Genomic DNA, 72,089 nt, shown 5'->3' on the forward strand with positions numbered 1-72,089 from the left:
TTAATTATGCATGTTTATTATATATTTTATTTTTTATTTTATTGTTTGTTTGTGTGTGTATTATTTTATGTGACCACAGGGGTGTTTTTTGGGGTAGGGTGGGGTTGGTGTTTGGGGAGGGATGTTAAAGAGGGTTAAAAGTTAAATATTGATTCAGTGTGTATATGTTGCGTTTTTCTCTGTTGTGTTTTTTCTTTGAATCAATAAAAAAAGTTAATTACAAAAAATAAAATAAAAAATAATTTATATTATTACCGAAACACACCAACCAAATACACATCTTTTTTTTTTTATTTTTAGATTAATTGGAATAGTATATATTTATAAAAAACTTTTGAAATATAATAAATACAATTTTATATTATATATGTACTATATATATATATTCTGTATTATACATATAAAATAAAATATAGAAAATAATAATTAAAAATTGAAATTTTTATCATAACCATATTGTTTTGAAAGATTTAAACATTTCAATTTCATAACGAATTTCCTTAATTAAATTCAGAAGTCTTTTGCTAAATTAAAAAATAAATATTTTAAATTTGGTTAATTTAAATTTGTTTATAATTACATAATTCAATTTGATGGAAATTGTTATGAAACTGAAATGTGAAGATCTTAAAAATAGCCTTAAATATTTTTTTGTGTACCCATGTCAGTCCAAACCTGCATGTGGTCCAAACGACTTGTGTGCTAAATACTAAGTCTTCTAAGGTCATACGATTTACGTGAGGACCAAAATTTAAGTCATTATTCACTAATAATCCTCCCCTGTGGAGGGCTACTAACTGCTGCGATTGGATCATTGAGTTCCAGATCAGTCCAATATGTGAACGAATCGGTCAGACTTGTTTTGTGAACTGGAGCAACCGAATGATTTAAAAGGTCATTCGTTCACGAATCGGTCTTCACTGCTACTCTCATGAATGCGCCAAGAAATGCTAGGGAGGAAGTCAAGATTTTCACTGAATAATGACTTAAATCTCGGTGTGTTCTTCAAAAAAAGCTATGGTATGGCTTTAGAAGACATTAAATATTGTGTATAAGTCAAATTACCCCTTTTAAATGTGCTTTTTATTTTATTTTTTTGTCATTTTGGAGATTGACTTCTCACTTTCATTCAAAGAAAAGAGTTGGCAGGATAGTCTTCTAAATCTTTTGTGTTTCAAGGATAACAGCATATGGGTTTGGAACGACATGACGGTGATTAAACAATGACATAACTTTCATTGTTGAACTATCTCTTTAAACATTTGTCATGCTGATTCTTCTGATGATTTGCTGTTTTCGTCTCTCTCCAGCCACCGGTGGATGACAAAACATGGCTGGCGCTCTGCTACTTGAGTTTCCCAGCAGAGGAGCAGTTCTTGTAATGTGATGACTTGACCTGCTGTGAACAGTTTTTGTGTTAATAGCTGTTCTTATGGAAGGAAATTAAAAACATTAAAGGCCCTTGAACATAGTTTGACCATGATGTCATTGAGGCCAAACAAACAAAAAAATAAAATAAACGTAAAAAGAGCCACAGTAATATGTCCCATTATGTCTGTCTGCTTTAAGCTTTATTACACCAAATGCAAAGTCAGAGTCATGGAAATTCTGGAAATTTTAGGGAATATTAAAATAGTGATTTCCAGGCCCGGATTAGTCTCTAACACTTTACATTAATGTTCCCTTTGTTAAGGGTTTATTAATGACTAATAAGCCATTTAAATATGCATTATAAACCATTGATATGCAGTTATAGCAATTAGCAACATGAATAAAAATAGCAACTTAGATGCAATACTTGCCAAATAGTGATCATTATAACTTGCATGTTATAAATGTTTAATAAACATATAATACTTACATTAATCAAAAACATAAAATATGATTTGTATCATAATGCAGCACAATTAGACTATTATAGCGAGATTAAAGGAGGGATTATGTCATTTTCTATTTATATTCATGACTGTAATGTCTTGACTCAATTGTGTTGTCACTTTCCTTGTCATGTTGATATAAAGAAATGGTGCTACTCCCAACTTACCTAGTCCTAGTGACCTAAAGTTCTCTACAAAAACACTTTTCAGTTCTTCATGCTCATTCACAGCAAATATCATATAATAAATCCCAACAACCATTAAACCTACTGAACTTCATGCACATAGGTTTCTAATGTTGGCAACTCCTTACTAAATGTTTCATATGTGTCCACTTCAAAAGTGGACTTTTTACTGAAATGTTTATACTGAAATTATATAATACCTGCCCAATATTGTGTAGGTCCCCCTCATGCCGCCAAAACAGCACCAACCCGCATCTCAGAATAGCATTCTGAGATGATATTCTTTTCTTGTACAGAGTGGTTATCTGAGTTACCGTAGACTTTGTCAGTTACAACCAGTCTGGCCATTCTCTGTTGACCTCTCTCATCAACAAGACATATCCGTCCACAGAACTGCCGCTCACTGGATGTTTTTTGTTTTTGGCACCATTCAGAATAAATTCTAGAGACTGTTGTGTGTGAAAATCCCAGATCAGCAGTTACAGAAATACTCAAACCAGCCCATCTGGCACCAACAATCATGCCGTGGTCCAAATCACTGAGATTAAATTTTTCCCCCAATCTGATGGTTGATGTAAACATTAACTGAAGCTCCTGACCCGTATCTGCATGATTTTATGCACTGCACTGCTGACACACGATTGGCTGATTAGATAATTGTATGGATGATTGATGGTGCCAAATGGGCTGGTTTGAATATTTCTGTAACTGCTGATCTCCTGGGATTTTCACACACAATAGTCTCTAGAATTTACTCTGAATGGTGCCAAAAACAACAAAAAAAAAAAAACCAGTAAACATCCATAAAATTTTATCTAATTTCAAGAACTTGATTTTTGTAATCTGAGTATGCAATCCAGATTTCATGTAATTTGTTACTACCTAACACTGCATGTCAATTTTAAATAGTAAAAGCTTGGTGGTCGACTGTAGGGCTGCACGATTATGAAAAAAACATAAATTATAATTGGCGATTATTTCTTTTGATATTGTAATGATGTAAAAACGTAAAAATATTGTAAAAATGATGATTAATTTAAATTGATAGAATTTACATTAAAATACTTATTTTGGTTGGGGCAGCTGCAGGCCATATTGTTTATGTGGGCTATGCATCAAAACAAGCTGAGAACTGTTCCTGAATTGCATTATTATTATTTTAATTGCATTGTTATTCATATTTTGAATAAATAGTCAGCATTTCTGATATGCCTTTAGACTAATTTAAACTGCGCTGATTTGCCTTTGCATTCATGCACATAATGGCCCAAAACATACCTTTGTAAATAGAAAATTTTGGTGCAATGTGATTCACCAAAATGGAATGCAGACTGCAGTGATTGACACTTTTCACTATTATATAATTACGACAGCTGTAACTGTAATCTCAATTATTTTTTCCAACTAACTGTGAAGCCCTAGTCAACTGATTGAAAAAGTAGACAAAGGCTCTCATTGTTAGAGAAACTAAATGATGTTAGTTTTATTCATGGATCCAACTCTTGTATATAGAAAAGTAAGACTCTTCAACATCAGACACTGTTGGTTTGTTCTGTGTGTCTCAACCAAATGCAGTGTCTGTTAATCATTTTGTACATTCAATTTCTTTTTTTACATTTCATAAGGTACACTATGTACACAATGTGACCACTCATCAGCATAAGACATCATCTAACAATCTCATGAACTGGATATGAGCGTACAGTCCTGCAGTTATGATAGGAAATTTCAAGTAATTTCTTATAAAAAATAAAGCATTTCATTTTGCCTCTGAAAAAAGTTGTCTAAAAATACAATGTGTGAACAGCATTAGAAATGCATAAAACTACTTCAGATCCTGCTGCTTGTTTCCCCAACAAAATCAAAGAGCAAAAAAAATATAATAATTATTATTAAAAAAATAAAATAACCAAAGACACAAAATAGGTCCAATGAAATTAAAACCAATCCAAACCATGGCGATGCACTGTCCTCTTGATATTATTGAGATTCATCCACTGTAATAGTGCTGGTGTGTGCTGTTGTGCAGAGTGGAGAAACTTCCTCCAAGAGTTCATGCTGTAAACGGTTTTAAAAAACACAGAGGTGGATGGGGGAGCATTATGGGATGGAGATCTCTTGCTGAGGTTGCCATGGAGTTAGGAGTCACTGGTTGTTCTCGCTCTGTGGATAGATTCACAGAATATCAAGTCAGAAATTTAAAATACAGCATTAAAAGGAATGTTCTGGATTAATACAAGTTCAGCTCTATCAACAGCAACGGTGACAAACTGTCAAGCAGGGTCTGAAATTAACTTTTTAGCTTTAAAACTTTTTTAAATTAACTTATGAACTCTTACGTCATTTTAATTCACTAAAAATAAAGCTTAAAAGTTATTCATTCGGGAATCGGACAACACTGGTTGCACTGTAGCTGTTAAGTCAAACTAGCACAAAACAGTCATTTGTTTGGGAATCAAACAACACTGGTAACGCTGTAGTTGTTGATTCACTTAAGAACCGGTTCATAAGGGTCGTTTGTTCGGGAATCAGACAAAACTGGTCGCAATGTAGTAGTTGATTCACTAAAAAAGTACCATCTCAAGAGTCATTTGTTTGGGAATTAGACCATAATACGCTGTAGTTGTTGATTCACTAAAGAGAACTGGTTCAAAAGAATTATTAGTTCAGGAATTGGTCGACAGACACTGGTCGCTCTGTAGTTGTTGATTCGAACTGGCTCAAAAGAGTAATTTCTTAGGCAATCGGACAAAACTGGTCATGCTGTAGTTGTTGATTTATTTAAAGAATCCAAAAGGAAAATTTAGACAACTTTGCAACTCAAATAGCAAATTTTTGTTGCGAATAATTAATACACGCGCTTTAACAAAAATACAAGCTTTACATTTCTGCTTTTAAACCATCCTGTACACTTGCCCCATAAACATTCTACTGTAGGTGCATTAATGATTTTTGCTTGTTTTAACAAACTGAGGAACAAGTTGAAAATATAGCTGCAAGCAGCAATTATGGGACCAAGCAGAGCAACGTCATGATAGGGAAGTACAATTGAACATTACTGATTATGATTTCAAGAAAAGCGGTATGAAAAAAAACAAGTAGAACTGTATATATTACAATACAATTAATTTTAACTTTTGACCAATAGGTGGCGCTGTCAGCAAATTGATATGGTGCTGTCAGGGTGTAGTGATAATGACACAAAGTTTCATGCAAATATGTTAAAGCGTTGCCAAGATAAAGCCACAGATCCATTTTGGTGTCTTGCCATCTAATCGTTGGTGTGCTATACAAGAACCATTTGGTGTATTGAAAAGCTTTTAATCACTTTTTGCTTAAAGTGTCCCTAGATGATACTAGACAAATTTAGTGAGAATAGAATATCTGATCAAGGAGTTAGAAAAAGTAGGTTTCCAATTCAATTCAAAATGGCAGACAGGAAGTATGACCGTCCATGGCAAATTGGGTTTCACCATACTCGGCATGACCCAAGGAATCTTAGACCAAACTATTCAGAAGTTATAAGAAGAAATAGCTATTTTTCATATCTTCTTCCACTAGGTGGTGCTGTGCAGAAATGCAGCAGGTACCCTCATGTCATGCTTGTGATGACATATACAGGTGCATCTCAATAAATTAGAATGCCGTGGAAAAGTTCATTTATTTCAGTAATTCAACTCAAATTGTGAAACTCGTGTATTAAATAAATTCAATGCACACAGACTGAAGTAGTTTAAGTCTTTGGTTCTTTTAATTGTGATGATTTTGGCTCACATTTAACAAAAACCCATCAATTCACTATCTCAAAAAATTAGAATACATCATAAGACCAATAAAAAAAACATGTTTAGTGAATTGTTGACTTCTGGAAAGTATGTTCATTTACTGTATATGTACTCAATACTTGGTAGGGGCTCCTTTTGCTTTAATTACTGCCTCAATTCGGCGTGGCATGGAGGTGATCAGTTTGTGGCACTGCTGTGGTGGTATTGAAGCCCAGGTTTCTTCGACAGTGGCCTTCAGCTCATCTGCATTTTTTGGTCTCTTGTTTCTCATTTTCCTCTTGACAATACCCCATAGATTCTCTATGGGGTTCAGGTCTGGTGAGTTTGCTGGCCAGTCAAGCACACCAACACCATGGTCATTTAACCAACTTTTGGTGCTTTTGGCAGTGTGGGCAGGTGCCAAATCCTGCTGGAAAATGAAATCAGCATCTTTAAAAAGCTGGTCAGCAGAAGGAAGCATGAAGTGCTCCAAAATTTCTTGGTAAACGGGTGCAGTGACTTTGGTTTTCAAAAAACACAATGGACCAACACCAGCAGATGACATTGCACCCCAAATCATCACAGACTGTGGAAACTTAACACTGGACTTCAAGCAACTTGGGCTATGAGCTTCTCCACCCTTCCTCCAGACTCTAGGACCTTGGTTTCCAAATGAAATGCAAAACTTGCTCTCATCTGAAAAGAGGACTTTGGAACACTGGGCAACAGTCCAGTTCTTCTTCTCCTTAGCCCAGGTAAGATGCCTCTGACGTTGTCTGTGGTTCAGGAGTGGCTTAACAAGAGGAATACGACAACTGTAGCCAAATTCCTTGACATGTCTGTGTGTGGTGGCTCTTGATGCCTTGACCCCAGCCTCAGTCCATTCCTTGTGAAGTTCATCCAAATTCTTGAATCGATTTTGCTGGACAATCATAAGGCTGCGGTTCTCTCGGTTGGTTGTGCATCTTTTTCTTCAACACTTTTTCCTTCCACTCAACTTTCTGTTAACATGCTTGGATATAGCACTCTGTGAACAGCCAGCTTCTTTGGCAATGAATGTTTGTGGCTTACCCTCCTTGTGAAGGGTGTCAATGATTGTCTTCTGGACAACTGTCAGATCAGCAGTCTTCCCCATGATTGTGTAGTCTAGTGAACCAAACTGAGAGACCATTTTGAAGGCTCAGGAAACCTTTGCAGGTGTTTTGAGTTGATTAGCTGATTGGCATGTCACCATATTCTAATTTTTTGAGATAGTGAATTGGTGGGTTTTTGTTAAATGTGAGCCAAAATCATCACAATTAAAAGAACCAAAGACTTAAACTACTTCAGTCTGTGTGCATTGAATTTATTTAATACACGAGTTTCACAATTTGAGTTGAATTACTGAAATAAATGAACTTTTCCACGACATTCTAATTTATTGAGATGCACCTGTAGTATGTTTCGTGTCAACATGTCCATCTTGGCGTGCTCGTGGTCAAATTCGTTGAAGCGTTATTCACGAACGGTGTGGTCTATCAAAAAGCTTTGGGTAACTATGTCAGCAGTGTGTCCCTAGATGATGTTGCAATTTAGAAAAAGAACTAAAAAAAAAATAAATCAAAATGGCGGAAAATCTAGGGGGCAGAGCAAAATAAATAAATAAATAAATAAATGACGTTACCCACCCTGACTAAGACCCATGGAATTACACAATTCTGTTTAAAGGCCTTACAGTTTAAAAGTAATAGATCAAAACGAGAGTGAAATTTTAACAGTTGTTGGCGCTAGAGGGTATGAGTTAGAGACCCCAAATTTGGGTCAGTTACATTTGAGAGTGTCCTCCATCAGTGTGGCAAAATTCATAACTTTCCTATGTACGGTTCTATGGGCTGCCATAGACTTTAATGGCGGAAGAAGAAGAACACTAACGAATACAACAGGTGCCTACGCACTTTCAGTGCCTGGCCTCTAATTAGTTTCCACAGTTATCGATGAAATAGATACTGTCATAGAGCTTAACTTGTACTGAAGCCAGAACATTCCTGAAACATTCAATGCATTCATTATTTTTTCTTTTAAGCTCTGCACCTGAGTGACAGTCTGTTGAATTATAGGCAGTTGCCCCTCCGTGCACTAGGGGCAGAAACTACTATAATTGCTGTAACAGAATGGCAGTCAGGATTGATGTATTGTTCTCTATTCTTCCACCACCCCTTTGCCTTTAGTTAAAATGTTTTGGCATGTTATTTGCAGCCTCGACCAATCTGATCAGATTGACTAGGTGTGTACTGCTGAATGTTGCAATTCCAGTGATGTGGAAAGAGAAACACTTTGTGCGATAAAGGAGGGCAGAAAGGCAAGTGATGGGGAAGTTTAATGCGAAAAAGATCTTGTTATACATGCATCCTGTTTGGTCAGATTCAGATGGCAGAAGAAAAAAAAAAAAGGACAGAAACTTTGGCGACACGATTTACCAAACACACTCGCACCTCAGCCTACAGTAACACGTGAGTGCTCCAATTCAGCAGGTTACGAGAAAACAAACCACATGCGCACAAACGTTTCAAAATTCAAATGAGTTACTGTGTTGAAGCTTTGCCAAGAACACTAAAGATCTCCACCACAACTCAATCTAGAAGTTCCTTAGTTTCATTTTGACTTACAGTACATCAACAATAGCAAAAATAAATAAATAATAATAATACCACCAGAGCTATTCTTAAGACGAAGTAGTGATTAAATTAGTAAAGTTATGAAAACAGGATCTCTTCATAGCAGGGAAAACTTAAAAAATGTCAAAAAAAAAAAAAGGCAAAGCATCACACCATGCTGAAGCTCAGTCCTAAAAGGTCAATGCAATCAACCACAGGCAGCGAGAGCAACAGCAAGCACGTCACAGCACACAGGGCCTGAGCGTGGCTCTCACGTACAGCCTAAGGATTGTGAAGAGCTTGGACAAGCTTGTCTTTACAAAAATCCTGCAGATACGCCACTGCTGCCTCATTGGGGGGACTCCCAACAGGGCAGCACTCGCTGTCATGTACAGCAAATACAGCTCAGACTGCAACCGTAACATAAGACACAATTACACAAGCTGTGACAGGACTTACATGGATTTCACCTGTAACGTACAGCATTTACCTAAAATTTGACAGAGCTCAGTGACAAGTGTCACAAATTGTGCTCTTCAGTAAGAAACAAATACATTCACCGACTTCAACACAATGCTGACCCAACCCACCTCACCGGTTCTAAAAGTTGTTGATACCTAGCTAATGAAATGGATAGTTCCAGTCCTGGATGCTGATTGGTCAATACAGTATTCCAGTCATGCTAAAATACACAATAGAGCAACAGCATTACAGTGTCACAATACAAAACTGCCTGCCCACTTTTTCAGCCATCTTGGTTCTAGAAGTATTTTTCCCATTCATTTTTTCTGTCGGGATTTCATAAAATACTTCATAAAAGAGCTTTAAGCCATGAACCAAACCAACCAGCTCCAAAGTGAATCACAACATTATAAAAACTTTCATTTGAAGCAAAAAAAAAAAGTATTTGACAATTGGACAAAAAGACAAAGGTACAAGACTGCATACTTGACATCTTCCATCGCAATGGGAGAAAGGTGCCTCTTGTTGTTCATGGCAGGCTATTCAGCCTTACAGGCTCCATACAGTTAGGATTAGGGCATTTGCTGCCTACCAGGAACAATTCCAGACACCTTTGTAAAATGGGCTCTTTTGCTGCACTTTGTTGGCCACGGTTCACCGATTGGTGGATTTGCCCCCTCAGGATTATTTTATGAAACATCTATGATCAATTAAAAACCATGGAGCTCATGGTAGGTCTTCTTTATTCTATGTTTATTCTGTTTTTTTTTTCCACCAATAATCTTTAACCCTAAAAACTGTCAGTTACTTTGATATCTTTACACTTCGTCCACATTAATCCAGATAAATTTGAAAATGTGAAAAAAATAATAAAATAAAATTCAAACATGACAACAAATGTCATCTTTTCCGAATATCTCGGTTTTCCCAGTCCAGACTACAACGCAAGTACAGCATTTTCACATTAATCCACCTGAGAGAAAGTTTTCGAAAAGCTCAGTTTTCACTGGAAAAAAATGCTAAGTGTGGATGGAAGGCCAAAACGTAGAGAAAGATGCTTCTTCAAATTTATCTGGATTAATGTGGATGTAGTCTGAGGTGCTCTATAAAATAAAATTACTATTATTCAGTGTGAATAATATACTGATGACCATATCAGTCCGTATGACCAATTACCGTCGTCATTAGAAGCAGACAATATGGAGTCTTATTTTTACTCTGTATACTAAATTTTTTTGCCAGGTTTTAAAAGTACTCAGTTATCTACTATTTTCTACTGTATAATACAGGGGTTCTCAATGGGACGGTACCGCCCAACCCAGCGGGTGTTTAAAGAATGCCAGGGGGCGCTAAGAGCAACTTAGTAGAGAGGTGGCGTTAGGTTACAAATGGGGGGCGTTTATCAGTCATCATAATCAAATCTAGGGCTGCACAATTAAACGAAAAACTAATCGCAATTACGATTACAGCTGCCATGATTATGTAATCATGAATTCAAGTCTGCTCCTGTTGCGTCAATGGTTTCCATTTACAACGGTTGAGTATTCCAACCATTAACTAAATGTCCATTGAGCAATGAAACGGCAATGGCCAATCAGAGCCGCTTAAATTAGTCCTCCGTCCTATCAGTAATGACAACTGATCCTAATGTGCAAGGTTTAAACAGTCTGAATGCCCAGATGCTTGCTTTATGTTCCATCTCTGCACGAGGTGGCACACGAAAATGAACACTGAAGAAACATCACCTGACACTCGAAAAGAAGCTGTAGAACAAAAGCAAAAAGCACTTTGGAATTATTTTGGATTCATTGCATATTGCACCACTCGCTTTGAACGTAGATGTTAAATACACTGCAAATGAGCAACACAACAAAACTAAAACTACCCCGTTCTAATCAAGGCACAGACGCAGTGTAATTAATTGATTATTATGCTGATTAGACAGCTTTGTTTTTAATGAGAGCATTCGCGAGGGTGCAGAACTTTGTGCGAAGCGTCACTGAGCTTGCGTTGAAATGCAGGTCTCAAACAGTGTAAACCTGCAGTGAGTGACAGCAGTCATTGTAATGGGAGAGTTTGTCACGTTGCTCGATTTCTGTGTACAGTTTATTAAAAATGTAATAACAGTTTTGTTTTGTCATGTTAATAAATAGGCCAATGTGAATTTGATTTGTACAAAATAGCAATAAATCAATTCAGCTTAACTGTTCTAAGTGTGTTTTGGAGGTTTAGCCAACATAAAGAATATGGCATGAATAGCATATTTCAGGAATCACCGTCATTGTTATCGCGTCTGCTCTAATAAGACTTGTATTGATAGATTTAACATTTTCACGAATCGCACAAACTCCGATCGCAAATGGCTATTTTTAATTTCCAAAGTGCAACCACCGAGGCCAAAAATTATCTAACGATGATCTTACATGAACAAGAGATCATCATTGAAGATCTAACGGGATGAATGGTCCCCTGTCTCGCCACCAAAGGGCTTACTGAATGCAATTTAATTTGGCTGTTAATAAGTTTGAATATTGAATAGGTCATATTATTTACTGTACGTGGACTAATAATTTACACAGTAATTTAGCAATAATTTTATTTATTTTATACCATAGATATCCATTTAAAATAATTTTTATTTGGCCTAACATTAACAAACATTATTACAATATTTAATGCTTAAAAGATGCTTAAAAGGAATTGGAGCACAGCTCATTTCCACCATTGAAATCTGCTACTCTGAAAAACCGCACGGTTGCTTTGTGACGTCACGGTAATTTTATATTTTAATTGACATTAGTAATCGCGATTACAATATCAAGGGCAATAATCAACAATTCTGATTTTTGCTATAATCGTGCAGCCCTAATCAAATCTACTGTTAAGTTCATCTTTGCATTAAAACATTTATCCAGACTTGGAGTATATCAGTTGGTTCTCAATTATACAGGTTGGTCCGCATTTGTACCGCGGTTCATATGATTTTGAAGTTTAGCGACGCATCTGAAGTATCTGGTTTAGCAGCGTTAAGGGAATGAAGTAGGGGGGTGTTCATCAAAAAAAGGTTGAGAACCACTGGTATATTATAATGTGTTAATGCCCAATTTGGCTCAAGGGATGTAAAATTCTAGACTCATATTATTTATATATATATATATATATATATATATATATATATATATATATATATATATAGCAAAAAAGTTATCCAACACCTATATCACCCATGTGAAAAACTAACTGCCCCCTTAAAATAATGGCTGGTTGTGCCACCTTTAGCAGCAAAAACTACAACCAAACGCTTCTGATAACTGGACATCAGTCTTTCACAAAGCTGGTAGATTTTTGGCCCACTCTTCTTTGCAGAACTGCTTTAGCTCAGCCACATTGGAGGGTTTTTGAGTATGAACCGCCTGTTTAAGGTCCTGCCACAGCATCTCAATCGGGTTCAAGTCAGGACTTTGTCTAGGCCACTCCAAAACTTCAATTTTGCTTCTTTTGAGCCATTCATAGGTGGACTTACTCCTATGCTTTGGATCATTGTCTTGCTACATAATCCAGTTGCGCTTGAGCTTCAACTCACGGACTGATGAATGGACGTTCTCCTTTAGGATTTTCTGGTAGAAAGCAGAATTCAGGTTTCCCTCAATTAATGCAAGTCACTCTGGCCCTGAAGCAGCAAAGAATCCCAACACCATCACACTGTCACCACCATGCTTGAGCGTAGGTATGATGTTCTTTTTGTGGAATTCTGTGTGTGATTTACACCAGATTTAATGGGACCCCTGTCTTCCTAACAGTTCAATTTTTGACTCATCAGTCCACAGAACATTCTCCCAAAAGGTTTGAGGATCATCAAGGTGTGTTTTGGCAAAATTCAGGCGAGCCTTAATGTTCTTCTGGGTTAGTAGTGGTTTTCGCCCGCCACTCTTCCACGGATTCCATTTTGGCCAGAGTCTTTCTGATAGTGGAGTTATGAACAGTGACCTTTATTGATTTGAGAGAGGCCTGCAGTTCCTTGGATGTTGTCCTTTGCTTTATTGTGACTTCCTGGTTGAGTCGTCGCTGTGCTCTTGGAGGAATTTTGGAAGATCGGCCACTTCTGGGAAGGTTCACTACTGTGCGAAGTTTTCTCCATTTGGAGATAATGACTCTCACTGTGGTTCTTTGGAGTCACAGAGTCTTTGAAATAGCTTTGTATCCCTACTTAGACTGATGTATTACAATCAACTTTTTCCTCATGATTTCTGGAATTTATTTCAACCTTGGCATAGTGTGCTACAGGGTGAGACCTTTTAGCCAACTTCATGCTGCTGAAAAAGTTATATTTAGGTGTTGATTTGATTGAACAGGCTGCTTTTTCACACAGGCCCAGTTGGTATTGGATGACCTTTTTGCTTCAGTAAATAACATTATCATTTAAAAACTGTATTTTGTGTTTACTCAGATTGCCTTTGTTTTATGTTAGATTTTGTTTACATTTTTTAAACAATTTAGTATGAGATATACACAAAAACAGAAGAAATCAGGATGGGGCAACTACTTTTCACAGCACTGTATATATTAATATTGGACATCATATTGGTTAAAAAAATGATTGACTATTGTATTGGCCAAAATATCTATATTGATGCATTGCTCATTTTTCATCATTCATATTCAGTAATGCCAGGGTTGTGTTCAATAATTCTATACACAGTACAGTTCGTTCTGGAGCATGCAGACATGTGGAAAAATGCTGATTAAATCAAGAATCCCTTCAAGTACAGACGCTACAGGTCAAACAAGAGTAAAGAACAGCTTTGGCATTCTCCTCAATTCTGGAGTCATTGTTAAATGCACCATCTGCTATATTTGACCCACAATTGAACAGTCCCATTGCAGGATATACAGGTGCATCTCAATAAATTAGAATGTCGTGGAAAAGTTCATTTATTTCAGTAATTCAACTCAAATTGTGAAACTCGTGTATTAAATATATTCAATGCACACAGACTGAAGTAGTTTAAGTCTTTGGTTCTTTTAATTGTGATGATTTTGGCTCACATTTAACAAAAACCAATTCACTATCTCAAAAAATTAGAATACATCATAAGACCAATAAAAAAAACATTTTTAGTGAATTGTTAGCCTTCTGGAAAGTATGATCATTTACTGTATATGTACTCAGTACTTGGTAGGGGCTCCTTTTGCTTTAATTACTGCCTCAATTCGGCGTGGCATGGAGGTGATCAGTTTGTGGCACTGCTGAGGTGGTATGGAAGCCCAGGATTCTTTGACAGTGGCCTTCAGCTCATCTGCATTTTTTGGTCTCTTGTTTCTCATTTTCCTCTTGACAATACCCCATAGATTCTTTATGGGGTTCAGGTCTGGTGAGTTTGCTGGCCAGTCAAGCACACCAATACCATGGTCATTTAACCAACTTTTGGTGCTTTTGGCAGTGTGGGCAGGTGCCAAATCCTGCTGGAAAATGAAATCAGCATCTTTAAAAAGCTGGTCAGCAGAAGGAAGCATGAAGTGCTCCAAAATTTCTTGGTAAACGGGTGCAGTGACTTTGGTTTTCAAAAAACACAATGGACCAACACCAGCAGATGACATTGCACCCCAAATCATCACAGACTGTGGAAACTTAACACTGGACTTCAAGCAACTTGGGCTATGAGCTTCTCCACCCTTCCTCCAGACTCTAGGACCTTGGTTTCCAAATGAAATAAAAAACTTGCTCTCATCTGAAAAGAGGACTTTGGACCACTGGGCAACAGTCCAGTTCTTCTTCTCCTTAGCCCAGGTAAGACGCCTCTGACGTTGTCTGTGGTTCAGGAGTGGCTTGACAAGAGGAATACGACAACTGTAGCCAAATTCCTCGACATGTTTGTGTGTGGTGGCTCTTGATGCCTTGACCCCAGCCTCAGTCCATTCCTTGTGAAGTTCACCCAAATTCTTGAAATGATTTTGCTTGACAATCATAAGGCTGCGGTTCTCTCGGTTGGTTGTGCATCTTTTTCTTCCACACTTTTTCCTTCCACTCAACTTTCTGTTAACATGCTTGGATACAGCACTCTGTGAACAGCCAGCTTCTTTGGCAATGAATGTTTGTGGCTTACCCTCCTTGTGAAGGGTGTCAATGATTGTCTTCTGGACAACTGTCAGATCAGCAGTCTTCCCCATGATTGTGTAGTCTAGTGAACCAAACTGAGAGACCATTTTGAAGGCTCAGGAAACCTTTGCAGGTGTTTTGAGTTGATTAGCTGATTGGCATGTCACCATATTCTAATTTTTTGAGATAGTGAATTGGTGGGTTTTTGTTAAATGTGAGCCAAAATCATCACAATTAAAAGAACCAAAGACTTAAACTACTTCAGTCTGTGTGCATTGAATTTATTTAATACACGAGTTTCACAATTTGAGTTGAATTACTGAAATAAATGAACTTTTCCACGACATTCTAATTTATTGAGATGCACCTGTATATTTAAGACATAAGCAGCACATGTAAATCCTGAAGATATCAGTCAGAAAATAACCTATGAATGCCCCAGAAGACTGACAAACTCTGCAAGTCTACCAAGGTAATTATCTGAGACACATCAAACTAACCGACATCATGAGAGCTGTGTGGGTTGAAGCATCTGTGGGATTATATGACATTACATATACATGACCAGACATGTTAAAGTGACTCATTGAGTCAGTGACGGATAGATTACATTAAAATCACATTTCCTCTTGTTTTAGCTTCACCTTTTCCTCTTCTTATCTGGGTCATTGATTCTGGGTTTTGTCTGTTTCGGAGTCTTCTGTGATGGGTTGGACAACTTCTCATCCCTCTGTCTCTTACGACCACTGGAGAGAGTAAACAGTGAATGTCATGTCAATGTGGTATGAACCTGAGAAATTCCTAACTTAAATACCATGTTCTAATCTGGCAGAAAATATTTGCTGTTTAATTTACAGCTTTGTGAAGCTGGATTTAGGACCAATGAGATTTCACTGTGGCAGGAGCTACCCAACACAACGTAAACAAAAATACAAATAAAGGGAGTGACAAAATATCTTTGTGTCACTGGGTCAGGCTGGTTAGGACAAAGCCACGTAAGCATGAACAGATTAGGTCTACTGGTGTGTGAATAGTTAGGACAAGGCTTTAGCCTCGATAAGCAAACACGATAGAAAATGTTTCAGTCTATTAATTTTAAGACTTATAATTGTTCCATACTTTGTTCCAGCATCTCTTTCTGGTTCTTTATTTGGAGACTCTAGGCCTGTTTTTTTTGCTGTCTTTGTGTCCATCCCATCCTCCAGACGAGACAGCTTGCTGCCGTTGTAGCGCTCTGTGCATTTAGAAGGTTGTGTTGGTGGGGGAGACTCAGACAGGGGCTCGTGGTCTTCTCTGGAGAGCTCTCGCCACTGTTTCTGCACAGACATAATCAACCAAATCAATATCCACACCACAAATGCACAGCAAGTCTAGTCCAAGGTCCAATGAAAGATGCTGTAATAGATGATAGCCGTTCTGGAACTTCCTCCAGGCACACCCACTGAATTAAACATGCCCCTCTTTCTGCTTTACTACCACACACCCAAAAAATAACTCTTTGGCTGAAGATGATTCAATCATGGACAGTGGTTCCATGCATTTAAAATTAGTTTTCTTAAATTAAAACTACCATGTTATCACAAAATAAATACTTCAAGTAGAGGAAACCTAACTGAACTGAGTACCCAACTAAATTAGAAATGTTAAATGAATTCAAATGAATCTCTTTCAGTGTTCAACTAACTAGAGCAGTGAATACTTGCATGCTAAAGGTAAACACTACGCTATGAATATAGCACACTCTCAACATGTACCTTTCCACAAGATAAACTCCACTCTTCACCATGATGGTAAACCCCAAAACTCCAACATAAAAGAAAGTCTTCTAAATCTCAACACAATACGACATTAAACGCTACAAGTCTCCACTTGTCTCTTCATCATGCACTGACACATTATATACACTTCATTTTATCATGTTCTCTCACTGTAGCGAGTGCTTGCAAAGCATGCTGAGAATCAGAAATCCCCTGCCCAGTTTCAGTTAAGAAAACAAAAAATATTCACATTGTCCCAACACAAGTAGATTAAGAAAAGCCTGAAAGCATTGAAACAACTCAGTTAATTTAGGTCCACTTGGCTATGTGAATTTAAGTAATAAGAAGGAAGGATTCAGTAAAACTAAATGTTTTTTTTTTTTGTTTTTTTAAGTGCACTCACAATTTCCTGCTTCAACAGCTTGCAGCACCTTTAATGGCGATTCTCTTGCAAATACAGTGCATCCGGAAAATATTCACAGCGCTTCACTTTTTCCACATTCTGTTATGTTACAGCCTTATTCCAAAATGGATTAAATTCATTATTTTCCTCAAAATTCTACAAACAATACCCCATAATGACAACGTGAAAGAAGTTTATTTGAAATCTTTGTAAATTTATAAAAAATAAATAAATAAATAAATAAAAAAAATAAAAAAATCACATGTACATAAGTATTCACAGCCTTTGCCATGACACTCAAAATTGAGCTCAGGTGCATCCTATTTCCACTGATCATCCTTGAGATGTTTCTAAAACTTGATTGGAGTCCAGCTGTGGTAAATTCAGTTGATTGGACATGATTTGGAAAGGCACACACCTGTCTATATAAGGTCCCACAGTTAACAGTGCATGTCAGAGCACAAACCAAGCCATGAAGTCCAAGGAATTGTCTGTAGACCTCCAAGACAGGATTGTATCGAGGCACAGATCTGGGGAAGGGTACAGAAAAATTTCTGCAGCATTGAAGGTCACAATGAGCACAGTGGCCTCCATCATCCTTAAATGGAAGAAGTTTGGAACTACCAGGACTCTTCCTAAAGCTGGCCAAACTGAGCAATCGGGGGAGAAGGGCCTTAGTCGAGGAGGTGACCAAGAACCCGATGGTCACTCTGACAGAGCTCCAGCGTTTCTGTGTGGAGAGAGGAGAACCTTCCAGAACAACAACCATCTCTGCAGCACTCCACCAATCAGGCCTGTATGGTAGAGTGGCCAGATGGAAGCCACTCCTCAGTAAAAGGCACATGACAGCCCACCTAGAGTTTGCCAAAAGGCACCTGAAGGACTCTCAGACCATGAGAAACAAAATTTTCTGGTCTGATGAAACAAAGATTGAACTCTTTGGCCTGAATGGCAAGCGTCATGTCTGGAGGAAACCAGGCACCACTCATCAGCTGGCCAATACCATCCCTACAGTGAAGCATGGTGGTGGCAGCATCATGCTGTGGGGATGTTTTTCAGCAGCAGGAACTGGGAGACTAGTCAGGATTGAGGGAAAGATGAATACAGCAATGTACAGAGACATCCTTGATGAAAACCTGCTCCAGAGCGCTCTGGACCTCAGACTGGGGCAAAAGTTCATCTTCCAATAGGACAACGACCCTAAGCACACAGCCAAGATAACAAAGGAATGGACAACTCTGTGAATGTCCTTGAGTGGCCCAGCCAGAGCCCAGACTTGAACCCGATTGAACATCTCTGGAGAGATCTGAAAATGGCTGTGGACCGACGCTGCCCATCCAACCTGATGGAGCTTGAGAGGTCCTGCAAAGAAGAATGGGAGAAACTGCCCAAAAATAGGTGTGCCAAGCTTGTAGCATCATACTCAAGAAGACTTGAGGCTGTAATTGGTGCCAAAGGTGCTTCAAAAAAGTATTGAGCAAAGGCTGTAAATACTTATGTACATGTGATTTTATTTTTTCCGTTTTTTATTTAATACATTTGCAAAGATTTCAAACAAACTTTTTTCACGTTGTCATTATGGGGTGTTGTTTGTAGAATTTTGAGGAAAATAATAAATTTAATCAATTTTGGAATAAGGCTGTAACATAACAAAATGTGGAAAAAGTGAAGCGCTGTGAATACTTTCCGGATGCACTGTAATTCTCTCTCAGTAAGCATTACTGATTAATGGAGCGTGTTGTTCATGATATACCTGCACAGAGGAGTCTCCCATAATATACTTGGCTCCTTCCAGCACAGACATGTATGAGAAACGCAGCTGGTCAGGGGTCTGAATCAGACCCATCCGATACTTCCTCATGTCCAGCAGAATCTTTTTAATGTCCACTGCCAGTGGGTCTTTCTTTTTCTCCATCTGATAACATCGATAATGAGGACAAGAAAGGCAGTGGTTAACTAACATCTAAAGTCCCAAATGTACATGAAGAAATACACAAGCTGCTCCATGAGAACAGATACTGAAAGTATAACTTATGTAAAACCACCATCAGGCAAACATAATCATTTGAGATTATATTAGTCACTAATTCAAAAGCTTTAACAGTTTTTGAAGGCAGCAGAAACACTTTTCCACTTAAAGATTATTCATACAGCTTGTTGCAATTAATTGCGGCCAACTTGCAATACTGTGTATATTATTTTTATTTGTCAAACATACTGAACAAGAGTATGACTGCAAATAATTTTTATTTTTAAACAAATACATTTGGAAGTTAAAAAGAAATTACAAATAAAGGTAGCTAAATATAAAAAAAAAAAAAAAAAAGATAAAAAAAAAAAAAAAATGTATTTTTAAACGAACATACTTCAATTTTTTATATTTGTTATATGAAGGTCATATTAAAACTGACTTTTTACCAGGTCTTTATAATTTATTTTTGGTACTTTTCAAATGCCTTTAATCTACAGATCTTACTGTTTTAGCCTTGTCCCAGACATCAAAATTATTACTTGTTTAATACTATGAAAACTAAACAAAGAGTGAAATAAAAATAAATCATTTTCACATATTTGTTAACCATGGGGAAAAAATTTGTCAGTGAAGAGCATGCTTGAGATGAAATATGAGAAGTGATGTTTGAAGAAAACTGACAAAAATCAAGGTAAATATCATGTGTGAGCAGAATATTTTTATTGGGTGTCATTTCAAATCAAGCTGCGATTTTTCCCAATTATGTAGAAAGTGTACAAATTTGGGATGCTCCGATCGATTGGCTACCGATCGGTATCGGCCGATATTCACGTACTATGACTCGATCGGTGATCAGTAATTTGGCCGATCGCATAAACAGAACACATGTCGCAAAAGATGCGCAGCTCCTTTAAGACTTGAGCAGCACTGTTGTGGCATAATGGAGTGTGGAGAGTACTGGCATAGTGTTGTAAAACAACAAACTTGATTCAGCAGTAAAGAACAATATAGTGGGAGACATTTGGCGAATATGAAAAGTTTGTGTACTGTACTGTTAATGAGGCATTTCACAGGTGACAAGGCAAAGGGAAAACAGCGCGAGCTGTGAAACGGTTCTTATTATCGCTCATGACGGCAGCTTCTCATTCTCCGTCGGGCAATAACGCGAGTTACAAGATGTGGTGTAATTCAAACATCTTTATTAAATATCTCCAGATTAAAATGCATTAAAAATAATAGCACCAGTAGAATCCAGAAACATGCGCTCTTTCTCCACTTTCCTTTCATCTCTTGCCCTCATGAGAGAGTGCGTATTTCCCTCATTAAAGTTCAAGCAGCAACAAGTGAAAAGTGAACTATTAAAACAATCATCCAACTAAACGAAAAGGCAGGAAAGGAAATACAAAATATAATTCTTTATACAATATTAAGAGACCATAATATTATGTACTAAATATAATGCAAAAATAAAATAGAAATAAAATGAGAAATAATAATATGAAATAATGACAATGAATCAATAACCAAAAATGTCACATTAAGTTTAATTGCACCTATCATCAGTGCAACTGAATTGACACTAAGCTTCATTTTTTACAGGCTATCCATTTTAATGTAGAGAATATTTTGTTAGCCTGTACTTGTTTTAAATTCTTATTTAAAAAAAAAAAAAAAAAAAAAAAAAAAAGTTTAATAAACTTTTTAAACTTCTTTTTGTCAGCAAAAACTAGGCAAAGTGATATTAATGGGAAGAGAAAAATTCAATAATTACATACAGCCAGTTTTGACAGAGATCCCGATAAAAGGTGAAATGATCAGTATCGGGATCAATATCGGTCGATCAGGTGACAAGAAGATCGGTGATCGGTATCGGCTGTAAAAATCCTGACCGGAGTATCTCTTGTAAAAATATTATTTTATTGTCTGTATTTAGGATACAACAAATGTTATCGATGAAATTAGTTTTAGCGAAACAAAGGAGACGGCTATTTGTTTTTACTTTTTTTATTCGAAAATGTAATTTCCATCAGCGTCAGTGGAAATGACTTTACTTTCTAGAAGAGCTAAAAGTGCCCAAAGTTTAGAAAAAATCCGTAAGACAAATCAAAACACTTCCATTAGATTTTAAATCTGTAAAAAAAAAGTCACCATCAAGGTTTTCAAAGAAATTCTAAAACAATTTTGTATATTTTTTTTGTGCAAGTCAAGTTCCTTGTACCAGAGATTCAACTCACCAAGACAAGACAAGTGTCGACCAGAGAGAATGTTCCAGATCGTCCAATGCCCGCACTGCAGTGCACCACAGCTGGACCCTGATCCATCCCGAGTGAGCCGGACTCCCGCACCTTAAACAGGAAGTTCAAGAAGCTGGCAGGGGATTCTGGTACGCCAAAGTCAGGCCAAGTGGTATAATGAAAGTGGTAGATCTCTCTCGTCTCCCCAGTCTAAGTGTGTAAAAATTATAATGAAAAAAATCATAGCAGAACTGAAAGAGTTTTGAATTCTAGTATTGCTGCAGCATAGAATTAATGAAAATGCTGAAAAAAATCAAAACAAAGGAAAAAAAGCACTAATATGCATGAAAAATCCTCAAATAGACCAGCCATTCTGTGAGCAAGAATGTGATTTCAGTGATCAATGTGAGAAACTTACATTTGTGTTCTGTAGTTCCAGCACTCTGGTGGTGTAATAGGACTTCACATCCTCTGATACTAGTGTCACCACAAAGCGGGTGTCGCGAAACGACATCTCACATTCTTCTTGCGTTGGCCAGTACTGTGCACACTTTTCCTGCATTAAGAATCATGTATGAACAAATATGGAGCATTACGAGTGGTCGACTAGTTTGAATTCAACAGTGGCGGCTACTGATATCCAAAGAGCAGGACGTCCAATATAATGCTGATATACAAATAATACACATGATAATAAAAATGTAATCCAGGCAAAAGGAAATTTGTTTAAATGAACCCTCACTTTACATAAGCTTTACTCAATTCTCAAAAAATAAAACAGAAAATGTTTATCATCTATTTAAAAGGTCATTGTTCGATTTGGAAATGACATTAGGGATGCAACGATACAAAATGTATTTGCTGATACTGATATCCGATTATTTAGAACGACATCTGCCGACATCGACAGTTTAGTGGTTCTGCTTCATGCTACTTTATAACTGATAATTAATTACACAACTTTGAAAATTTGTAAAAAAAAAAATAACTTAATCCTCCATGCCTCTACGTGTCTTCCATGTATCTTGGTTAAGTACCTCATCTTATCACATTAAATTGGTAAGAAATCGTAATTTATTTTAATGTTCTTAAATTCACATTAAATGAATTGTGAAAGATGAAGCTTGCCTCGCTTTAGCTTATACAAACTCATCATATTCCTTGCAATGTCAAGTTTTAAGGTGAGTAATCAAAGGAAGTGTTTAAAGTTTTATAGGTAGTTCCAGTAGTGGTGTAATTCTCGCAGTGCAGAGCTTACAAACAGCAGCTCTGCTGTCACTGTCACCCAATTCAAAGTGATTCTACACATGTCCGTTGCATCATATCGCCTCCATTTGACAGGAAATAATCAGCCCTGATCATTGGCTGTTTTTTTAACCATTCGGCTGATGTGCACAGGGCTCGACAATAAGGACTGCCCGATGGCCCGGGGCCAGCGTGAGAGGTTCGGGCCGGTTGCAAGAACTGTCACTTGCCTGATCGGGCCAGTGCTGCATTTATAACGTCAAGACAACGAGCGAGAGAGCACAAAAAATACACGGAGTGAACAAAGTCTTCTAACCGAGCACTCCGAGACGAGAGAGCGTGATTATATTTAGCTTTCAAAGACATGCAAGTGCATAATATACTGGAAGCGGTGAGGAACAGTCTCGTTAGCGCACGAGCATGCAGACACTGAGCGCGCTCTCCTAGAACTGTCCTCCATCATTTCCAAGTGTCCTAGCAGCAGCCATCAGCGTTATTAGGCCTTTTTTAGGAGGGCTTCAGCCCCCCCTAAAATTCTGTGACTTTGCAATCAGCACGTAACTGTTCTAAACAGCTGCAGCTGCAACACTGCACTTGTTTGAATCATGAGGCGCTTTGGTTGCTTTTCCCACATGTAAAGACTGACTGTAGTGTGAGCCAATAGCATTGGAGTGTGGGCTGTGAAGGAGCATATCATTGGTTTGAGCCACTGAACTAATATACCCCATTTCCTCATTCAATTCATGAATGAGCGAGGATCAGTGTCTTATTATGACAGATTGACAGAGGAGGCATTTCGCTCATTTAGTTCGGTAATCCCGTTTAACAAGGAGAGAAAGGAGCTGGATTAATTAAGAGTAAAAGTGACTAATGACATTACAATGTATATTCCTTGATGGTCATGCACAGCAGTTCACAAAATTATATGCTTTGTTGTCATTTGCAGGGAAAACACTTATGATATTTAAACACTGATAAAGTCTCTTAGTAGACATGCTGGTTTGAATAAAGTTTAATTAGACTTGTTTCCACCTCTGTGCTTTATCAATGGTTTAATTACTCAAAACACATGAAAGATGTTGATTTGCTGCCACCTAAGTGTGATTTACAAAAACGGTCATCTGAATGAATCAGTAAACAAATCCGAACGAATCTTACACAGTTTTGATTTATTTTGGATTTTGTTTAGTCACAACATAATTCCCATAGTTCCATTTATGTTATTCCATAGTTTTGATGACTTTACTATTATTCTAAAATGTGAAGGAAAAGAATTATAATAAAGAATGAGTAAGTGTTTCAAAACCTTTGACAGGTAGTGTATATATAAAAAATAAAATAGCTTTGGACACAATATTTTTAAGCCATGATGCATCAGTTATTTTTCATTTTTGTTTTGGGGCCAGTGAAAATTTTGGCAGGGAAAGTAAAAGTCTGAAGCACTGGCCCGACTGGGCCAGTAGAATAAATCCTTAGCGCTGATCCCTGTGTGCACATTACTGCTTTTATCTGCTGATACCGATGTTTACCCTATACAACCGTGCATCCCTAACTCACATATTAGGAGGAACTACCAATTCTGTTAATAATCTCAAAATGGCCAAATGATTAATTGGTCGGATATATCAGTCTATCACCTATTAAAAATAATAAAAGTAAACAGTGTAAATTCATACTGATATGAAAATGTGGTCTTAATTTTAAGACTGATACACTGTTCTGTAACAACCTTTAACATGCCAGTGTAATTTAGATACAAGAGCTTACATTGACTTTGCTGAAGTCAGTGCACAATTAAAGACTTTTTTAGCAAGCTTAACAGGAAAGACTCTAAACATAGCTACAAGACATTGACAGTCAAAAGACGCTTTGCTTATGTTCTGTAAAAGTCTTATGATTATTCACAAATTAGAGGGTCAGCCTTCAATGTACAAATAATGTGACTGTCTAAATGTTTAAATGATATTTTTGACATTGAGACAACATGGTATTAGAAAAAGCCATAAGAGATCCAGATATGCCGACTAACAGCGCTATTCACAGAATATTCAGAAATATTAAGCTTAGGTCTTTCTGAACTATTGGTTTTAGTTGCAGTTAAATTATTCTAAAGCAAAGGAATTTAGAGACAGGCTAGCTACAAAAGGAAAATATTTAAAACACCGTCAGCCCACTCGAACCACGATATTATAAGCTTGATTCTCTGGTAAAGTGTTATCTAAAATATCTTGATGTCTTATAAAGTAAAAGAATGGCAATACAGCTTTATCTCGGTCAAACCTATAAATGTAAAACTGTCTACCTGTGTTTGCATGTACCTGTCGATTTGCGATCAGGCCTGCTACATACCTAATAGTTCCCTAATGAGACATTATTTACATAGACTTCCTGAGGCTCTGGTGAACTTGGACTTTGAAAGACACACTCTTCGTTCAAAATGCAATTTTGTTGTTCTTCTGTGAAACACAAAAGGAGATGTTAATGTCCTCGCCTTTTCCTTTTGTGCTCCAAGGAAGAAATTGTCAAACGAGTGTGGTTTTTAAAGAGACCTTACCGAGCCTTTTTCTATAATTCTGTTGAGCATGATAACTGCTTTGGTCTTCTGCTCCCAGATCATCAGCCAAAAGTGACCACAGGTGTTCCTCAATGGACCCTGACAAAAGAAAAAAAACACACAGAAAGCTGGAAAGTGAGTAGGGATGGGTCACAATGCTCGACTAGTCACCCAACAACCAATTAGTTGATGAGTGAGGACGACTAGGTTGTCGATTTTTTTCAGGCAGAGACAAACAGATATTTTCAGCTGTGGGACTTAAACTAAAACCCTCTTGAAAAAGCAATCTTAAAATTCACCCCCTTTACAGCACCATCACTACAACTGTACATCAGACTGACATCTTCGGATGTTACATAACGTCTCGTACATCATTTTTTTGTGTGTCCCGTCATGACCGTAGCATTTTTTCAATGGCGTGTCATAGAAATAGTTCACATAAAAAGGAAAATTCTGTCAACTTTTACTTCATTTACTTTATGAACACAAAAAGAGGAATTTTAAAGTATGTCCCAATCGCTGATTTCAATGCAATATCAGTTGACAGAAGACTTTTCAATATGATGCACAAGTTGCATGGACTACTTTTATGATACCTTTGGGTCCTTTTTTTTTTAAGCTCTAAAGTGAGTCACTATCAACTCATATTGCATTGAAATCGGCAAACAGGGCATCATTGAAAATAACACTTTTTGGGTTTGGAACGACAAGTAAGTTGATGATGACAGAATTGTAATTTTTGGGTGAACTATTCCTTTAAGCTTAAATTAGTCCAACTTTTAAAATTGTGTCTCGCAACTAGTGTTGTCATGATACCAAAATTTCAGTAGTCAGTACCAATACCAGTAAAATTTCACGATTCTGTATACCAATTTTAATATCACAGCAAAAAATAAATAATATGCTATTAAACACACTCATTTAGCCTACTAGTTAAATATCAATGTAAATAATAAATGAAAACAATTGTTAATGTTTCTCAAGTAAACATTGCTTTTTTTCTTTTTTTTTGCCAATTAATTTTTGTTTTCCCCAAATTCCATGTTTTCCATTAGTCTTTTTCCGAATTCCATGTTCAAAGTAGAATTAAATGTCATCATCATAATAGTGTCTAATTAAATTAATTCATAAAGAATTTTATCAAATGAAAATAGAACAATTAGAACAATTACTTTTCAACATAACATTGCATAATTTTTTTCAAATGAAATGCTTCAGTAAAGATCCTCACAGCATAATTCAAAACACAATACTGGCCTTATTTTTTCTCAAATAAGTGCTGCACAACAAAGCATCACATAAATAACAACGATTACTACTGTTATTATAGAGAATATTATATTTTACTATACAGTAGTAATATATTTCAGTGCCTTCATTTTCATATGTCATTTCATATGTTCATTTGAATCAACCTTTTATTCTGATGTGAAGGCTTTTCAGTTTGTGTTTTTTGATGGTAGTTGTTAATAACTGCTCCAGATAAGCAGTTGGTTCTACTGCCCCGTTTTAGGGCTGTCATGATTATGAAATTTGGCTGACGATTAATTGTCAAACAATTAATTGAAAACATGATGATTAATTGTCTTTTTTAGGGCTTTCACCATTAATTGTCATATAAATTGTCATTTATTTCAGTTGCATGTTGGCTTCATACACCTTAAGTAATTTTTACATACACTATATTGCCAAAAGTATTCGCTCACCCATCCAAATAATTGAATTCAGGTGTTCCAATCACTTCCATGGCCACAGGTGTATAAAATGAAGCACCTAGGCATGCAGACTGCTTCTACAAACATTTGGGAAAGAATGGGCCGCTCTCAGGAGCTCAGTGAATTCCAGCGTGGTACTGTGATAGGATGCCACCTGTGCAACAAGTCCAGTCGTGAAATTTCCTCACTACTAAATATTCCACAGTCAACTGTCAGTGGTATTATAACAAAGTGGAAGCAATTGGGAATGACAGCAACTCAGCCACGAAGTGGTAAGCCACGTAAAATGACAGAGTGGGGTAAGCGGATGCTGAGGCGCATAGTGCGCAGAGGTCGCCAACTTTCTGCAGAGTTAATCGCTACAGACCTCCAAAGTTCATGTGGCCTTCAGATTAGCTCAAGAACAGTGCGTAGAGAGCTTCATGGAATGGGTTTCCATGGCCGAGCAGCTGCATCCAAGCCATACATCACCAAGTGCAATGCAAAGCGTCGGATGCAGTGGTGTAAAGCACGCGGCCACTGGACTCTAGAGCAGTGGAGACGCGTTCTCTGGAGTGACGAATCACGCTTCTCCATCTGGCAATCTGATGGACGAGTCTGGGTTTGGCGGTTGCCAGGAGAACGGTACTTGTCTGACTGCATTGTGCCAACTGTGAAGTTTGGTGGAGGGGGGATTATGGTGTGGGGTTGTTTTTCTGGAGCTGGGCTTGGCCCCTTAGTTCCAGTGAAAGGAACTCTGAATGCTTCAGCATGCCAAGAGGTTTTGAACAATTCCATGCTTCCAACTTTGTGGGAACAGTTTGGGGATGGCCCCTTCCTGTTCCAACATGACTGCGCACCAGTGCACAAAGCAAGGTCCATAAAGACATGGATGAGCGAGTTTGGTGTGGAAGAACTTGACTGGCCTGCACAGAGTCCTGACCTCAACCCGATAGAGCACCTTTGGGATGAATTAGAGCGAAGACATCAGTGTCTGACCTCACAAATGCGCTTCTGGAAGAATGATCAAAAATTCCCATAAACACACTCCTAAACCTTGTGGAAAGCCTTCCCAGAAGAGTTGAAGCTGTTATAGCTGCAAAAGGTGGGTCGACGTCATATTAAACCCTATGGATTAAGAATGGGATGTCACTTAAGTTCATATGCGTTTAAAGGCAGATGAGCGAATACTTTTGGCAATATAGTGTATTTAACTTAAAATATATAAATACAAATTATAATAAAATAATTTTAGGCCTTTAAAAACTTATGACATGAAAAATAATGTTTTAAATATCAAAATATTTCTAAATACTTCAAATATGTCTCTCATTTCAGTCAGCATTAGTTTTGGTCAATTTTACATTTACACTGTTGTTTTTGGAACTCATATTTTATTTTTTATAAAAAATTTAATATATATTTTATATATTTTTATTATATAAAATTATATTTTATAAAGCAATAGTAAAATATTTCTGTCCTAATGTCTTCACTTTCACACGTTATATTAATGCTCTTTGATTAAACCCATGAGCCCTTATTTCTAGAGTAAGCGTGTGTCTCCCAATCCGCATGTATGAACCTGCAGGGCTCGACAATAAGGACTGCCCGATGGCCCAGGGCCAGAACTGCAAGAACTGTCACTGGCCCGATCAATATAACAGTTAATGCACAAAGACAACAAGCGAGAGAGCACAAAAATTACACGGAACGAACAAAGTCTTCTAACCAAGCACTCAAGATATGAGAGAACGTGATTATATTTAGCTCACAAAGACGCACATAAGAGAGTGTAGACACCGAGCGCACTCTCTTAGAACTGTCCTCACTCTTTTCAAATTACCAATGTGTAGAAAATAGCAGGGAAAAAACCCACTTCAAGAATTTCGCAGCAGGATTGCACGTCTTGCGCAACATTTTAATTATCCTCGCACATTATTCACAGTGTGTGAAATTCCCAAAATTGTTCCAATTATAAATGTAAAGACAATAATAATAATAATAATAATAATAATAATAATAGCTGCAAGCAGCAATACCGGGGTCAAGCCAATTATTGGTAGCATGTGCAGCGAAAGAAGCATTTTGACACATTTTAAGTTAGAATTCTGATGAATGCTGTAGGAGTTAAAGATAAAAACCAAACATCTATGGCCATGTTTCTCAAGAAACACTGCTGTTCTATTTGCGTGTACTAGTTGCACATTAAAATCTCTATCATCAGCAGAACAAAAGTGCTTGCTGTTTTGGCTATTAGTACATTGATAAAGAGCGTTTACTCAAGGTTGTGCTGAGGGTGTTAAGTGCAACATTGCACACTATAAATTGTTTTGTGTATTCTCAAGCACTTTGTAGGATTTTTGGGAAAAAATTGGAAAAGTCAGTTTTTACATCCTTAGAGTTATATGCAATACATTTATAGACATCTATGCAATATTTAGTTTAATCCAATTAAAAAAAAAAAAACATTTGATTATTTCCATGACACTAACTTAATTGAAAACAATTTGTCTAATTGATTGAAATATTTAAAGCAAGCACATTTAGCCATTGTTTACTACAGGGCATCCAGAATTCACAATGATCCCCCAGGGCAAGGTCCTAAAATATTTTAATTTTACTAAGCAAATGCAACTGCTTTAATTCCTCTTTGGTATTTTTTTAAATAAATTTGGTACTTTCAAATTTTTTTGTGAAACAATTCTAAACAACAAAAATCAATTTGCTAATAATTTCAGGCATGGTCTGCAAATAATCAGCAGATTTCAATTTCATGTTTATTGGACAAATGTTATAGGAGTAAGAGAAACAACAAAACGTTTACATAAAATCAAATCATGGCCAACCATGGTATCACTGTTCTCTGCATGACACACACAATCTAACAAGACCAGTCTCACAAAAATGCAAACATACAGCCTCAAGTACATTTTGGTGTGCTCAGTGTCAAATTTGTTGATGATTAGCCAATGGCTGCCATGTTTCTCAATATATGCAACTGTCCTCATGATCAATGATGGCAAACTCCCACAAAGACACTGAATGTAAAGACACTGCATGCAAATTTTGAAATTAATCGGACCAATGTTTCTATATTTAGAGCCATTTTCATATTGTTCCCTGCTATAGCACCACCAAATGGCCAAACCATGCAACTTTTTCTGTGTTCTCAGGATGAGCCCTTATATAAGTGTGTCAAGTTTGGTGAAAATATCTAATTTCACTTAAGATTTATATCAATTTACGTAAAAGAGACCACTTTTAAAATTCATCGGCCTGTTTTTGGCATTTACGAGCAAAATTTTGCCATGTTCTCTTTAAACGTAAGAAATTTACTAATGACGCTTCTTATTTTGGAGGTTTCATTCCGATCGGACGAACAGCTTTGAAGGAATTCACTAAAGTAGTTTCTGAACCATTTTTGAAGTGGCAACAGGCCATAAGGTGAACCATAGAAAAAAATGGTATCGCTGCACTCGGCAAGTCCTCCCGAACTTAACGAGACCAGTCCTGTGAAAATAGTCCAACGGCACTAAAAGTTATAAGCTCACAAAGTTAAAAACAATTCCCAAACTTCTCAGGCACCTTCAGGGCATAGTCCTGATGACACATACAAAGCTTCGTAACGATACGCCAATGCGTTCATAAAATACAGCATTTTGCGACAAAATTCAAAATGGCCGACGCCCAAAATGACCGACATGGGAAAATTGGGTATCGTTTGACTTGTAATGTTTCACTGAATCTAAAGAGACCAGTATTATAATTTTTGGCCAAAGTGTTCAAGAGTTATCAGCCAAAATAGCCGTTTTTGCTATCGCCTGACCAGTAGGGGGCAGTGTGACGAAACGCTGCAGGTGACTTCAAAGCATGATGTCGATGACACATACCAAGTTTTGTCACAATCCATCAAAGTGTTGCGGAGAAGTAACATGTACACACATCCAGTAGCGAAAAAATGTGTTTCCTTAAAATTCAAAATGGTGGAAAATCTAGTCGGGCGGAAATCGAAACCCACTTGACGTGAGCTCAGGAATCAGGGGAAAAAATTATTTTGTCTCTAGGAATTACAGTTCAAAAGTTATTAACATAAACATGAGTGAAATTTTGACCTGTTGGTGGCGCTAAAAAGTTTGAGTTACAGACTCCAAATTGCTGTGGGGTATCAGTTCAGACTGTCTTCTAGCTGTGTGCACAATTTCATAACTTTCCTGCAAACGGTTCTATGGGCTGCCATAGACTCCCATGGCAGAAAAAAAAAAAAAGAATAATAAGAACACTAACGATTACAATAGGGGTCTTCGCCCTGTCAGGGCTTGACCCCTAATAAATAAAAAAATAAAAAGCCTAATAAATTCCCTTGTGTTCCCAAAATAAAGCTACCAAATGTGTGTTCTTATCGAATTTGTGTTTGTATTGCATTTTGGTATTACAGTTAATGCTGTCTAAAGAAAAGGAAATAGAACTCAATGTTAGGTCTTGTATTACTTTATGATTTAATCACTTTCGTCTTTGTCTATTTAATACGGAGATGCCTGTATATATTACTGAACCTGCAGAGTTGCATTCACAATGCATGCCAACCGCATGGAAATAAAGTGAACTAAACTCACAGCACCTCCTGAGATGTCGGAGATAATTTGCAGCATTCTCATAGACGACATAATTCATGCAGTTTTCAGATAAAAAAATAAAAATAAAAAAAAAAGTTGAATGAAAACTCTTTACGCGCACATGTTCCACATGACAGGCTCGTGCTGCAGGCCTCAAACAGCGAATACAAAAGCATTGACTGCTTTTCTTTTGTCTGTTCTTAAAAATATAATAAAGTGAGTTAGTTGTGACTAACAGCATTTCTTGTCATGTGTCACTCCAAGACATCTTACAGTTAGCCCGCCTGTTGTGGGTAGATGAGCAAAATTACTCGCACATGAAATTTTGGATGAGGAGCTTGCGAACTGGATTCAGCCTCGTCGCATTTTGCAGGTGGTGGGTGGTAGTTTCACACCCTGGCAACTGTTTAATATATTTGCTGAATTCCCAGATCCATGGTTTTGCCATTTACCGATATTGTTGATCATCGTCTGTCAATGAGTGTCGCAATCGGTATAGGGTCTCTGTTAAGACATCGTCAATATCCGATAACATCGTCCTATCGCCCAGCCCTACATGATAATGGCATTTGATATGAAAAGAAGCCAAATCTCTATGGCTGTTATTATCAGAGCTGTTCAGCTGCAGGCTGAAAATGACTATTTAAAACAGTCATCCTTATAAAACACCTGTCACATTTCTCATTTCTACAGGTATTTTCTTTCTGTCTTGAGTATCAGTCAGTTTTGGTCTTGTTTGGGTTGCCTAATTTTACATTTATTTCCATATTCTTAATCCATATATTAGGCCTGATATTTACCTACTGTATAGGCCTATTGCACATCACAACCGATTTAGTAGCAAGCTCTCCTCTCTCAGGAATTCATATGTTTTATTATACTGAGCAAATAATCAAATCTTTAACTCAGTGACTAGGTCTTTGATCCTGCTTGTGAAAACACTATGGCCCAAAAGTTGACAGCATGACTAAATGGGTAAGTGAAAACCCATAATTTGCTTCACAGAACTCTTCACTTAAAAACACGTGTAAACGACAGGACAGTTGAGGTTAATATGTTCTATTTATGAATTTATATCTGTAAAGCACTTACAGTATATTTGGTTACATAAGGCATAAATCATATCTTGCAAATGATAAATGTGATACAATTTTGGGGAAAATTGACTTAAATATGTAATATATAGCCTATATAAAAAAATATTTTGCATCGGACATTATTTTAAAGCCATGATGGTAAAAACAGCTATTTTCCATTTTTGTGTGGGCCAGTGAAAATTTTGGCAGGGCAAGTAAAAATCTAAAGCACTGGCCCGACCAGGCCAGTAGAAAAAATCCTTAGCGTTGAGCTCTGACCCGCAATGACAAAGAACATTTGCCATTACATGATTGCTTAAAGTGAAGCTGGAGCGCTTTGCATTCACTATTAAAGTTTATATTTGTTTGTTTATATTTTCCATGGAGTTTGGCACAAGCCTCTGCTGACCATGCACATCAGAGCACTTGAGAAGCAGTTTACGTGCTATTCCGGACAGAAGCTGCTCTGGTTGACATCAGTGACGTGTGAACTCCGTGTTCAACTGAATGACACACAAACGTGCTGTTGATGGCATTTATATATTTGCTTAGAAGTCCCTTATTTGGGCATTAAAATGCGACTGGAATTTGAAGTGCACAATTAGATCAAATAACCGCGATCAGATGTTTAATTTATAATCACAAAAGGCCTACCCAGTGTGATTTTTAAAGCACAAAATGCTGCGATTAAATAAATCTATAGTCTATATGCACTGCACACGTCACAGTAAATGTGCGCTGTCTTTTGTCATCTACTACAAAAAATAATACAATACACAATAAATAATAAAACAAATAAATAATACAATAAATCTTTTTTTATTGTAGTATTGACTTAGTACCGATGTACTGGTACTTAAGACATTCCTACTTGAGAGACCCCTACATTCTGTTACATAAAGTTGCATTTTTTTTTAATGCAAGAATACGCTATGTAAATGCCTCCTATGAAACACATTAGATGTCAGGTAAACCCGAAAATGTATAAACTCTTATTATACAGAGTCATTAGGCAAGACACCGCCTAATCAATTTTACAAATATGTGGTTTGCCTTATAGTTAGCTATGTAAGCTATGTACAATCATGTAATGACAAAAGGTCTGGCACAACTACACATCTGAAAGTATATCAACCAAAACATCATAAATGAAAGACTCAAGCTATTTAAAAGTGTGTGACCTTTAAAATGCACCCTTGAGTCCTATTTACCCACAGATTTCGACTGCTAATAGACATGTGTTCACCCACCCCCACCTACATTTCCTTCGAGTGATAACTCAAAAGGTATTAGGTTTTAATCCAAAGGTTTAACTAAACTCTGTTTTTGGGTCATGTGATGCCGTGTGAGGTTCGGACGTGTGAACGGCAAGCTCTGCGCACTTTGCTAGTTTTAATACTGTTTATGTCATAAACTGGTGAGATTCGATACACTCTGTTCCATAACTGTTCTAGGAAGACAATATGTCAAAGAATTCAAAATCCTCGGCCTCTGGAGACATTAAAAACACTTACATGCTCAAGCTGACGCCCCTGAGCAGCAGGCAGTAAACCCTGGAGCCGAATTGGCCAGAGAAGTGAAGGAAATTTGGCAAGAATTGTTGAACATGTCGGCAATGCTGAAGAAGGTCGTTGCTGACTTGGAGGATCTTGCTGTAATACATCGATCGATCACTGCCATGGAGACGAAATACACTGAGGTGGTTACAAGAGTGGGGGATGTCGAGAAACAGATCGATTATTTGGAGTCATCGGAGAGGGAATTACCTGCTAATCCGTTAGCATCCAAGGTGGATTTGGAGCGCATCTGTGAGAAGCTGGAGGATTGGGTAACTGTAACCGGCGGAATAACGTCCGAATTATTGGAATTCCTGAGGACAAAGAAGGGCGGGATATGGTGAAATTCCTGGATGGGCTCTTCCAGAGTCTGCTCGACATAACAGGCCATAAGCTAGAAATCGAGTGAGCTCACAGGGTTCCGGCTCGGCGATTGGCTGAGGGAGACAGGCCCGAACAATTCTGGCTAAATTTCTGAGATCATCCAACAAAGATCTCGTATTATGTGAGGCGAGGAGTAAAGGAAGGCTTTCTTGGAAGAACCACAGCATTTTCTTGATCCAGACTTTCCGAATTCGACAAGAGAGAAACGTGATCGATTCAAGGAATGCAGGAAACTCTTACTTTAACGGAAGGTCGCTTTTGCACTGATGTTCCCGGCCAAATTGAGAATAGATGCTAAGGATGGCCGCAAAATATTTACATGTCCCCAGCAAGCGATGTCTTTCATAAAGTCAATGACTGAGAAAATTATTTTGTGGTACTCACATTGCAGCCAAATGGTCCGACTCACTGAACATTCACTTGACCGTCCGAGGAAACTGAGCACCTTTTTGTTTCTTTTTGTGCTGGTTCCACCTAGCGGCTAGAGTTGTTTTGTGTAGTAGCACTCCTTCGGGACAGTGTTGTGGATGACTCTGCACGTTCTTTGTGCTAATGCCTCCTATTGGTTGGAGTTTGTTTTGTGGAGTACTTCTTGCAGGACATTGTAGTGATTGGGTCATTTGTTGCACTCATGTAGCAGTCGAATGGTCCGGCTCACTGAACATTCAATTGACTGCCCGAGGAAACTGAATGGCTTTTTTTTTTTTTTTTTTGTGCTGGTTCTGCTAGCAGCTGGAGCTTGTTTTGTGGAGGAACACACCTTCAGGACAGTTATGTGGATGAATCTACACGTTATTTGTGTTTATTCTGCCTATTGGCTGGAATTTGTTTTATAGATTATCTTCTGTTGTGTAATTCTGTCTCACAAAATTTGTATAGAAACACCGGACTTGAGCAATCCGATGGCAAAGTTGTCATGGGAGCTCTCATAGGCGTACATGGACTGTTTGAGTAGAGAGGGATGGATGCCAGTTGGCGCTGCTGTGCGTGAGGTTAATGTGCACGTTTTTCTTTTTTCTGTTTGTTTGATTCAGGGGGAAATTTGGGGTTTGATTGTTGCACTAATATTGGAATGTGGTCTTTATAAGTTTATTATTGACACACAATCTATTTTTTTTCTAATGTGTCAAAATGTCAACTGTGGATTGTCTCTCTCCATGTGGAATGTGAATGAGTTGGGGCACCCCATAAAAAGGAAGGTTATTTCTCTTCTTAAACGTAAGAAATATGATATAGTGTTTCTTCAAGAAATGCATCTTTCCCCGCAGGAAGCTGAAAAATTTGGGAAGATATGGGGTGGACATGTTTTCTTTAGTGCCTGCTCAAGTAAGAGCAGGGGAGTCATTACACTGATAAGTAAGCATCTACAATTCAAATGTCTCAAACAGATTAAAGATAAATTAGGAAGTCATTATTGTTTTAGCAGAAATTTAGGGGCAAAGGTTGATTTTGGCGAATATTTACGCACCTAACGCTGATGATCAGGGCTTTTTTATAGATCTTGAAGGGATGTTGCAAGTCGTTGGCACCCCTCATGATATAATATTGGGAGGAGACTTTAATCTATTGATGGACTTGATCATAGTGAAGCAAAAGTAGGCAAGCCCCCTAGAGCAACACTGACGCTTCACAGTATGTGTAAAAATCTTGGTCTTACAGATATTTGGAGACTTTTGAACCCATCTGGTAGGGACTATACATTTTTTCATCAGTCCGTAAGATTTATTCTAGAATAGATTATTTATTTTTTTTATATCCAAGTCCCTCATTTCATCTGTTGTTGATTGCTCAATTGGAAACATTTTAGTCTAAGATCACGCCCTGGTGAGTTTAGAGGTGTTGCCACATACAGAGAAAAAGAAATCATATAGCTGGTGCTTTAATGTATCCCTTTTGCAAAATCCTGATTTCCAACAAATGTTAAAGGCTGAAATCAATGTTTATATGGAGACCAACTGGTCTTCGGTATCCTCTGTGGGCGTGGCTTGGGAGGCACTTAAAGCTGTTCTAAGGGGCCGGATCATACAGTATGCTTCATTCACCAAAAAATTCAAAGCACGAGAACTCGTGGAGTTGGAAGGGAATATTAAAAGTGCCGAGGCAGAGCTGAAGCGCCGAATGTTGCCTGATGGCCTCAGAGAATTGACCCAATTGAAATAGAGATATAATACTATTTTGTCAAGGAAAGGTGTGGTTTTGGCTATTCAGGGCAAGATAGTCATACTTTGAGTCAGGGGACAAAGAAGGGAAGCTTTTGGCTAGATATATAAAGCAGAGAGAGTCTTTTTCTACCATTCCCTCAGTGAAATCTGCTGGTGGTGAAATATTTACCTCAGCCATTGATATTAATAATGCTATCTTGATCTCTATAGTTCCACGTCTTCGTCTACTGATGAAGATATTAGAAACTTTGTGGAACCATTAGAACTCCCTAAACTGACGACTGAGTAAAAACAAATTCTCGATTATGAGATACCCTTGGAGGAGCTTGGCGAGGTAATTAAGGCCTTGCCTACAGTCAAGGCTCTGGGGCCAGATGGCTTTGCAGCTGAATTTTTTAGATCTTATGCTACAGAACTGGCACCCCTTTTGTTAGAAGTTTATACGGAATCATTAAAGAATGGAAAGCTTCCGCCAACCATGACACAAGCCTGGATCAGTCTGATTCTTAAAAAAGGACAAAGATCCAAGCGAGTGTAAAGTTACCATCCAAGTTCCCTGATCCAACTAGACCTAAAAATATTGTAAAAAAATTCTGGCTAACTGATTAAGTTATGACATCTCTTATACATATAGATCAGGTGGGGTTTATTCGGGGCCGCAGCTCTTCTGATAACATTAGGCATTTCATCAATATCATGTGGTCAGTGGCGAATGATCAGACTCCGGTCGCTGCCATCTCGCTTGACGCCGAAAAGGTGTTTGATATGGTAGAATGGGATTATCTTTTTAAGGTTTGGGAATACTTTTATTGGATGGATTAAGTTACTTTATAGACACCCGGTAGCGGCGGTACAAACAAATGGATTAATTTAAGATTATTTTACTCTGGATAGGGGCACCCGGCAGGGTTGCCCTCTTTCTCCATTATTGTTCTGCCTTGCCCTGGAAACATTAGCAGCCACGATAAGAAACGGAAGATGATTTTCCAGGAGTGGTGGCGGGAGGTATGGCGCATAAGCTTTTGCTTTACGCAGATGATATTTTATTATTCGTCTCCGACCCCACTAGATCTATGCCTTGCCTCCACAGAATTATTAATTCCTTTTCTAAGTTCTCAGGATACAGAGTCAACTGGTCTAAATCCGAAGCTTTGGCTCTGACAGCGTACTGCCCAGCGACAGCTTTTCAACCGGGAGTCTTCCAGTGGCCCAAACAGGGCATTAAGTATTTGGGCATTTTATTCCCAGCAAATCTGTCCGATTTAGTTAAGAGTTAATTTTGACCCTTTAATAAAAAGGTTGAGCGATGTGGGCAGGTTGGCTTCATTATATTTATCTATGATTGGGAAGGTTAATGTTATTAAGATGAATTTTATTTGATAGCATAGCGAAGTCCTTCATTTGGAACGGTAAGCGTCCCAGATTACATTTCAATAAGTTACACTGGCTGATTAACAAAGGTTGGCTAGGCCTACCCAAGATTTTGTTTTATTATTATGCATTCGATCTCAGACACTTGGCTCATTGGTCACTTCCTCCTGAGAGAGCCCCTCCATGGTTTTGTATTGAAAAGGAAGTTCTTGCCCCTATTTCACCATTGCAAAGCCTATCAAACTAATCTGAGAAGTTAAGTTACACCCCGTTATCTCGCATTTGCACTCGGTATGGACAAAATGGGTTTCGTTTTGCCCCAGATTCTGTTTTTGGTGATGGGGTGGTCATCAATATAGGGGATAAACACATTTAAAAAAAAAAAAAAAAAAAAAAAAAAAATTGGCTGGAGTGCCCATATTTCGTGAGTAGTGCGTGGAGATGGGGAGGGTGGCAGCTTTCGAAGAGGTGTCATGTAGAAGGCTGGGGGTCTGGGATTCATTAGATGGGAAATGGGGCAGTTATTTGGCATTTTTGGGGGACTCTCTGGGAGGGGCTGTGGAGAGAGAGGCATCGTTTTAGATGTGTAGGATTATATATATATATATATATATATATTTTGTGTGTGTGTACTTATGTTAGACCACGTGGAGTTTGTGATTGGGGAGGGGGAGGGGTAGTAGTGGGAGTTAAATGTTGATTCAGTGTATATATATATATGTTTTGTTTTTCTTTGTCATCTATATGAATCAATAATCAGATGACAAGTGTCTGCTTAAAAGAAACTTTCTTACCATGTCAAAAAAACGTAAAAACTTCCTGAATTCTCGTTTAGCACTGCACTGCACTGCATGCTTGAAGCTCCAGGAGTAAATTCAATAGCGAGTGGCGTTCACTCACCTGGGTAAGTATGTATCTTCTCTGTGCTTCTTCCGTAACCACCAGGCTTGCATTAATGTAGTCATTCTCTGTGTTTTCTAACTTCACCCGACTGTGGTCAACTGATATGTTTGGGGTAAGAGCAAAACAAAAGGCTAAATTTATCATTGTTTATACTCCTTAAACTCTTATGTCCAGTTTCATCACTGCACTGTAGAAAATATGGAGTGTGAAGATAATGATGACTGTGAAGATCATAAATTCTAACATAACTTGTGTTCGAGACATTTGAGCTTTAACTGATGTTACTTACACGGGCTTACATCTCTGTATCTGTTGCGGTTGCGATTCTCAGTATACTTGGCCACTTTGAACGCAGACTCATGTGACTGGTTGCGTATTTCCTGGGGGGAAAATATATAAGAGGCTTCAGAACAACAGATAAGGCTGGTCATTAGTGACAAGGCACAATGGTACATTAAGTTCATCAAGATTAATTCCATTTAATTGCCAAAGTCTGCAAACATTATATATATATATATATATATATATATATATATATAAGTTTTCTGTGATGTACTGAACATTTTTGTTGCAAACTGCTGGTTTAAACTTGTCATGTTAGCATGTTTACCTTGTCAACAAGGTCACATTATCTAGCTGGATAACATAGATAAGGTTTTACTGAAATTAGCTTTTGTTCCAGCAAATATTGCACATTAAAAAACAGGAAAGTATTGTTTTTGTTAAAAAATAAATAAATAAACATTATATATATATATATATATATATATATATATATATATATATATATATATATATATATATATATATATATATATAAACAATCTAAAAAATTAATTGTGGTCAAGATTCAAGTTATTTATTAAGTTAGACACAGATACACACATTAAGACACAGATAAAACAAAAATGTACTCTTTTCAGGTTCACAACTGGACACATTAGTCCGTCTAGACACAGGAGGAAAAAAAACATCATATGTGGATTATAAAGCATAAGTTGGTTTGCTTGTTTATCTACAAGAGAGATAAGAAACCCAGTAATGTTTATGTTGAATACCTCTTCTTGTTAATTACATATAATGCACAATGATTCAGTCCAAGTTAAATAATGAAATCACTAAAAACATAAAAAACATACCTCTGAATAAACGTACACTGGCGGCCAAAAGTTCGGAATAATGTACAGATTTTGCTGTTTCGGAAGGGAATTGGTACTTTCATTCACCAAAGTGGCATTCAACTGATCACAAAGTATAGTCAGGACATTACTGATGTAAAAAACAGTATCATCACTATTTGAAAAAAGTCATTTTTGATCAAATCTAGACAGGCCTCATTTCCATCAGCCATCACTCCAACACCTTATCCTTGAGTAATCATGTTAAATTGATCATTTGGTCCTAGAAAATCACTTGCCATTATATCAAACACTGCTGAAAGCTATTTGTTTTGTTAAATGAAGCTTAACATTGTCTTTGTGTTTGTTTTTGAGTTGCCACAGTATGCAATCGACTGGCATGTCTTAAGGTCAATATTAGGACATAAATGGCAAAAAAAGAAACAGCTTTCTCTAGAAACTCATCAGTCAGTCATTGTTTTGAGGAATGAAGGCTATACAATGCTTGAAATTGCCAAAAAAAACTGAAGATTTAATTCAAAGGTGTACACTACAGTCTTCAACGACAAAGGACAACTGGCTCTGACAAGGACAGAAAGAGATGTGAAAGGCCAGATGTACAACTAAACAAGAGGATAAGTACATCAGAATCTCTAGTTTGAGAAATAGACACCTCACATGTCCTCAGCTGACAGCTTCATTGAATTCTACCTGCTCAACACCAGTTTCATGTACAACAGTAAAGAGAAGACTCAGGGGTGCAGGCCTTATGGGAAGAACTGCAAAGAAAAAGCCACTTTTGAAACAGAAAAACAAAAAGAAAATGTTAGAGTGGGCAAAGAAACACAGACATTGGACAACAGATAATGGGAAAAGAGTGTTATTGATCTTAACCCCATTGAGTTTTTGTGGGATCAGCTAGACTGTAAGGTGTGTGAGAATTGCCTGACAAGACAGCCACATCTATGGCAAGTGCTACAGGAAGTGTAGGGGTGAAATGTCACCTGAGTATCTGCACAAACTGACAGCTAGAATGTCAAGGATCTGCAAAGCTGTCATTGCTGCACATGGAGGATTTTTTGATGAGAACTCCTTGAAGTAATTTTTTTTCAAATTGTAATAGTAATTTTTCATGTTATTACTGTCTTGACTATATGTTGTGATCAGCTGAATGACACTTTGGTGAATAAAAGTACCAATTTCTTTACATAAGAGCAAAATCTGTACATTATTCCAAACTTTTGGCCGCCAGTGTAAATTTAAAGAGTGTGCGTGTGTATCAGACATGACATGATAAAGATTGCTGGATATTTTAATCCCTGTGTTTGTGACTGTTACATGTATGATTACATTTTAGCAGTATTATAGGAAACTGTATCCGTTATATTTTCTGTTTACAGTAAATAAACGTGTATTAAGTCGGAAAGAATAACTGTTATTCGTATAAACGGAGGAAGTAACTGTTGGATAAATGTAACATTCATTTTGTCACAAGAGGCCGCGCACTTTGACAGCATTTTGGCTTTTATAGTCAGGTTCAAATGTCTATGCAGGAACTGCTTGCTTGTTGTCTAAATGTTACTATTCCACTGTGTTGTTTTGTTGCAACAATAATATTACCTGTTCTTATGGTGAACCGAGCAATGAGAATATGACTGAATACTCAAAGTCAGATTGACTATGATGTCTAAAAACGTTATCCAGGTAGGCAGCTCACTGGGTTTTGAGACAGCCAAAGTTTCACTCACAACACTTTATTCAGTGTACACTTTCAACATGACAACTAGCACAACATCCCAGTTACACAGCTTCTCTTTCACTCTCTAGCTGGACCGACAACCCAAAAATGAGACTAAAATGAAAGAGTTAAGAGAAGTTCGAGAGATACACACACAGGCATATGATGACTAACTAGATTGCGTGGCTCATTAGCATGCTATCTCTGTTAGCTTCACTTACTAAATAAAGGTTCTGCCAGCGGCCCTCTGAATCTATGTCTTCAAACTCCTGGTCCATGTCTGCGTCAATTCCTCCTGTTTTCTATTCAGAATGAACGTCACAACAGTATCTATCAGTCATTTCTCGAGCCCACACTGCGCCGATATGAGAGTCTGTCAGTGGTTTGTGTCCGTGTCGCTGTCATCTGCGACAAGTCGAGCAGCTGCTTTACGCATGCGCGACAAGGGAGCACGGCTCTGGTCTGCGCATGCGCCTTCCGCGAGCGCCTTCAATTCGTCAAAGGTCAAAAATGGACAACGTGTTTGAGGTAGTACTTATTTTTAAATATAGCTGCATTTTCTATATTTATTGTAAAGCATGTAAGGAAGTAAAGCAAGATAATCCCTAGATATAACCTTGTATTCATGTTTTCAAGTAAAGAAATGCCTTTTTTGTATTGTTAATTATTTTGCATACTACTCAAAGGCCTAATTCTGTTTTGCATTGTTTCTTTCGTTTGTTTTCTATGTAGTCTATAGTATGTGTTGCTTTCACTTGCAATACACAATACTAAAACTTGTAATTCAAGTAGTCTTGCAAAGATCTTCCAGAACAATCTACTATATTCTGAAATCCACATTTCTTTTAATCGATTGCCTGTTGTTTTCAAATTTCAGTCTTTCGTTAATAATAATTATATTTTAGAGAATATGAGGTGGATTGATGGATCATATACATACACCATAGTAAAAAACCTGATGATCTGGATTTGTATGTGTGTTGTTGTTTTTGCCCTAAATGTGATGCTTATTGCCGTGCAACTGTTTTACACCACAGATAACTACAAAACTATATAGCTACTGTTATAAGTTATTATTTTACTCTGAATAGCAGTTGAAGTATTCTTTCAGTTCTTTGCAGTGATTTATGATGCAGTTTTGGTATTTGCACCTTTTAAGCATTTTGAGCTCAAAGAAAGGTATTGCAAAATCTAGGTTAAAATTAATTAAGTTAAAAGTGATGAAGGTGAACAAATACATCATCAGTGTAAATGTTCTGCAAGCACATATTGTGCATAACCTCCTGAGACCTTAATTGTGTCAGTCTGTCTCCCTCATGTTTCCTATGACTCTTATTTTGAAGTGTTTTCCCAGACTACATTTCCCAGTATGCACTGCCCTCATCACTGCCATCTGTTCCTGATTGTTCTCACATGTTTTCCATTCACTCATTAGCTCTTGTTTGTATAAATACCCTTTAGTTTTGGCATTTCTTTGTCAGTTCTTGTTTGTTGTTGTTTTGAGTTCCTGTTTGTTTCACTGTCATTTATATTAAAGCCTGCACAGATCCTTCGTCTCCTCTCAGCAACCATCTGTGATAGATTGCACATCCTGTTGGGACACCCTGGGCTTTCTTGGTGTTAGCGAATAATAGATAATATAATACAATATAACATTAAATAATATAATTTATGTAATAATACATATGCAATATATTTCTTATACACCAAGCACTATAATAATGTGAAGAAAATAGTTTTATTTTTCCTTCAATTTTGCTGGGTAAAATTGAAATATATGTATATGGCAAAGAAGGGTTTTAATATTGTGGACAACATTAGAACATAAATTATAACTGCAAGCAGAAATGAGTGGGGCACAAACATAACAGAAAAATGTATTAAAATGCACAGATGTAACTGACATCAATGTTTGGAAGGAGGGCATAAAAGACAACACTAAGAATGAAAAAAACAAGATTCAAATTCAAATCTCTTTATTGTCATTCAACCATATACACAAGTGCAACAGTGGGTGAAAGTCTTGGGTACCACACGCGCTATGTCGCCGCAGTAATGCGCTCAACAAGCCACGTGATAAGATGCGCGGATTGATGGTCTCAGATGCGGAGGCAACTGAGATTTGTCCTCCACCACCCGGATTGAGGCGAGTCACTACGCTAAAAAAAAGAATCAGACCGATCCGGGCTTGCGCCATGGCCAGCGGAAGCTTACCATTCTTCAATGATTCCGCACAAACCCCCAGCAAAAGTGGAGCCAGCTCTGCAGCACAAGATCCAAAAAATTCTGTGGCAATGCCGTCCGGCCCCAACCACCTCGCCAAGCTCCCCCAAGGCCATCCCAGAATCAAGAGAACCCCCTTGCCCAGTCGTCAGTCCAGGAAGCCCCAATGGTTCCACAAAGTTTTTAATATCCTCATCAGTAGACGAAGACATGGAACTATAGAGACCAAGATAGAACTCCTTAAAAGCATCATTAACATCAATGGCCGAGGCAAATACCTCACCACCAGCAGATTTCACTGAGAGAATGGCAGAAAAAGACTCCCTCTGCCCCATACATCCAGTCAGAAGTCTTCCCACCCCGTCCCCCGACCCAAAGCACGACTGTCCTGCCCAAAACAACCAAAACTCCACCCTTCGCGACAAAACAGTATTACATCTGTACTTCAGTTGGGTCAACTCCCCGAGGCCACCAGATGACACCCGGCTCCTCAGCTCCGCCTCAGCACCTTCAATACTCCTCTCCAATTCCACAAGCTCTTCTTCCCTGGATCCCCTGGTGAATGTGGCACACTGCATGTTCCGGTCCCCCAAGAACCGCCCCAAGTGCCTCCCAAGCCACACCCACAGAGGACACCGAGGACCAGTCGGTCCCCATACAGACATTGATCCCAGCCTCTTGCATTTGTTGGAATTCAGGACCTTGCAAAAGGGATACATCAAATGCCAACTACATGATTTCCCCCTCTCCACATGTGACAACACCTCCAAACACACCAGGGTGCGATCCAAGGCCAAAATGTTTCCAATTGAGCAATCAGCAACAGATGGAATGAGGGGCCCAGACAACAACAAAAAAATCCATTCCAGAGCAAATCCAATGGACCGATGAACAAAATGCACAGTCCCTCCTAGATGGGCTCAAAAGTCTCCAAACATCTGCAAGACCAAGACCTTCACACATCCCGTGAAGCTCCAATGCTGCACAGGGGGCCTGCACACCCCCGCTCCACCACGATCAAGGACCGAGTCCATCAAAAGACCAAAGTCTCCTTCCAATACCACACCATGAGGGGCGCCAGCGGCCCACAACATCCCCCCAAGATCTACAAAAAAGCCCCGATCATCAACGTTAGGTGCACAAATATTAGCAAAACAAAACAAGACCCTACCCAAAATAACAATGACCCTTCCCAATCCATCATCAACTGTCCGAGACATTTTAAATGCAGATGTCCACCCATCAGCGCAACGACTCCCCCGCTCCCTCTCGAGCCAGCACTATCGAAAACATGCCCACCCCATAACCTCCTAAATTTTTCAGACTCCTGCAGAGAAAGGCACACCCCCCGAAGTAACACCATATCATACCTCCCACGCTCAAGAAGAGAAACAACACTCCTTCCCTCCACGGGGTGCCCCAACCCCATCACACTCCACACGGAGAGAGAAAACCCACCCACATCAATATTCGACACCTTGACACAAGAAAAAATTGATTGTGTGTCAAAAACAAGACTACAAAGACCACACCTCTACACAATAGTATCTATGTGCCTCTACACAAATCCCATGAGACAAACCCGCACAGCAAAAGACAAACCACAAAAACTCCAGCCAATAGGTGGAACAAGCACAAAGAGTGTGTAGATTCATCCATAGAACTGTCCTGAAGGTGTGTTACTCTACAAAATAAACTCCAGCCCATAGGCGGAACCAGCACAGAAAGCACGCAGATTCCTCAACAGTCAAGCAAATGTTCAGTGAGCTGGTTCACTCGGCTGCAACATGAGTGCGAACAAATGGCTTACTCACTCAAATGACTTGCAAGAAATACTCCACGAAACAAACTCCCGCCAATAGGCAGAATAAGCACAAAGAGCGTGTAGATTCATCCACAAAACTGTCCCGAAGGTGTGCCACTCCATAAAACTCCAGCCGCCAGGGGGAACCAGCACAAAAGGCGCACAGATTCTCCAAATAGCCAAGCAAATGTTCAGTGAGCCTGTCCATTCTGCTCACCGCAACGCGAGCGCAACAAGACGACTCCCCCACTCCACCGACTCCGTGAAGGACATCACCCACCATGGGCACGTGAACATTCCATGGCCATCCCCAGCATCCACTCCCAACCTCTCCGTTGATGCAAAAGATTCCCGCATTCCCCAAATCGAACACGTCTCTCTCCTGTCTAATCCGCAAAGCCTGGGAACAAGAAAACACCCCGGCTCCTCCAAGAAAGCCCTCCCCCACTCCCCGCCCCACGCAACAAGATCTTCATCGGATGACCCCAGACACTTGGCCAAAATTGATCGGAGCCTGTCTCCTCCCATGGATCGCCGAGCAGGAACCCCGCATCTTCCCATCCAAATCGACTCCCAGGCCCGCGGCCTGCCCGGTGGGCGCCAGCCCAAGCACGCAAGTGTCCCCCAATGCCTCCAGAGCCCGAGGACTTCGAACTCCCTGACACACTGTCCTCTCAGAACAACCACAGAACAGAGTGCACTGAATCTCACCGGTCAATTTCACCAAAAGCATCAAAACCAGCAAAGTGCACAGAGCTCGCCGTCCACACGTCCCATCCCCGTATGGCGTCACATGACTCCTAATGTGATTTTTAATATATTGAAGCAGTGCTTGATGTGGAAAAAAAGGTGGTGGTATTCCATGCTTGCTTATGTTGTTTGAATATGGGTAAGGTTGGACAGATATGCTTGATCCACATTATACCCATGTTTCTTTAAATGGTTAAAAAACATTATTAAACCATTAATTACGAAGTAAAATATTTACTTTTTGGGTTCCTAAATTGATAATGTTAAATTGATAAAGCTCATTTCACAATACAGTGTATTTACAGTACGCCATAAAAGGAAAATAATTATTACAATTTGCTCTCTTGATCGTAATGTGCCCCCTTAGATTTTTGAGCCAAGACGACTTTGAATACATTATTTAAACTTTCAAAAATGTATTTGTACCTTCAATAAATAAATTAAATTAATATTCCATGTAAAAAAGAATGTCTGTGGCAGAAATTTTTATTCACATGACTACATTTCATCAGTGCACTTTTGTTCACAAGACTTTGTCACTGCTTAATACACACACGGCACAAGATAAACTTTTTTTTATTTTTTCACGTCTGCTGCTTGTCATTGACCATCTAACAGAGATAACTTTATTCAGCTGGCATTTAGATTATTTATTCTGTTCCCTTAAGCACAGTCTGATCTGATTGATCACTCTTACTGATCTATAACATATAATTGATCACTCCCTATTTCTTAAATAGTGCACTGAATGAGTTAGCAATTTCACATTTTGGCTGAGTTCTATTCGTGTTTAAACTATCTCAATGAGAAATAACTCACTTTTGGAAAAATGTAAACCATTTTATTTATTTAATTTTCTTAGTATTCTTTTCTATCACTTACACTAAACACGGAATACAATACAGTAAATGCCTCATTCAGAAATAGGCTACATGTTTTCACTCTGCTGAGCTGAAGCAGTTGTGGACATCATTGCGTTTGTGCTGGCGACCTGTTGTGTATGTAAAATGCCTGCTCAAAAAGGTGGTCAGATCGCAAAAAACTGATGTAAATACGCCTGAAGATGTCAGATACGCACTTAACCTCATAAAATGTAACCAAATGCAACCATAACTATGGAAGCCCGTTTTGTCCATGGTTTATCACTTTTTTCTGTCTTGTTTTCTTGTGATCACGACTACATTTTCTCAAGATCTCGACATAGCAAAAGTTGTTTTCTCGTGATCATGACTACATTTTCTCAAGATCTCGACATAACGAAAGGTGTTTTCTTTTTTTTTTATGATTAACATTTTTATTTGTATTAAAACACAGAAAAACAAAACATAAATACACAAAATCAACTTTTAACACCCCACATACAAAATTCTGAACCCTCAACCAAAACCCTTGGATCTTAACACACCCTCAAAAAACATGGGTTGTATCTCCATCCTTCTATTGGCATCGCAAGCAGGTAGGTTTTGCAAAATATGAAAAACACTATATCATATTTCTTACGTTTAAGAAAAGAAATAACCTTCCTTCTTTTTATGGGGTGCCCCAACCCATTCACATTCCACGTGGAGAGAGACAATCCACTCATATTAACATTTTACATTTTGAAATAATAGACAAAATAAAAGTGTCAAAAACAAGATTATACAGACCACATTCCCACATTAGTGCAACAATAAAACCCCGAACCCCCCCAAAAAAAGAAAAGAAAAATGTGCACATTAACCCCACACATGACAGCGCCAACCGGCGTCCATCCCTCTAAACTCAAAAGGTCCATGTACACCTACGAGAGCTTCCGCGACAACTTTGCCATCGGATTGCTCAAGTCCGGTGCTTCTGCACAAATTTTGTGAGGCAAAATTACATAACAGAAAATACTTTGTAAAACAAACCCCAGCCAATAGGCAGAATAAACACAAAGAACGTGTAGATTCATTCACAGAACTGCCTTGAAGGTGTGTTCTTCCACAATACAAACTCCAGCTGATATAAAACTGTTCAGTTTCCTCGGACAGACAAACAATTGTTCAGTGAGCCAGCTGTTATGAGTGCAGCAGATGACGTAATCATTCCAATGTCCCGCAAGAATACTCCACATAACAAACTCCAGCCAACAGGAGGCATAAGCACAAGGAACGAACAGATTCATCCACAGCTGTCCCGAAGCAGTGTTATTCCACAAAACAAACTCCAGCCGCTAGGCAGAACTAGCACAAAAAGAAACAAAACTCGCATCTCGGTTCCACGGATGATCAAGAGTCAAATTCACTCGGAGGCCGCATGAAAAATACACCATGACTTACTCAGTCTATCAGCTTTAAAAAAGACATCCTTTGTGTGGGCATCTAGATATTTTGCTGCCATCCCCAGCAACCACTCTCAATCTGGCCGGGAAACCCAGAAATTGATATTAATAGTGTTAACTTAGTTTGAGGCAGATAATTGCAAGTATGCTAAACAAAATAGGTCTAAACAGTATTTTCCAAGTTACTGTATCAGTTAATGCAAGCTGGAGTTGATGCTCGCTGAAACGTAGGCTGCATTAAAAACAAGTGAAGTGTAATTTGGTGGTTTAACATCATTATGGTGGTTAAACATTTTATATTCCAACAAAATAGTTTCACTGTCTGTATGTTTCCCTATACTGTATTTCACAAATAATTTGCATAATAAATAGTTTGATTTAGTGTTTATAAGTGGACCTGTGCTAAGCATTGGTGTTAGCTTTCAAAAAAATCATGTGTGTGTGTTCATGTTTTCCTCGTAACTTACATTGCATGAACTCTTTCCGGCTCTCAGATTCCACGGTGGGAATGATCTGGATGCATCTCACAATGGAAACCTACAGACATCTTCAGTTCAAAATAATCTTTATCCGTTCCATATTCATTTAAATTACTGTTTTTATACATAATATTTCAATGTGTTCGTCTTTATGAGCATAAAGGAGTCTTCAGTACCTCTACCAGTTATCTTTTCTATCTCCTCTCTGCAGAAGTCCTCCAGTTTCTGTCTCAGTTGAGAAACAGATTTTCCTAAATCATCAAAAGAACTGAGAGTGATGTCGGGTATGGCTGTAGATGCAGCGGGAACAGAGAAAGACTGGAACCTCTACACAGATACAGAGACAAACAGCAGAAAAATTAACTAAAGATACAAAAATGTATCTTAGAAAATCCTGTGAATCCTATTGGGCAAGGCAATTCACCTACAAAACACAATTCACACAGAATGATTTGTGGTCAGACACCAGACTGAAATTTGAGAGTAAAAGCTCTGTTACCTGTAGGAAATAGATGTGATCATCTGTTTGTAAAAGCTGCTGGAGCTCATCATCTCTCCTCCACAGATCAGCAATCTCCTGCTTCAGTCGCTCCAAGAGTCCTTCAGCTCAACTCACTGCAGCCTTTTCCCGATCTCTGATCAGCTGTGTCACCTCAGAGTGGCTTCTCTCAATGGAGCGCATCAGCTCAGTAAAGATCCTCTCACTGCTGTCTGTGCAGAGCGCTGTTACATACACATTACAATTACATCTTTCTGTCTGCTACCTCTTTTCACTGACTGATCAGAGGAGAATCAGACTGAGCCTGAACTTCTCCATCAGCAACCAGAAGTTGTTATTCTTCTAGAAACTCACCTTATGAGACTCCACAGCCGCTCTCAGCGCCTGAAGCTTCTTCTTTCTCTCTTGGATTTGCTGCTGGAATTGTCTTTGTGTCTCATTCAAGTGTTTCTGTAAGACAAAACAAATAACAGAAACCACAGAAATATAACATAAATCTGAATGTATGAAAATTATTATGACAAATGACTGAAATGAAACCCAAGCATCAAATGTACACACAGGGGCCTCAAATCACACATGCGGTTTTAGTCTGAACATTGATCCACGGTGTTAATTTTGGGGTCGGTCTTTCAATCCTTCTTTCGCCCTTAACAGTTTAAATTTTTTAGAAGGTTTTAGCTTATAACTTTTGAGCTGAATGGCCTACAAAGATATTACAATTTTCTTTGGTAATGATGAGTTCAATGATATCGTTTTTCATGGCGACTCTTGGAGAATTCACTTAATCTTCAACAAAAGTGGATTAGCTCAGTGGCAGGATCTGATCTTGTCCCTGTCCTGAAGCAGCCTGACCTTGTCCCTGTCCTGAAGCAGTCTGATCTTGTCCCTGTCCTGAAGCAGCCTGACCTTGTTCCTGTCCTGAAGCTGCCTGACCTTGTCTATGTCCTAAAGCTGCCTGATCCTGTCCCTGTCTTGGAGCCACCCCCCTGGCTGCCGGACCCCACCTCTTTCCTTCTTGTATTTTGAGTTTGTTTGGCCTAAATAAAAGCATTTTAATTTGGATTCTGTCTGCTTTTGGGTTCTCTACACACAGATCGTGACACTCATATGGATCAAGCTACAACAAATTAATTTTGGGGTTCAACATTATTGGAAAATTGCTAGAGAAGATACTGAACAGGAAGTGAAGATCTTTTGGGATACCTTTTGTAAAACCACACAAAAAATTTAGTCATTACCCTTACTTAATTGAATTTGAAAGTTTTACAAGCAATTTAATTTACTTCATTCAAATTAAGTCTCAACTTCATTAGGTTCGTCAAACTCAGTTTAATGGGTTTTTTTTGTTGTAATTAACATTTTTATTGATTCATGTGCATATGACAATGAAAAAAACTCAACACATATATAATGAATCAACATTTTACATTTAAACCCTACTAATACAATCCCACCCTGACCCCTAACGAACACCCCTGTGGTCCCACATAAAACACACACAATCCAAAAAAATAAAATAAATATATATATATATATATATATATATATATATATATATATATATACACACACACACACATATACATACATACACAGATACACATACATACACTTACATAAAATAAAATATATTATATATATATATATATATATATATATATATATATATATATACAGGTGCTGGTCATATAATTAGAATATCATCAAAAAGTTGATTTATTTCACTAATTCCATTCAAAAAGTGAAACTTGTATATTATATTCATTCATTACACACAGACTGATATATTTCAAATGTTTATTTCTTTTAATTTTGATGATTATAACTGACAACTAAGGAAAATCCCAAATTCAGTATCTCAGAAAATTAGAATATTGTGAAAAGGTTCAATATTGAAGACACCTGGTGCCACACTCTAATCAGCTAATTAACTCAAAACACCTGCAAAGGCCTTTAAATGGTCTCTCAGTCTAGTTCTGTACGCTACACAATCATGGGGAAGACTGCTGACTTGACAGTTGTCCAAAAGATGACCATTGACACATTGCACAAGGAGGGCAAGACACAAAAGGTCATTGCAAAAGAGGCTGGCTGTTCACAGAGCTCTGTGTCCAAGCACATTAATAGAGAGGCGAAGGGAAGGAAAAGATGTGGTAGAAAAAAGTGTACAAGCAATAGGGATAACCGCACCCTGGAGAGGATTGTGAAACAAAACCCATTCAAAAATGTGGGGGAGAACCACTACGCACAGACGTATGCAAGACATGGGTTTCAGCTGTCGCATTCCTTGTGTCAAGCCACTCTTGAACAACAGACAGCGTCTGAAGCGTCTCGCCTGGGCTAAAGACAAAAAGGACTGGACTGCTGCTGAGTGGTCCAAAGTTATGTTCTCTGATGAAAGTAAATTTTGCATTTCCTTTGGAAATCAGGGTCCCAGAGTCTGGAGGAAGAGAGGAGAGGCACACAATCCATGTTGCTTGAGGTCCAGTGTAAAGTTTCCACAGTCAGTGATGGTTTGGGGTGACATGTCATCTGCTGGTGTTGGTCCACTGTGTTTTCTGAGGTCCAAGATCAACGCAGCCGTATACCAGGAAGTTTTAGAGCACTTCATGCTTCCTGCTGCTGACCAACTTTATGGAGATGCAGATTTCATTTTCCAACAGGACTTGGCACCTGCACACAGTGCCAAAGCAACCAGTATCTGGTTTAAGGACCATGGTATCCCTGTTCTTAATTGGCCAGCAAACTCGCCTGACCTTAACCCCATAGAAAATCTATGGGGTATTGTGAAGAGGAAGATGCGATATGCCAGACCCAACAATGCAGAAGAGCTGAAGGCCACTGTCAGAGCAACCTGGGCTCTCATAACACTTCAGCAGTGCCACAGACTTATCGACTCCATGCCACGCCGCATTGCTGCAGTAATTCAGGCAAAAGGAGCCCCAACTAAGTATTGAGTGCTGTACATGCTCATACTTTTCATGTTCATACTTTTCAGTTGGCCAAGATTTCTAAAAATCCTTTCTTTGTATTGGTCTTAAGTAATATTCTAATTTTCTTAGATACTGAATTTGGGATTTTCCTTAGTTGTCAGTTATAATCATCAAAATTAAAAGAAATAAACATTTGAAATATATCAGTCTGTGTGTAATGAATGAATATAATATACAAGTTTCACTTTTTGAATGGAATTAGTGAAATAAATCAACTTTTTGATGATATTCTAATTATATGACCAGCACCTGTATATATATATGTATATATATATACACAAATAAATAAAATAATAAACATACATGATTAAACTACACTCTCCACATCCCCTCCCTGAGATTCCCCTGAAAAACTAAATATTTGCCCCATTTTTTAGCAAATAAGTCCCCAACCCCAGCCTTCTACTTACCGCCTCTTCAAATGCAGCTACCCTCCCCATTTCCACACACCACTCCGAAAAAGAGGGTGCTCCACTTGACTTCCAGCCCCTTAAAATTACTTGCCTGCCGATCATGAGACTGGTCGGAACCCAATTTTTTATATGATTGTCCCCTAAATGCATGACCACTCCATCACCCAAAATACAGAGTCTGGGACAAAGCAAAACCTGAGTGTTCAAAACGTCGCACAAATACCTCTGAACCCTCAACCAAAACTCCTGGATCTTAACACACCCCCAAAAGACATGGGTAGTGTCTCCAACTTCTGACTGGCATCGCCAGCAAGTGGGTGTGTCTTTAAGACCAAGCCTATATAATCTAGAGGGGGTCCAATAAAATCTATGTAAAATCTTAAATTGCATAAGGCGAACCCTTGCATCTCTAGATACAGACTTGACATTTTTAAGAATCTTAGTCCACACTCCATCCTCCAATACCAAATTCAAATATTTTTCCCATACTCTCTTGAGAGAAGTCAAGGCTTCATCCCCCAGACTCTGAATTAGTAGGGAGTGATACAATGATGCTTCATGGCCTTTTCCAAAAGCAGCAATCACCTCTCCCAAAGCACCTGCCGCTTTAGGGGGGTGCGTGCCACTCCCAAAAATAGTGCAGAGTAGGTGGCGAAGCTGTAAATACTTATAAAACTGAGATCTGGGAATGCCAAAATGTTGAACCAAATTTTCGAAAGATCTCAATACTCCACCCTCATATAGGTCACCAAGTGCATTAACCCCCCTAACAATCCAATCTGACCAACAAAAACAGGACTTATTAATACATAGTTTAGGGTTCTGCCATATGCTCGAGGCAACATTTAAATAAATATCAGAATTAAACACTCTGGACACTTTTGTCCATACCGAGTGCAAATGCAAAATAACGGGATGCGACTTAACCTCTCCGGCTAGTTTAATCGAAAGGCTATGTAGTGGCGAGATAGGGGCAAGAACTTCCTTTTCAATACAAAACCAGGGAGGGGCCCTCTCAGGTGGAAGCGACCAATGAGCCAAATGTCTAAGACCGAACGCATAATAATAAAACAAAATCTTGGGTAGGCCTAGCCCTCCTCTGTCAATTGGCCTATGTAACTTATTGAAATTTAACCTGGGGCGCTTACCATTCCAAATAAAGGACTTCACTATGCTATCAAATTGCTTGAAATAAGAGAGGGGGACATCTACAGGGAGAGACTGAAGCAGGTAGTTGAATTTTGGAATACAATTCATTTTAATAACATTAACCTTCCCAATCATCGATAAATGTAATGAAGCCCACCTGCTGACATCGCTCGAAAACCTTTTTATTAAAGGGTCAAAATTAACTCTAACTAAATCAGACAAATTTGCTGGGAATAAAATCCCCAAATACTTAATGCCCTGTTTGGGCCACTGGAAAGCGCCCGGCTGGAAAGCCGTTTCTGGGCAGTATGCTGTCAGCGCCAAAGCTTCGGATTTAGACCAACTGACTTTGTATCCTGAGAACTTGGAAAAGGAATTAATAATTCTGTGGAGGCAAGGCATAGATCTAGTAGGTTCAGAGACAAATAATAAAATGTCATCTGCATAAAGCAGAAGCTTATGTGCCGCACCTCCCGCTGTCACCCCTGGAAAATCATCCTCCTTTCTTATCGCAGCTGCTAATGGTTCCAGGGCAAGACAGAACAATAATGGGGAAAGAGGACAACCCTGTCGAGTGCCCCTATCCAGAGTAAAATAATCTGAAATTAATCCATTTGTTTGTACCGCTGCTACAGGGTGTTTATAAAGTAACTTAATCCAACCAATAAATGTACTCCCGAACCCATACATTTCCAAAATCTTAAAAAGATAATCCCATTCTACCATATCAAACACCTTTTCAGCATCAAGTGAGATGGCAGCGACCGGGGATTGATCATTCGCCACTGACCACATGATATTGATGAGACGCCTGATGTTATCAGAAGAGCTACGGCCCCGAATAAATCCCACCTGATCTATATGTATAAGAGATGTCATAACCTTACTTAATCGGTTAGCCAAGATTTTTGACAATATTTTTACATCTAGTTGGATCAGGGAGATTGGATGGTAACTTTTACACTCGCTTGGATCTTTGTCCTTTTTAAGAATCAGACTGATCCGGGCTTGTGTCATGGTTGGAGGAAGCTTTCCATTCTTTAATGATTCCGTATAAACCTCTAACAAAAGTGGGGCCAATTCTGTAGCACAGGATCTAAAAAATTCTGCGGCAAAACCATCTGGCCCCGGAGCCTTGCCAGTAGGTAGGGACTTAATTACCTCGTTAAGCTCCTCCAAGGTTATCTCAGAATCAAGAGAGTTTTTTTGCTCAGTTGTCAGTTTAGGAAGATCTAATGGTTCCACAAAGTTTCTAATATCTTCATCAGTAGATGAAGATGTGGAACTATAAAGATCAATATAGAATTCTTTAAAGGCATTATTAATATCAGTGGCTGAGGTAAATATTTCACCACCAGCAGATTTCACTGAGGGAATGGTAGAAAAAGACTCTTCCTGCTTTATATATCTAGCCAAAAGCATCCCTGCTTTGTCACCCGACTCAAAGTATGACTGTCACGGAACCTGAATAACCAAAACTCCACTTTCCGCGACAAAATAGTATTATATCTTTCAATCGGGTTAATTCTCTGAGGCCATCAGATGACATTCGGCGCTTCAGCTCTGCCTCGGCACTTTTAACATTTGTTGGAAATCAGGATTTTGTAAAAGAGACACATTAAGGCGCCAACTATATGATTTCTTTTTCTCTATATGTGGCATCACCTCTAAACTCACCAGGGTGTGATCTGAGACTAAAATGTTTCCAATTGAGCAATCAACAACAGATGAAATAAGGCATTTGGATATCAAAAAAAAATCTATTCTAGAATAAATCTTATGGACTGATGAAAAAAATGTATAGTCCCTACCGGATGGGTTCAAAAGTCTCCAAATATCCGAAAGACCAAGATTTTTACACATCCTGTGAAGCGTCAATGTTGCTCTAGGAGGTTTACACACTTTAGCTTCACTATGATCAAGTCCATCAATAGATTAAAGTCTCCTCCCAATAATATATCATGAGGGGTGCCAGCGGTTTGCAACATCCCTTCAAGATCTATAAAAAAGCCCTGATCATCAACGTTAGGTGCGTAAATATTAGCCAAAATCAGACTTTGCCCTTGAATTTCAGCTAAAACAATAATTACTCTTCCTAATTTATCTTTAATCTGTTTGAGAAATTTGAATTGTAAATGTTTATTAATCAATATAATGACTCCCTTGCTCTTACTTGAGCCAACACTAAAGAAAACATGTCCACCCCATATCTTCCCAAATTTTTCAGCTTCCTGTAGGGAGAGATGTGTTTCTTGAAGAAACACTATATCATATTTCTTACGTTTAAGAAAAGTAATAACCTTCCTTCTTTTTATGGGGTGCCCCAACCCATTCACATTCCATGTGGAGAGAGACAACTTATTCATATTAACATTTGACATATTGATATAATAAAAATAAAAAATTGTGTGTGAAAAACAAAATTATGAAGACCACATTCCCCATTAGTGAAACAATCAACCCCCGAACATCCCCCGGAACAAAACAAACAGAAAAAAGAAAAACGTGCGCATTAACCCCGCGCACGACAGCACCAACCGAGAGACAATCCCTCTAAACTCAAAAGGTCCATGAACGCACACGAGTCCCCACGACACCTTTGCCATCGGATTGCTCAATTTTGCCTCACAAATTTGTGAGGCAAAATTACATAACAGAAAATACTTTGTGAAATAAACCCAGTTAATAGGAAGAATGAACACAAAAAATGTGTAGATTCATTCACAGAACTGTCTCAAGGATGTGATCTTCCACAAAACAAATTCCAGCTGATATAAAACCGTTCAGATTCCTCGGACAGACAAACGAATGTTCCGTGAGCCGGCTGTTATGAGTTCAGCGGATGACGTAATCATTCAAATGTCCCGTAAAAAAAAAAAAAAAAAAAAAAGAAAAAAACTCAAAACAAACTCCAGCCAGCAGGAGGAATAAGCACGGAGAACGAACAGATGAATCAACAGCTGTTCCAAATGAGTGTTATTCAACAGAACATGCTCCAGCCGCTAGGCGGAACCAATACAAAAAGAAACAAAACCGGCATCTGACTTGATGGTCAAGTCAATTCACTCGGAGGCTGCATAAAAGTACATACCATGACTTACATAATCCGTCAGCTTTATAAAAGACATCCTTTGTGTGAGCATGTAAATATTTTGCGGTCATCCGTAGTGTCCACTCTCAACTGGCCGGGAACTTCAATGCAAATGTAATCTTCCATCAATGCAAAAGTTTCTTTAAGGAAAAGTGTTATTCATAAACAAGCTCCAGCCATACAGCGGAGCCAACGCAAAAAACCCAAAATTTCACCCAGCTTCCTCAAGAGTTAGGTACAGCGAGTCAGGCCCACTCACATGAGAAACATCCAATGGTTTACTCAGCCATTGATTCTATAAAAGACATTGCCAGATTTGGACATGTGAATACTTTGCGACCGTTCATCGTTTCTATTCTCAGTTTGGCAGGAAACATCAGAGCAAACGAGATCTTTTTCTGATGTAAGAGTTTCTTACGTTCCTTGAACCGATCGCGTTTCTCTCGTCGAACTCGCAAAGTCTGGGAACAAGAAAACATTATGGTTCTTCCAAGAAAGCTTCCCTTTGCTCCTCGCCTGGCGCAACACAAGATCTTTATCGGATGATCTCAGAAATCTGGCCAGAATCGATCTGGGCCTATCTCCCTCAGCAGATCTGTGAGCCGGCACTCTGTGAGCTCGCTCGATTTCCAGCTTGTGGCCTGTTATGTTGAGCAGACTCGGGAAAAGCTCATCCAGGAATTTCACCATATCTCTGCCCTCCTCATGCTCAGGAATTCCAACAATTCGAACGTTATTCCTGCGACTTCTATTCTCAAGATCTTCAAGCTTTTCAAGGAGATGTTCCAAATCAACTTTGGTCACGGGCGGATTAGTGGATAATTCCCTCTCCGAAGATTCCAGAAAATCGATTCGTTTTTCAACATCAGACACTCTTGTACCTAACTCAGAGAATTTTATTTCCATCGCCGTGATCGATCGACGTATTACAGCGAGATCCTCCAAGTCAGCAAGAATCTTCGTCAACATCATCGACATGTTGGACAACTGACGCTGGATCTCCTCTCTCGCCGCGCCATCCAAATCGAGTCCCCGGTCTGTAGGCCTGTCGGGGCTTTCATCCTGAACAAGTAAGTGTCTTTTAATATCTCCAGAGCCCGAGGATTTTGACTTCTTTGCCATGTTTTGCAACAAAGGACAAATGTATAACTGGGTGTATCAAATTTCACCAGATTATAACATGAGAATAATAAAAAATTCAGCAAAGTGCGCAGAGCTCGTCGCTCACACGTCTGCTCCTTGCATGGCGTCCATTTTCCTCTCAAACTCAGTTTAAAGTTTAATTTAAATGATTTTCTTATGTTGGTCCAACTTAATTTATTTTACTGATCATTATTATTATATGTCAGGTGAGCAAGTTTAAGGACTGTGAGACTGTTGCACTGACAATTTAATAGCAACTGCTTGTAGAGTTAAACAGCACTCAAATCAAACATAACTTGAATATAAATGTCCAGAGCGATGTGAGAGGCGAGCCGCGAGACTGCGTCAGCCGCCCCTCCAATGCCTAGCTTGGCCTGGTTTCGCTCCCCCTCTCAATCTGTAATGTTTGAAGGAAGTCACAAGAGTGGGATCTAGATGCAGCTTAACTTTAATGGAAAATAAATAATATACGAAACAGGGTAAACATTGGAACAAGGCAAGACTCAGAACTAGGAAACAAAACAAACAAGACAGCAACCGGTACAGGAACTGGAGAAAACACACAACAACTGATAAAGGTAAAACAGACATCAGGGCAATATATACACAGGGATAAATGAGGTAAATGAAACACAGGTGAGAACAATAGGGAACAGCTTGTAGTGATCAGGGCAGTGAATTATGGGAAATGTAGTGCAAGGGAGACTAGAGACAGATGACAGAGGCAAAACGCAGGGCAAAACAACAGTGAATCATGACATAACCCACCACCCCCCCACCCAATGGGCGGCTCCTGATACCTAAGGAAAGCAGGTAAGGGAGGCAGGGCCAAGATGGAGCTGGAGACCAAAAAGGCCAGAACAGATCAGGCAGAAGGCAGGAAGACTAAGGAGACCAGAGAAGATCGGGTGGATGGCTGAGAGACCAAGGAGACCAGAGCAGATCAGGCGGATGGCCAGGGGACCCAGGAGACCAGAGCAGATCAGGCGGACGCCCATGAGACCAAGGAGACCAGAGCAGATCAGGCGGATGGCCAGAGGACCCAGGAGTCCAGAGCAGATCAGGCGGACACCCATGAGATCAAGGAGACCAGAGCAGATCAGGCGGACGGCCAGGAGACCAAGGAGACCAGAGCAGATCAGGCGGACGGCCATGAGACCAGGGAGACCAGAGCAGATCAGGCAGATGGCCAGGAGACCCAGAAGACTAGAGCAGATCAGGCGGACGGCCATGAGACCAAGGAGACCAGAGCAGATCAGGTGGATGGCCAGGAGACCAGCGTAGATCAGGCAGATGGCCAGGGGACCCAGGAGACCACAGCAGATCAGGTGGACGGCCAGGGGACCCAGGAGATCACCTCAGGGTAGGGACTGGATCAGGAGGCTTGGTTGGCAGCCACAGGGCTGAAACAGGGTCAGGAGGCCTGGGAGGCGTCCACAGAATAGATACTGGAGCCGTGGAAGACTCTGAGGGTCGAGCTGTGGAAGGCGAAGCCATAGGAGGCTCGAGGGGTGAAGCTGTGGCATGCAGAACCATGGTAGGCTTTGGGGGTTGAAGCCGTGGAAGGCGGAGCTTTGGGAGGCTCGAGACTAAGAGTCCTGGATGACTGGGAAATTACCTCCGTGGTCGCGAACATGAGCAGAGACTCAGGAACGACCTCTGTGGTCGTGGGCACGGGCAGAGACTCGGGAACGACCTCTGTGGTCGTGGGCATGGGCAGAGACTCGGGAACAATCTCTGTGGTCGTGGGCACCGGCAGAGACTCGGGAATGACCTCTGTGGTCGTGGGCAAGGGCAGAGACTTGGGAATGACCTCTGTGCTCGTGGGCACAGACAGAGACTCAGGAATGACCTCTGTGGTCGTGGGCAAGGGCAGAGACTCGGGAATGACCTCTGTGGTCATGAGCACGGGCAGTGACTCGGGAATGACCTCTGTGGTCATGAGTACAGGCAGAGAATTGGGAGCAGAAGCCCTTAATCTCCTCCTCTGCTTCCGGGCGGACGTGTACGCTGGCTCTGTGATGGATGTGGCTGGAAACGCTGGCTCTGGGACAGACGAGGAACAGACTCAGGCGTGGCTGTGACATGGCGTGGAGCAGACTCAGGCGTGGCTGTGACATGCCGTGGAGCAGACTCAGGCGTGGAAGGCTTGGAAGCCGGGATCAGGGTAGGGAGAGGAGGATCCTCTGAACAAGAGTTTCTAAAATCAACTTCATGTATTCCTCCCAAGTGTAGTCTCCTGTCTCCTGCAATTCCCTCCATCAGTGAGCTGTGAGTCTGATCCGATAAATGGATTTCAGGTGAGAGTCAGCAAATCCTGTGTAGCTGGCAATGGTGCAGAAAAGATGGGAGTATTCCTTAATGGGTAAATCCGCCTGGCTCAACTGAATAAAGTAAGCTGCTAGATCCATTTTGTATGGTCAGTTGTTCTGTAACGTTTGAAGGAAGTCACGAGAGCAGGATCTAGATGCAGCTTAACTTTAAAGGAAAATAAATAATATACAAAACAGGGTAAACACTGGAATAAGGCAAGACTTGTAACTAGGAAACAAAACAAACAAGATAGCAAACGGTACAGGAACTGGAGAAAACACACAATAACTGACAAAGATAAAACAGACATCAGGGCAATATATACACAGGGATAAACACAGGTGAGAACAATAGGGAACAGCTGGTAGTGATCAGGGCAGTGAATTATGGGAAATGTAGTGCAAGGGAGACTAGAGACAGATGACAGAGGCAAAACACAGGGCAAAACAACAGTGAATCATGATGCAATCCCTCTCCAGAAACCCCCGGATGAGGACTGATTGAGTCAGCGGAAATAATTCCTCTCCATCCCTTTCCTCTTCTACATGCTACCTCACCTCATATAACAATTGTTCCCTATTCCTACTTTCTCACTTCTGCACACCTCACTTTTCATCCTTCCTTCTTTACCAAAGCCTTCCTCTGCCATTTCCTTTAGAGACTTCTTCAACATTGATCCAATGATACCAATGTTTTTCAACAAGTGATGCATTGATGTTTCAATAAACCCTCGACACTCAGGGTAAGTGGCAGCCCTCCATCCATTTTCCCTGCACTCGGCGGCCAGATAAGCATATTTTAGCTTCTTCATCTCATAGGCTGCCTCCAGTCCCTCTTCCCGTGGGACAGTAAGTTCAATCATTATGACTTTCCTAGCTGATGCCGACCATAATACTATGTCCAGCCTCAAGGAGGTAATGGCGATCTAAGAAGGAAATTTTAGCTGCTGGCCCTTCCTCTTCCATCGTAGTTACTTCTGTCACTCCCAGAGGCTGCTGACCACAGTTTGGGAGCCACCCCCAATCCCAGGCCTGCTCTTCCTGATTGAGTTCTTCCAACCTTCTCTTGTTGCTTCAGTCTTGAAGGTCAAGACTGAAGCAACAAGAGATTGTTGGAAGAACCCAGTCAGGAATAATAAAAGAACATTAAACATTTACAAATCTCCTATTTTCATCTTGCTCAAAAATGCATAAAATAACATTTAATTTCAACATTTGTTCACCCCATCCAGTCCCATGCAAATCATACTGGAAAATGGAAATTCCCTGCCAAGTTTCATCAATTCAACAAAAAGTATACATGTAGTCCCAACTCAAATGGATTAAGTAAACTAAAATTTTACAAATTTAATTTTGTATAGAAAACATTGTGTTGCTTTAATTCATTTTAATAAAGTAAACTGAACAACCTGCAAAAAATACTTTTCTGACAGGGGGTATTGTGAGCAACAACAACAACAAAAAACAAACAAACACTGAGAACATCTGTAGACTCCTTTCTGATCATCCTGATTCCAGCAGTCTGTAATACAGCTCATACAGTGATTGTGTCCACAGGGAATGGTCACTGGATCCTTCAGTATATTCAGATACACTGGACAGCTGAACCTGTCCTGAGAAATACTGGCTTCTGTCATTTCACTGCTTGTACACAAAGTGACACAGCTCAACAACACTTCAGTTTCGTTTTCTTTGAACTGGAGAGTTTGCAGATTCCTGGTTCTGTGTTTGAGAGACATGTACAAAACAAGTGTGTGTGTTTAGCAAACTTGTTTTTCCTGCAGAATCACAATAATAAAAAAGGTCCACAAGATGGCAGTCTCATGTTGAAACTCATATTGCTGTAATGTAGTGATCTATGGAATGTGCTGTTTGTTTATTATAAACTGCCTTCTACACAGTGCTGCAGTATGACTTCATCATACGTACATCATAAGTTTACATATACTCAGTGTCATATTAAGACTTCATGGTGCCCCTGGGCAACGGCCACGCAAGATTTACTTATTATTTTCATCATTTACTGTGGTATGGCATACATCAAAGTGGTAGCTCATTCAAATATTCACTTGACTTAATCACATTATCTGCCTTAAACATTATTCTTTCATTTCTTCAAAGATTCAGTGGCATAAACTTTGCAAGCTTTGGCAAATGTAATCAAAAATCTAATTTTTTGAATTCAAGTTTTTGATAGTTCTTCCTCAAAGGTGCTCCTTTAGCAGCCTGGTGACTTCTAAACTCAACTAAAACCGATGAACTCAAAGCCTGTGCACCTGTATCACAAGTGTTGCATTGCAGCCAACCAATCAGAATGGATTTTCTACCAGCTCTTGCCATTTATGCTGCAATATGCATCATAATTGCTGCCAAGAGCATAGCTCCCCCACGTTCCCCGACTCTTTAAAAAGGTGTTTTTTGTCTCCCACACTTTTCCAAGCTAAATCCATACCGAGTCCAAATGGTGGATGTGTATACAGTATTCTTTGCGTTTTGTTACTTTGGGCTGATTGAGCAACCATCCAGCCAGTCACAGGTGAATTTCATGAGCTGAAAAAACCCTTATGTAATAGGCCGTCAGTCAGACAGTCTAATCAATGCGGCTCCATTCATTTCTACAAAGTTGCTTTCAACAATGCTCATTTATCCATGTTTTTCATTGATGTTGATCTAAATTAATAATCTAGAGATGAGGAACACACAAATGAGAGTTATTTATCGACATATCGTTCTTGATTGGCAGCATTACATGAAATGCACTGCAGAAAAAAAACAAAGGACAATCCTTCTTTTAAGCACACATTGTAAGTGGAGTTTATATCAGCACATGAGTCTTCATTAAGTTATGCTTTTTACATTATGTTTGTGAGGTAATAGTTTGATCGGTTGTTTTTGCCAATTTAAGCAGATTACTAGATCTGTGTTTAATATGAAAAGCTATTTTTAATATCAGCTCCTGTTTTTTAACCTTTATGTTGGTGTATATTCGACAAACTGTAGGAAAAAAGATAGATCTGCTGTGTTCTTAGAACACTTAGGCATTTTACTGAAGTGAATAGATATTGTAGAATTGTTGTTGCCGGTTGATAACTCTGCCCACTACAGGGTATCCCGTTAGAGATAATTCAGAAGACAGTCTTCAAAGGTTGGGAATAACCCATTTATTATTGTTGCCACTCACAGTACTCAGTTTGCTGTCTTACAAGACTCGTTTCGATGAGCCTTATGTAGCTTAAAGTGTAGTATTTGTGGTTTCTAAAACACAAAGAAATTGAACAACATACATGTAAGCATACATTATAATTAAGCATAATGCTATGAAACAATACAGCATAATATCAAATAATTAAAGCAATAAAGTTATACATGAACACTGTTCCTGGTTAATGAAGGCAAAACATGAATTACAGTGTGTAGGCTTCATTATATACAGCGCACACATATATCTGAAATCTGACACCTCGTTAGAGATGAGGGCTGCTCTGAGCCGTTAGTGTGCGCATACACACAGTGAGTTGTTTACAACTTCGTGCCCATAAGAATATATGGAAAATACCATGTTGTGTAATTAACGAAGATTATAAAACATATAAATAATAATATTATCAGTAACAACAAATTTAAATGTCAACCGAAGGATGAACATACAAAATACAGATTCGCAGGCACGCTAATCATGAGCGCATACAGATAAATATAAGCTCATTACCGTTTCAGACCATTCCTTTTTCCTTTTGCTGGGGGCCTCCCAGCAGATGGCGCCCTAGGTGACCGCCTAGTTCGTCTGTGCCTTGAAAGGGCCCTGTAGAAGCTAATTACCTCACAGGCACACAGGAGCAAATGTACAATCATACATTTAAATAGTACAGCAAACAAGGACTGTACAATTTCTTTGTGCATTCACGCACAACTCCTCATCAAATAATGCAAAATATAAAGAATTATAAAGTTAATGCAAACTTAGCGTCCGTCTCTGTATCCTGTTCTGCGCAACTGCACTCTCTGTGAGGGCGGGGGAGATAGCTCGCGCCGATCTCTGGCCACTGATTGGTCCGTGCAGAGAGCTGTGTACAGTATGTGCGTACCTCATCTCAGCAAAGGAAGATTTTGAGAGAATAGGGTTAGTGTGGCAGAGGACAGTAACCTTTTTAACAGATATGTAGACATGCTTTTTTATATGTACATGAAAACGTATGGACGTTATTGAAACTCATAATAATATAAGACTTTTATTGTTGTCTTTTGATAAAAGTCATGCTCAGTAGCTCACAAACTGTAGGGAAATGATAGATTTGCTTTGTTCTTATAATGCTTAAAACCTCTACTTAAGTCTCTTTTATTGGTCAGTAGTCATACACATTTTAAAGGATTAACATTTTCTTTTGATTGTTGATTCAGTGACTAACTCATTTCTCTCAAGACACTCATTTGTCACCACCTTCTGGCATCACCAGAAATGGTCATTGAATCATTAAATTAATCTGAACGAATTTTGGTGAATGTAATCAAAACACTCGAGCCACTTGGATAAATAAATTAAAATCCCACAATGCACAAGCACAGAGTAAAAAATAAAAATTGTTTGTCATTATAGTAATTGATTAAATTATTTTCTAGGACCAGCTTGTGCTCATTCTTTTATTGTCATGTGCGAAACAGAAGCAAGTGCTCAACAAGATGCCCTTTATTTTTGCAGCTAATTTTGCAGAATTTTGCAGTTATTTTGCAATAATTGAATCTTTAAAATACAAAAAATATTAAAAGTAAATAATATGTGTATATAAATATAATAGTTATATCATACTTATATATTAATAAATATTGTAATATATTCAGTGTTGGGTAAGTTACTCTAAAAAGTTAATTAACAGAGGTTCGGGAGGAGCATATTAATTTAAATCTGACAAATCACAGCCCACAAGCAGGAGTATATAAGTCGCTGCTTACCTGCTTCCTGTGACAACTCACCTGACATTAGAGTCTTTCCGGCATTCGGCCCCGCCCACTTCCCCACGAACAGACACAGGCAGATGGATCATCGGATGCAACTTCCCAGCAAAGCATTCAGCTCCACCAGAGCAGCTCTTCCATCCAAACAGTCATAGCAGCTCTTTGTTTTTAGCAGTATTGACAGCTACCACGTTAAGTGTTATATATATATATATATATATATACAGGTGCATCTCAATAAATTAGAATGTCGTGGAAAAGTTCATTTATTTCAGTAATTCAACTCAAATTGTGAAACTCGTGTATTAAATAAATTCAATGCACACAGACTGAAGTAGTTTAAGTCTTTGGTTCTTTTAATTGTGATGATTTTGGCTCACATTTAACAAAAACCCACCAATTCACTATCTCAAAAAATTAGAATATGGTGACATGCCAATCAGCTAATCAACTCAAAACACCTGCAAAGGTTTCCTGAGCCTTCAAAATGGTCTCTCAGTTTGGTTCACTAGGCTACACAATCATGGGGAACACTGCTGATCTGACAGTTGTCCAGAAGACAATCATTGACACCCTTCACAAGGAGGGTAAGCCACAAACATTCATTGCCAAAGAAGCTGGCTGTTCACAGAGTGCTGTATCCAAGCATGTTAACAGAAAGTTGAGTGGAAGGAAAAAGTGTGGAAGAAAAAGATGCACAACCAACCGAGAGAACCTCAGCCTTATGACTGTCAAGCAAAATCGATTCAAGAATTTGGGTGAACTTCACAAGGAATGGACTGAGGCTGGGGTCAAGGCATCAAGAGCCACCACACACAGACATGTCAAGGAATTTGGCTACAGTTGTCGTATTCCTCTTGTTAAGCCACTCCTGAACCACAGACAACGTCAGAGGCGTCTTACCTGGGCTAAGGAGAAGAAGAGCTGGACTGTTGCCCAGTGGTCCAAAGTCCTCTTTTCAGATGAGAGCAAGTTTTGTATTTCATTTGGAAACCAAGGTCCTAGAGTCTGGAGGAAGGGTGGAGAAGCTCATAGCCCAAGCTGCTTGAAGTCCACTGTTAAGTTTCCACAGTCTGTGATGATTTGGGGTGCAGTGTCATCTGCTGGTGTTGGTCCATTGTGTTTTTTGAAAACCAAAGTCACTGCACCCGTTTACCAAGACATTTTGGAGCACTTCATGCTTCCTTCTGCTGACCAGCTTTTTAAAGATGCTGATTTCATTTTCCAGCAGGATTTGGCACCTGCCCACACTGCCAAAAGCACCAAAAGTTGGTTAAATGACCATGGTGTTGGTGTGCTTGACTGGCCAGCAAACTCACCAGACCTGAACCCCATAGAGAATCTATGGGGTATTGTCAAGAGGAAAATGAGAAACGAGAGACCAAAAAATGCAGATGAGCTGAAGGCCACTGTCAAAGAAACCTGGGCTTCCATACCACCACAGCAGTGCCACAAACTGATCACCTCCATGCCACGCCGAATTGAGGCAGTAATTAAAGCAAAAGGAGCCCCTACCAAGTATTGAGTACATATACAGTAAATGAACATACTTTCCAGAAGGCCAACAATTCACTAAAAATGTTTTTTTTATTGGTCTTATGATGTATTCTAATTTTTTGAGATAGTGAATTGGTTTTTGTTAAATGTGAGCCAAAATCATCACAATTAAAAGAACCAAAGACTTAAACTACTTCAGTCTGTGTGCATTGAATTTATTTAATACACGAGTTTCACAATTTGAGTTGAATTACTGAAATAAATGAACTTTTCCACGACATTCTAATTTATTGAGATACACCTGTATATGTATATATATATATATATATATATATATATATATATATATATATATATATTATTTTTTTACCCTGTCTATCTTTCTATGCTCCATTCGAAGAAGCAGTTCATAGCGTGAAGTTGCTGCCGCAAACTGGCTGCTCCTGCACTTTAAAAATGTGAAACAGCTCTCTGCGACTGCTCATGTGTTCTCTTATCTAAACTTTCCACCTGGAAAGCAGCGCCAGCTGCCTCTTCGAACGGGCGCCGTTCCGGCTTCATGCCATTAGAATTCAGTTTTTTGAAAGCGAGAGAAACAAAGATTAATTATTTAATCCAACCACCATTTTAACCCCAGCATGTTTAATCAGGTTTTGCCGCACAGGTGATGCCCATCTGCCTCATTACCACACGGCAGCTTGTTTAGGGGGCATGCTCTATTCAGCGATTGTTCCTCATCTTCTAACATGAATATCACGATTGTTTCTCCCTCCAAAGTGCCCTTCGGAGCGTAATTTATTTCATTCTGAACACAGGGGCATCATGCAACAGAACTCCCTTCAATCAACCGATAATCTAATGACAAATTATTTTCAAACCAACGCAGATATTTTAACGCAAGCTCGCTGCCACGCAGCACTGGCTCTGACCATTCCACCACACACTGCAGTTACTGGCACAGCACACTGTCCGAAAAGAGAGCCCATTTTAAATTCCTGTCACTGGATTGTATGCAGGTTTACCTCTCACTTTCTCTATCTAGGTGTCTTTCCAAGACTTCACCATTATCTACCGAGGAGCCAAAGATGGCAACCATTTTAGTTAAGAAAGCACAACTGCGGCGCTTCTGCCTTTGGCTCAAAAAATCCCTAAGCAGCACAAATGTGCTGTCCACGTGCCACAACTGCGGCATCTTTTGGGTCATGCAACAAACTCCCATGACACCACAAATCAGCGCAAACATGCTGTACAGGTGCCGCAACTGCGGTGTCTTTCGGACCATGCAACAAACTCCCACCACACCGCAAAGCAGCGCAAATGTGTTTTCCAAGTGCCGCAACTGCGGAACCTTTCAGGCCTTGCCAGTAAATCTCCCACAACACCGCAATCATGTTTCCTGTTTCCTCTTATTTAAACTCTAGGGGCACAGCTCATAAATATATACCCATCACAAACCGCAATTCAGCAAGGTTATTTACTCTGTGCCACCCACCATTCGAATGCAGTGTGGGCCCTCCCGTTCGAATGCAGTGTGAGCCTCAGCGCATTGGTCGCAGGCTCTCCCGTTCAAATCACAGTGTGGGCCCTCCTGTTCAACCGCAATGCAGGCTCTCCCATTCAAATGCAGTGCGAGCTTTCCTGTTCGAGTGCAGTGGTGGTGCAGTAATCTTAAGAGCCTTTTAGCTTTTACGTTAACCTTGGCATTGGCTTTCCTTTTTGTTCATGGTCGAAATGAGCCTGACACACAATAAGGTGTGCCTAAATGTGATAAACCATGTGTGTCTGCAGCCACAGTGCCCCACCAGATAATGTGCTGCAGCACCCGCCCACACTCGTTACTGCCGCAGCATTGACCGCATACTCTTGTTTATGCCACAGCATCACCCCTTTCACATTTTGATACTGCTGCAGCAGTGCCCTGCCATAACAAACGTAATAAAGATGTATTCTTAACTGACCTTTCGCTTCCTTCAAAGCTGCATATAAACGTAATTGACACATTTCCATAACTAACCTTCTGCTTCCCTAACAGACGTATATAAAGGTAATAACTTAACATATTCCTAACTAACCATTTGCTCCCCCTACAGGTAAGTACAAAGTAACCTTTGCTTCCCTTACAGGTGTTGATGAATCTTTTTATTGATTCTATATAACATATAAAAAAATAACAGAATATTTGGAATCACATCATATTATTTACAACCCTTCCTCCCAAACATTAACCACCCCACCACCCAGCACAAACAGATACCCCAGTGGTCAAATACAATTGACAAAGACACACAAACAAACAATAAAACAGAAGAAAATATTTAGAAATACATTTAAAAAAAGTATCTGTTCAAAAACAAAAAGGCTACAACATACACAATTAAAACAACACGTCTCCCTCCACTGTCCCTCCCCGAGAGCCCTCCAAAAAGGCCAAATAGCTGCCCCACCTCCTGATGAACATATCCATGTTGCCTAGCCTTCTATGTGACAACTCTTCCCAAGCTGCCACCCTGCCCATCTCCTCGCACCACTCACAAAACGAGGGGCCTCCAGCTGACTTCCATCCTCTAAGGATAACCTGTCTGCCCACCATAACACCGGCCAGGATCCAATTCTTCATGTACTTATCTCCTACATCAATGACCACCCTGTCACCCAAAATACAGAGCCCGGGGCAAAAGGAGATCCGAGTACCCAATACTTTGGCCATAAAATTCTGGACCCTCAACCAGAACTCCTGTATCTTACGACACCCCAAAAAAACATGGGTGGTGTCTCCATCTTCTAAATGGCATCACCAGCAGGTGGGTGTGTCCTTAAGACCAAGTCTATACAATTTAGAAGGGGTCCAATAAAATCTATGTAGAATCTTAAATTGCATAAGGCACACCCTTGCATCTCTAGATGCAGACTTGTCATTTTGAAGAATCCTAGCCCACACTCCCTACTCCAAAAACAAATTGAAATCTTCCTCCCATAATCTTTTGAAGGAATTTAAAGCTCAGTACCCCAGACTCTGAATTAGCAGGGAGTAATACACTGATGCCTCATGACCTTTTCCAAAAGCCATAATCACCACTCCCAGAGTATCTGTCGCACTAGGGGGGTGCGTGCCACTCCCAAAAACAGTGCAGAGTAGGTGGCGCAGCTGTAAATACTTATAAAATTGAGATCTGGGAGTCTCAAAATTTTGAACCAAATTTTCAAAAGGTCTCAATAATCCACTCTCATAAGGTCACCGAGGGTATTAACCCCCCTAACAATCCAATCTGACCAACAGAAAGGGGACTTATTAATGCATAGTTTAGGGTTCTGCCATATGCTCGAGGCTACGTTTAAATAAATATCCGAATTAAACACTCTAGACACTTTTGTCCATTTCAAGTGTAAATGCAAAATAATGGGGTGGGACTTAACTTCTCTGATTAATTTGATCAAAAGGCTATGCAGAAGCAAGATAGGGGCAAGAGCTTCCTTTTCAATACAAAACCAGGGAGGGGCTCTCTCAGGTGGAAGCGACCAATGAGCCAAATGTCTGAGACTGAATGTATAATAATAAAGCAAAATCTTGGGTAGGCCTAACCCACCTTTGTCAGTCGGCCTATGTAACTTATTGAAATTTAACCTGGCACGCTTACCATTCCAAATGAAGGACTTCGCTATGCTATCAAATTGCTTGAAATAAGAGAGGGAGAGATTGTAACAGGTAGTTGGATTTTGGAATACAATTCATTTTAATTACATTAACCTTCCCAATCATCGATAAGTGTAATGAAGCCCACCTGTCCACATCATTCGAAAACCTTTTTATTAAGGGATCAAAATTAACTCTGACTAAATCAGACAAATTTGCTGGGAATAAAATTCCCAAATACTTAATGCCCTGTTTGGGCCACTGGAAGGTGCCCGGCTGGAAGGCCGTTACTGGACAGTACGCTGTCAAAGCCAAAGCTTCGGATTTAGACCAATTGACTTTGTATCCTGAGAACTTGGAAAAGGAATTAATAATTCTGTGGAGGCAAGGCATAGATCTAGTGGGGTCAGAGACGAATAATAAAATATCATCTGCATAAAGCAGAAGCTTATGCATCACACCTCCCACCGTCACCCCTGAAAAATCATCCTCCTTTCTTATCGCGGCTGCTAATGGTTCCGGAGACTGATCATTCGCTACTGACCACATGATATTGATGAGATGCCTGATGTTATCAGAAGAGCTGTGGCCCCGAATAAACCCCACCTGATCTATATGTTTAAGAGATGTCATAACCTTACTTAATCGGTTAGCCAAAATGTTTGACAAAAGTTTTACATCTAGTTGGATCAGGGAGATTGGATGGTAACTTTTACACTTGCTTGGATCTTTATCCTTTTTAAGAATCAGACTGATCTGGGTTTGTGTCATGGTTGGAGGAAGCTTTCCATTCTTTAATGATTCCATATAAACTTCTATCAAAAGTGGAGCCAGTTCTGTAGCATAGGATCTAAAGAATTCTGCAGCAAAACCATCTGAACCCGGAGACTTGCCAGTAGGTAGGGACTTAATTACCCCGTCAAGCTCCTCCAAGGTTATCTCAGAATCAAGAGCGTTTTTTTTTTTTTTTGCTCAGTTGTGCAAAAAAAAAGAATGTTGCTCTAGGAGGCTTGCGCACTTTTGCTTCACTATGATCAAGGACTGAG

General features: G+C 39.2%; 1 protein-coding gene across 1 annotated transcript; it reads right to left on the bottom strand.

The window, feature by feature from the left end:
• Positions 1-3,520: 3,520 nt before the first annotated feature.
• LOC127420735 (tyrosine-protein phosphatase non-receptor type 2-like) lies at positions 3,521-42,210 on the bottom strand. The gene is made up of 10 exons (XM_051663247.1): positions 42,023-42,210; positions 39,235-39,325; positions 38,943-39,043; positions 25,184-25,282; positions 21,803-21,940; positions 21,385-21,594; positions 18,932-19,093; positions 16,138-16,334; positions 15,663-15,764; positions 3,521-4,225 (listed from the first exon to the last, which is right to left on the bottom strand). Exons 1-10 carry the CDS (start codon positions 42,077-42,079, stop codon positions 4,201-4,203), a joined length of 1,182 nt encoding a protein of 393 aa, XP_051519207.1. The 5' UTR covers positions 42,080-42,210; the 3' UTR covers positions 3,521-4,200.
• Positions 42,211-72,089: the final 29,879 nt, after the last annotated feature.

The sequence above is a fragment of the Myxocyprinus asiaticus genome, chromosome 30, assembly GCF_019703515.2.
Source record: "Myxocyprinus asiaticus isolate MX2 ecotype Aquarium Trade chromosome 30, UBuf_Myxa_2, whole genome shotgun sequence".
NCBI lineage: Eukaryota > Metazoa > Chordata > Actinopteri > Cypriniformes > Catostomidae > Myxocyprinus > Myxocyprinus asiaticus.

Coding starts and splice junctions, on each gene's coding strand:
- LOC127420735 (XM_051663247.1), bottom strand. CDS start 42,079: ATGGACCAGGAGTTTGAAGACATAGATTCAGAGGGCCGCTGGCAGAAC. Junction 21,941..25,183: donor GAATTATAGAAAAAGGCTCG/GTAAGGTCTCTT, acceptor TTCTTAATGCAG/GAAAAGTGTGCACAGTACTG. Junction 4,226..15,662: donor CCAGATAAGAAGAGGAAAAG/GTGAAGCTAAAA, acceptor ATCTATCCACAG/AGCGAGAACAACCAGTGACT.